General features: G+C 42.4%; 1 protein-coding gene across 3 annotated transcripts; it reads right to left on the bottom strand.

The window, feature by feature from the left end:
- Positions 1-21,846: 21,846 nt before the first annotated feature.
- On the bottom strand, positions 21,847-45,134 carry E2F6 (E2F transcription factor 6). Of its 3 annotated transcripts, none has more exons than XM_065401177.1 (7): positions 45,065-45,134; positions 43,112-43,166; positions 29,590-29,806; positions 29,022-29,180; positions 28,335-28,449; positions 25,181-25,328; positions 21,847-22,614 (listed from the first exon to the last, which is right to left on the bottom strand). In XM_065401177.1, the coding sequence occupies exons 2-7, from the start codon at positions 43,143-43,145 to the stop codon at positions 22,610-22,612; spliced, it is 678 nt and encodes a 225-aa protein (XP_065257249.1). In that variant the 5' UTR covers positions 43,146-43,166; positions 45,065-45,134; the 3' UTR covers positions 21,847-22,609. The 3 variants fall into 3 exon arrangements, with proteins under 3 accessions (XP_065257249.1, XP_065257247.1, XP_065257248.1); XM_065401175.1 differs by lacking the exon at positions 45,065-45,134 and adding an exon at positions 44,876-44,944; XM_065401176.1 differs by lacking the exon at positions 45,065-45,134 and adding an exon at positions 44,876-44,944 and having other exon boundaries at positions 29,596-29,806.
- Between the last annotated feature and the right edge of the window lie 26,955 nt (positions 45,135-72,089).

The following is a 72,089-nucleotide window of genomic DNA, read 5'->3' as shown; positions in this document are numbered from 1 at the left end:
GGGGAGATGCACCTGCTTGCCCCCCAGAGTTATCAACTCTCGTCTTCATCCCACACGCCCCTACTCCGGGATGAAGACCAGAGTTGATAACTTTGTTCATCTGGCACAGTGGAACTGTCAACAGTAAGGCTATGGCTACACTAGAGAGCTTACAGAGGCGCAGTTTAACTAATGCAGCTGCACTGCTGTAAGCTCTTTGTGCAGCCGCTCTAAACCGACATCAGCTTAATTACTCCAATCCCCGCAAGTGGCAGTAGCTATGTTGGTGGGAAAAGCTGTCCTGCTGACATAGTGCTGTCCACACCGGTGCTTAAGTCAGCGTAAGTTATGTCACTCAGTGGGGTGGCTAATTCACACCCCTGAGCGACATAATTTATCTCGACTTAAGCTGTAGTGTAGCCATAGCCTAAGAGTAAATCTCTTCTATGTGAGAGACAGAACCTTCTCCAGAGTTAATCTGAGATTGTGGAATGAACTTCCTTAGGAACTAAGAACTATCACAAACCTCACCACTTTCCATTTCCATGTGCAAGGCACATTTCTTTTACCTTGCCTTCTCTATTATAAACTCCTAGCAACAGGTATACACATAAAATGACAGCCCATGCCCTGAGAACTTACAATCTATGTATAAGGTCAGAGAAAACAAATAGAGAGGGGAGCACAAGATAACAGTAAGATGATTGTGATCAATCATATAAGCGGTGGTCACAGCAAACCAGGTGCCTAATCATGGCATAGGTGGGTTTTAAAAGTGGTTGTGGCCTTGCAGATTTTTACAGGGAGCTTCCCCCTGTGTATAAGAGTCAGTGTGGGAGAAAGCACAAAGGTGCTCATTGGGAAATTTGACAGATTGGCACTCCAGGCTGGCATCCTGGACATAGCAAAGGCAGGGGTTGTTGTTTCCATAGTGTGTTAGATAAGAGATTAAAGTAAGGGATGGAATAGTTGGTGAAGAGCCTTAAAATTGAAGACCAGTAGCTTGTGTTTGATGTACTATAAGGGGAAGCAATGGACGGTACAAAGAGGGGGGTGATGTGGCAAGTCAGAAAGATGATTTTTGCAGCAGCATTTTGTATGAATTTAAGATGGCATTAGATGAGAAAAGAAGAGGTTATAGTCAGGAAGCAAGATAATGAGGGCCTGGCAAAGAATTTTAGCTATGTGGATAGAAAGGAAATACTGGGTCTTACAGATGATGTGTAGGAAGAAGTGGTAAGATTTAGACACAGCCTGGATGCATTAGATCTAGAGGAAGGGACAAAATAAAGACTAAGCTGATATTACTGTCATGAGTGTCAGTGGTCACAGTGACTGAGAAAGGTCGAAGAACTTAGTGGGGAAAGATCAAGAGTCTAGTTTTGGTCATGCTGAGCTTGGTTGACAGCTGGGTATCTATGAAATGATGTCAGAAAGACAGGCTAATATTTTAATTTAGACAGAAGGAGACAGGTCCAGAATGGACAAGTAGATCTGTGAGTCGCTTGCATGGTTTTGAATAAGATCATCCTATACAATATTCTAAGTCAGAGCCCTGGAGCCAAACGGTCCCAGATTATGGGGAAGTTCAGATCTGAATTTCACAGCTAGATTCTATAGTAATCTGATCCAAACCCTGAATCTCACACACATAAAAACCTCTGAACTTTGTGAAAGACCAAAATCCAAATGTAATGGTTCAAGCTGTACGTAATTGTAACACCTTTATAATATTGTGAAAGAGTTCCTTGAGAAAATGCGTGAAAAAATATTGATTGAAATGTATTATTATTTTATTATTTATTATTTAATAATATATTAGAGTAATGCCCACTCCGCAGTTAGGCTCCAGACCCAGTGTTCTGGGTACTGTTCAGAAACACATGAGAAGATATAGACTCTAGCTCAAAGAGCTTTAAATCTAATTTGAGACAAGACACAACGAGTAGGTGTAACAAGTAGGACTGAAGGGGTTGGAGGGATAGTGGGTTAACAATAAGAAGTTAGGTTAGCTGTTCAATAGCTTGATAGTTCTAAATCATCTGAAAGATTTTTTTAATAAATAAATCTGCTATTCCCAACTACTACACAGCCTAGTCATAATTGGTTGGCTGATTTCCTGTAGGCATCACATCAGAAATGTATTTTAAGAAGGGATTTTAAATTAGTTGAACAAAAGACTAAAAAATGTATTGTAGGGAACAAGTCTGTAATAGTTAGTATAGAGCATCAGAAGCCTGATCCAGAGCCCATTAAACTCAATGGGAATATTTCTATTGAATTCAGTGGCCTTTGAATCATGCCCCAGACTGAGAGTCAAGAGCCTGGACACTATTCTGAGCATTCACAGGGTATGTCTACACAGCAAGCTGCAGCCCACAACAGTGAGTCTCAGAGCATGGGTCTATAGACTCAGGCTTGCAGGGTGCACATTATGGCACTAAAAATAACTGTGTAGCTGTTCAGACTCAGGTTGGTTTTTGAAGCCCAACCCCCTCACTAGGCTTCAGGACCCAAGCCCAAATGTCTACACAGATATTTTTAGCCCCGTAGTGTGAGCCCAAGTCTGTAGACCCAGGCTGTGAGACTTGCTGCCACAGTCTGCTGCTTGCTATGGAGACATACCCACCTTGACAAGTTGCATATCTGTGCCTGTTTCCTTATACTTACTAATTTTTGTAAAGAACTTTGAGATCTACAGATGAAAAGCACTTTATAAATGCTAAGTCTTCTTATTTATCACTTCCTCTAACTTTTATGATTCTGTGACATTTAAGGTAACATTTAAACTCATCATAACAAGGACATTCTTAGCAAAGCATGACAAAGCCCCTTTTGAATATAGTTTAGTTCTAGTCTGAAAAGTGACTTTGTAGAAACGGTACCTTCTTGAAGTTCTTACTCAATATATCTGTTCCATCTGCCTTCATGTCATATCTGTTTACTGACAAAATAAATTTTACTACTGTTGGAATTGCAGAGCCAATATAGCAATGGTAGAGTGATCTGAAATCTCTTCTGGCTCACGAATCATCAACAAAATCATCACCTAAGTTTCAACTGCAGAATCTTTACTCTTGGTTATAAGCGACAGAAAGGACATAAGAGTACTTGTGGCACCTTAGAGACTAACAAATTTGTTTGAGCATAAGCTTTCGTGGACACAGCCCACTTCATCGGATGCATGCAGTGTAAAATACAGTAGGAAGATATATATATATACACACAGAGAACATGAAACAATGGGTGTTACCATACACACTATAAGGAGAGTGATCAGTTAAGGTGAGCTATTATCAGCAGGAGAGAAAAAGAACTGTTTGTAGTGGTAATGAAAATGGCCCATTTCCAGCAATTGATAAGAAGATGTGAGGAACTGTAGGGGGGCAAAAATAAGCATGGGGAAATAGTTTTACTTTGTGTAATGTCCCATCCACTCCCAGTCTTTATTCAAGCCTAATTTTGTGGTGTCCAATTTGCAAATTAATTCCAATTCAGCAGTCTCTCGTTGGAGTCTGTTTTTGAAGTGTTTTGTTGTAATATTGCGACTTTTAGGTCTGTAATCGAGTGGCCAGGGAGATTGAAGTGTTCTCCAACTGGTTTTTGAATGTTAGAATTCTTGACGTTTGATTTGTGTCCATTTATTCTTTTACGTAGAGACTGTCCGGTTTGGCCAGTGTACATGGCAGAGGGGCATTGCTGGCACATGATGGCATATATCACATTGGTAGATGTGCAGGTGAACGAGCCTCTGATAGTGTGGCTGATGTGATTAGGTCCTGTGATGGTATCCCCTGAATAGATATGTGGACAGAGTTGGCAATGGGCTTTGTTGCAAGGATAGGTTCCTGGGTTTTTGTTGTGTGGTGTGTGGTTGCTGGTGAGTATTTGCATCAGGTTTGGGGGCTGTCTGAAAGCAAGGACTGACCTGTCTCCCAAGATCTGTGAGAGTGATGGATCGTCCTTCAGGATAGGTTGTAGATCCTTGATGATGCGCTGGAGAGGTTTTAGTTGGGGGCTGAAGGTGATGGCTAGTGGCGTTCTGTTACTTTCTTTGTTGGGCCTGTCCTGTAGTAGGTGACTTCTGGGTACTCTTCTGGCTCTGTCAATCTGTTTCTTCACTTCAGCAGGTGGGTATTGTAATTGTAAGAATGCTTGATAGAGATCTTGTAGGTATTTGTCTCTGTCTGAGGGGTTGGAGCAAATGCGATTGTATCATAGAGCTTGCCTATAGACAATGGATCGAGTGGTGTGGTCTGGATGAAAGCTAGAGGCATGTAGGTAAGTATAGCAGTCAGTAGGTTTCCGGTATAGGGTAGTGTTTATGTGGCCATCGTTTATTAGTACTGTAGTGTCCAGGAAGTGGATCTCTTGTGTGGACTGGTCCAGGCTGAGGTTGATGGTGGGGTGGAAATTGTTGAAATCATGATGGAAAGTTCAGCCAAAAGGTTTGCCGTGACATTATCGGGGATACTGTTCCTGATGGCTTGTAGTCCATCTTTGTGTGGAATGTTGGTGTAGAGGGCTTCTACATCCATAGTGGTGGCTGAACTTTGTAACTTTGTCCTCACCCATAACTATTTCACATTTGGGGACAATGTGTACCTTCAAATCAGCGGCACTGCTATGGGTACCCGCATGGCCCCACATTATGCCAACATTTTTATGGCTGACTTAGAACAACGCTTCATCAGCTCTCGTCCCCTAACGCCCCTACTCTACTTGCGCTACATTGATGACATCTTCATCATCTGGACCCATGGAAAAGAAGCCCTTGAGGAATTCCATCATGACTTTTAAAAGTTATTTTACTTTTACTAATCTAAGGTGTTATTAGTAAACTAGAAAAAGACATTTCTTTACAATATATTACAAGTCAGCAGTGTCCTTTTAAGTACCGCAACTTATGCAGTCTTGTCATGTCCCACAAAACCGAGTCAATATAGAAAGAAACTATATTTTTAATTAATAGTTTGCAATGCATTTTACATAGATACACAATTATACAAATAATTAAAGAAGAGGGAATGCATCTCCACAGAATGAAAGAGAGGGAGGGGAAGAAACTGACAGTGAGAAGAAGAAAGCAGAAGTGAAGGAGAAAGGTGATCCATAGTGTGTTCAGCAAATGCAGAACATGTAAAGTGGAAGTGTGATACAGACATGAATTAGTGATCATACAATAACATCTATCTAACTATCTATAATTTCAGTTTTTCTGGGCTAACAGTTCTCAACATTCCCAACCTAGAATCTCCATGGATGCGCACACTGAGCTGCCCAGGAATACAGTACATCCACTGCTAATAAAGCCAGGCCTTGTGGTCACTATGCCCTTTTCAATAAGCATGCATACACCTAGCCCTGATTTCCTTAATTTGGGGGCTCAGAAAGGATGGTGTTAAGTGCAGTAATGAATAGGTCAGATACCCCTGTGAGTGGAGATATGTAGAGGATCAGATTGTCAATCACTGTTGGTAACATTGAGAATTAAAAGTGGATTCCACTGGTGTGGCAAGTGATGCCGCAGATTTGAACACAGGTTAAGAGAAATAACATTCCCTGGTCAAAGCTGGAGTCAAAGATAAATGCTAATACCCATATCTTGAGAAATATGCCTGGTCAAAGCCTATGTTTTATCTTTCTTACAAAAATTAACACTTCCAGCAGTACAGTGCCCTAAACATCAACTGGGTTATTCTCCTTGACCTGTATCTTATGTTTTATTGAGGCTGCAAACAATAAAACAACCTTTGCATGTAATTTTCCTGAAATTTAGCAGAAATATTATTGTTGGTATGAAGTAGAGAATGAACTTTTAACTCTTTTTTCCATGCAATTTTAAATACTTTTGCAATAGTTTTATTGCAAAATTATATATACATACTATTTGTTTGTTTACATTGATAATACATTGGTAAGGGGGTAGGTAGCCAATCCTTAGCTCAGTAGGTCTTCATATGTGCATATTTGCAAGATCAGGATCTAAATATGCAGTTGGCAGAACATAAGTTTTTTTAATAGCATACTGCAATTTAATATTGTCAGATTTCAATCAGTATCATCACACCTCTGTTTTAATTTAAATTTTGCCTAATTGGCAGCTGATTTTCTCTTTTCTAAATAGATCATTAATCAAGTAGCAGTGATCTGTGAATAATTACTGGGAGGTAACTATCTAGGAAAGAACAATTCTGGCGTTAACCTGTACCTGGCAGTTTTGGAGTCTGATTCACTGCAATTATAGATTAGTTCATTCTTATCACTTTTTGTAGGGTGAAATCCAAGGATTTCAAAGATCTTTGAAAACATTACTGAATTAAGCTTCACAATACCTCTATGCAGTAGAGTAGTATTAGTATATTTATTTAATATGTGGGGAAACTGAGGCACAGAAATGTTAAGTGACTTGCCCCAGATCACAGAGGAAGTCTGAATTAAGACATCATTCCCCTCCAACCAACACTGAAAAATGAGTAGTGGCAATAAAGCAAGTAAAAACAAGAAAACAAAAAGCTAAACCAAATAAATATTCTTTGTATTGTGCCTCGAAAGCTGCCGAACACAATCCATGTTGGACTACCAAGGCTAATGAAGTCGAAAGCTGAGGGCCCCCTATGCTCGTGGAGAGTTCAGTCCTAGGAACTGATAGCTCTTAAATGCTGTGATGGAGAATAGGGTAAGAGGTGGTTTCTCAGATAACCAGGTCTCAGACCATTCAGGGGTTTAAAAATTATTACTAACACTCTTTATCCAGAAATAAGTCATTTAAATTTTCTTCATTAGCATAACAGATTATTTTTATTTTTAGATACATAAATACTAAATGCGGAAAAATCAGAAATAAAGGTTTGTTTCTTATTTTCCCTTTGTCATATGTTGGTATTTTAATTCATTTTCATGGCTAATGAGTTACCTTTCCCAAATCCATTTTACACATGCCAGGTAATAAAACCACAAACACATAAAGGAAGGAATATGCAATGGGCCTCCATATTCTGGATGGTAATAAGGAGCTCAGTATGTTAAAATGATTAAGTTAAAAAATCAGCCAAAGTCATAGTAATCGGTCATTTTCCTATTCCAATGTTAGTTGGTTGAATGTTATAGCTGGGTAGGATCTGAAGAAACAATTTCTTGATGCTGTATCATTTCATTAATTTATACAGCATCTGTTGCTTTGCAACAAGGTGCATTAAATACAACATAATTTTCAAAACCCATACATTTCCAAAGCAACCCTCAGTAAGAGTGCCACTACCATATCAATCACTAACACAGGCCAGATATAAAAATATTAAACCATCCAAATCAAATATATAATTAAATACAAACCAAAACAATCAACCACATGTTAAACAAAATAAATTAGCTTTATACTTCAAACCATATAGATAAAAGAGGACATTGACCTCCAAGATCTGGAACAGGTTCTTTTCTCAGACAAGTATGATTTATTATTATTTCTTCTTACTGTTTCTAGTAGCACCCACAATGTGCTATATGATGTATACATACATATAAGAGGGTACAGTCTAGGACTATAACAGCGTTTAAAAGAGAACCGGATAAATTAATGGAGGTAAAGTCCATTAATGGCTATTAGCCACGATGGGTAAGGAATGGTGTCCCTAGACTCTGTCAGAGGGTGGAGATGGATGGCAGGAGAGAGATCACTTGATCATTACCTGTTAGGTTCACTCCCTCTGGGGCACCTGGCATTGGCCACTGTCGGTAGACAGGATACTGGGCTAGATGGACCTTTGGTCTGACCCAGTACGGCCGTTCTTATGTTCTTATGTTCAGTCCCTGCTATGCAAAAGTTTACAATCTATAAAGACAAATGCCAAAGGATAGATGAAAGGAAGTAAAACACACAAAGTGGTCTAGGTGATGACTGGACATTTCTTGATAATGCAAGGCTTGTTCTCTCTGTGCATTTGATTTAATTAGATATATAAAATATCCCCAGCTGCCCCTCAACATTGCCACTGCTGGCTTCTTGGGGGCACTGAGAAGGTAGCAAAAATGTATAATCTGGGTTACTTGAAAAGGATCCATGGTGCTGGTGAGTGGCAGATTTAGAGTTAGTGGGGCCCTGTGCACAGCTTCATTTTTGGGGAGCCCCTCAGGACCTACCCCAAAAAAAGAACATTCTCTCTTATCTGCCCCCTGTTTTTCATTCTTTTTTTCTTCATCCTCCTCCTATATTGTAAGTAATGGGAAGTAAATGAAAATAAAGTGAGGTTCCTTGATTGGGGCAGCGGGTTGGGGTGCAGGCGGGAGTGCGGGGGGCGGGCTCTTGGCTGGGGCAGGGGTTGGGGTGTGGGAAGGGGTGAGGGGTGAAATCTCTGGGAGGAAGTTTGGGTGCGGGGTGCAGGCTTTGGGCTGGCGTTGGGGGGGAAGGGAGCTGGCGCTTACCTCGGGTGGCAAGGCTCCCAAAGCAACCAGCACACACACCCCTCCGGCAGCGGCTCCTAGGTGGGAGGGTCAGGGGATCTCCACGTGCCGCTGCCCACAGGCGCCACCCCCGCAGCTCCCGTTGGCCACAGTTCCTGGTCAATGGGAGCTGCGGTGTCGGTGCTCAGGGCAGGGTCAGCATGCAGAGACACACACACACACCCAGGGGCCGCCGGGACATGCTGGCCGCTTTCGGGAGCGAAGCGGTGCAGAGGGAGGGAGGCAGAGCAGCCAGTGAGCCACCTGACTTAAAGCTATCCCTAACCCCACTCTCCAGGCGGCGCAGCAGGGCTCAGGCAGGCAGGCTTCCTGCATGGCTTCCGGTGGCCCCACGCCGCTCCCAGAAGCGGTCGGCTGCTGGCACGTCTCTGCGCACCCCTTTGGGAGCGGGGGACAGCTGGTCACCGTGCGCTGCCCGGGGCAGGGACAGTGCGCAGAGCCGCCTCCCCACCACCACCAGGGGCGCACAGAGACGTGCCAGCAGCCGGCTGCTTCTGGGAGTGGCGTGTGGCCACCGGAAGCCATGCAGGAAGCCTGCCTGCCTGAGCCCTGCTGCGCCGCCGGCCTGGACTCGGGCAGGTTGTCAAATATTTGTCCTGCATTTTGGGCCCCCTCCCGTCGTTGGGGGCCCCGTGCCACCGAATGGTTTGTTTCATGGTAAATCCGCTTCTGGTGCTGGTGTGCCAGATTCTGTGCTGCACCTCTCAGGAGGAAGGCACATCCTGGAGAGTGGGGTTAGGGATAGCTTTAAGTCAGAGTTCCTGAAAAGTTTGAGTGTCTACATGGCTTTAGAGATAAGAATTTACTCACTGCGGGGAATTATGTCATTTATATTTAAACAGACCAGTCAGACTGCAATTCAAACAGTGGACAGAGAGAGAGAGAGATGGAATAACCAAGATCCTGTTTTTCTTTTTACGTGTGTAAGCAGAGTCAGGATGAGCTCTACCCTGACATCTGGTGGTGAATTGTGGCGAGTGTGGAAAAGAACTTCAAGGGCTGATCTTGTTTGCATAGGCACACCCACCCCACCTAGCATGAGCCCAGGGCAACCCAAAATGGTCACTTTGGCTGCTGTGTGATCCCCAGTTTCTCTGTTATTGGGGCAGGAGGAATAAAGTGTTGTTACCCTGATTATGTGAATCAAGGACAATGAAACTGTTTATGACAGAGGGTCTCACCATCACCTAAGTAGCATTCGCTAGACAAGGGACATGGGTTCCAAAACCTAGTGAATTGAGAGAGGTTGGGGACAGGTATGTGTACCTGATGGTATGGGCACCCTTTAAGGGCCTGGAACACCAATTGCACTATTCCCTCTCTCCGCTGTTGAATAGCAGAGCTAATTTTGTTTCCATTAGGAATCTAGCTAGAGATTGCTGAGCTGAATTCACTTTGGGCCAATGGTGTACCAGCACTGGGGCTCCCCTACTACAAGCTGAAATCATGAAGAGCTGAAATTGCTGAGCTGAGATCACTGAGTGCTGTGTTAACTAGGGGGGGAGCCTAAAAATATATTGCTAAGCAGCCCGGCAGAGTGGAGCAGTTTGCGGGGGCAGCTGGAGTGGTTCATGGGACGGCTGGTGGAGTGGAGCGGCTGGCAGAGCCGAGCAATTTGTGGGACGATTGGAGCGGCCCACGGAACAGCGAGTGAGTGAGCGGAGCAGAGCAGTTTGCGGTGGCGGCTGGAGGAGCGGAGCGGTGTGGCGCGGCTGGTAGAGCAGAGCCATTCGTGGTGAAGGCTGCAGCAGAACTCCACGGAGAGGCGGGGCAGTCGGCCTCGGACCACGTACGGTGCCCCTTAACACCCCGTGTGCCCCCCCCATTTCCACCCAGGCTGGAGGGGGTAAAACTCTGCAGATAAACTTTTGAACTCTGGGGCGGCACTGACTAGGGACAGAGACTTTTGGGTTGTTGGACTTTGGGGTGATTGGACCCTGAGGGGAAAAGGACACTGCCAAACTTACTTGGAGGTGGGTCTTTTGCTCATGGTTTGTGTTATGAATCCTGTTTGTGGTGTTTCCCCAACATAATGCCACATTGTTTCCCTCCTTTATTAAAAGGCTTTTGCTACACTCAGACTCCGTGCTTGCGAGAGGGGAAGTATTGCCTCCTAGAGGCGCCCGGGGGGTGGTATGTAATTGTCCCAGGTCACTGGGTGGGGGCTCAAGCCGGTTTGGATTGCGTTATTGAAACGGAACCCCTAGATACTGAACCCGGCCCTTGTTGCTGCCAACTCAGAGGGGCAGAAGGGTTACATGTGGATTTCTGAGTCTGATTTTCTTTCTCAGTTCTCACGTTCTCTAGTTTTAGTGCTTTCTTTGTTTTGCCTCTTTCTTCTTTCAGCACACTTACACTTCCCGTACACTGTTCCTATGGCCACAGCCTGAACAATCAATCTTGACAATTGTTACTAAATATGACTGTCAATAATTTTCTGGCTGAATAGTTTTTTGTCAGAAAAGGAGAATTCATCTTAAGCTAAATGTTTCACAGAAATGTATTGATTTCTATGAACTGCCACTAAACCTAGGCAAGGTTCTGATGGTTTTCTGCCTGATTTCTTGCCAGCTCGCTGGATGAGCTGTTGCGGATCCCAAGCTTCTAGGCAGCTCTATCATAGGGATGCTTTCAGGATTTATGTCCCTGGGGCAAGCCCACAATACAAACTGCTCCAGGGTTAGAGCTCTTGGTTCACCATCAGTCTGCTAGCCACATCTTAGCTATGAGCCTTGGAGCTTGGGTTCCCAGACTCAACTGCATTTTAAAATTTTGGAAATGAAATGTTTTGATTATTTTGAAATGAAATTATTCAGATTTTCCCTTCCATAGGAAATGTCAAAATTTAGACTTTTCATTCTGAAATGATACATTTTTTGTTCAGAATTTTAGAATTTCTCCTGGAACAGAAATTCCAACTTTCAACCAGGTTAAAAAGCTGAAACTAACTCAGAGTGTCTATTAAAAACAAGGTGGAACAAATTGTTTAGCATAAGTACCGTAGTTAACACATATTTCTCTCAATATATAAGTTCCCATTAATAATATCTACAGCTTTGCAAGTTAATGTGGCCAGTCAGGTCTTAGGCTTCAGGACATAAGGTATCAGCCACTGCTAGAGGCAGGTTACTCTTTTCTTTGTACCACTGATCTGTCTTGTGTGCAAGTTCTTACTTTGTGCTGTACCTATTATTTATGTTCTAATATAGTGCTAGTAAAAGACTGACAACAGGGGAGATTGAACTTACTTTTTGTCCAGACAGCAGGCATTGCATAGGCAGCCAAGTAATCTTTCTGGCACTACATATGGCATATCTGCCACTACCTGACCTGAAAGAAGTTCAGAAATTATTTCCAGGGAAAGTAGATGAGTTTTTATGTTCCTCCATTTACTGACTTTTCAAATGTGATTGCGAACAAAGATACTAATTTTAATGGTGATTTTTGTTGCACTGGACTTAGATCCCTGGTTAATTTGTTATAGGATGCCATGCACTTGCCAAATGGTAACTATCAATGGAGACAATAAGGGCTGGTATAGGGTCCATCAACGCTCTTGGGAGCATTTCAGGTGCCTTGAACAGAATTCTTTTCCTGGGGACCCTGGCACCACTCTAAGGCAGACTTGCCATTCTAAGGCAGTCTTTTCTTGGGTAGCAATGCACTAGTATGTCATCCACCATGGCATTGCCTTCAGGGAGCACATTGTTGGGACTTCTTTTACCAGCAGATTCACTTCAGGGAGTCAGGCATAGTGCTCTCTCCCCACTTAAAATCGCCTTCAGAGGACCCAACACTGGGGTTCCTCTCTAAATGGAGTTGGACTACCTAGACTTTCCTATTCTGGCAACGGAACTGTGAATCTCAGTCTACTCTCCATTATAAAATACCTCCATCCTAATAGTATTGCCATTAGCACTTCACCGGACCTCTTTACTGCCTGAGAGACAAGACTTTACTCACTAGAGAAAACAGTTATTGTGGTCTTGTTTTTATTTCCAGGCAACAGATGTCAGAAAAATATATAGAGAATATGGAGCTCATAAGGACAGCCCCTTTCTCTCCTCCTTGTAGATTCTAATAACGCTAAGACACAACAGCATAAATTTGGAGTCTAGACTTTCTCCATATACAATGGTAAAGTATTTATAACACCGGACATGAAAATTTATTTGGAAGACTCCATTAAGTGACCATTTTAATTATGTGAAATTTTATATACCCTCTCCCCCCTCCACCCAAACTTTTATAAATCGGAGAAGTGGAATGTTTCAGGAGACTGAATATGCAGTAAATCTCCAATAAAGCGTGGGAGACTTTCATAATGGGGAAAACAAAAACATGTAATCATCATTCATTTTTCTTACTTGAAATGTTCTGTACTATTTATTATTTACGCAAAGCCACTGGTGTTCCTGGCACTTTACAGACAAATCAAAAACAGGCCCATGCACTGAGGAGCTTACTACTTAAAGGCCAAACTGGGCAAAGACGGAGTGCCTTCAATACCCAATCCTGTTCCACTGAAGTCAATAGGAGTTATACAGCTGTCTTCAATGGGAATCAGGATGGTAATTGAAGTCAAAGCCTGGAGAGCACACATCTTGCAGGAGCAGACCCCAACTCAGATGAAGGGAAGGAAGAGATGACAAAAAGTCTGATCCTAAGAGGTGCTTTACACCTGTAACTCCCATTGACCTAGGCCCAAAATGGGAGTGGGGTGGGGAAGGAGGCTGCATTGGAAGGATAAGAGTCCTGAACTGTATATCCTTTGTAGTTACTGTTATTTGAATTGGAGTTTAGCACAGTATATCCCTTTGCTGGATACTCAAAGAACAGAGGGAGAACATGTGCTAGGCAGTAGAAGTTATTTGAGTTAATCACAGAGCACAAAGGTACAGAATACTGTACGGTAAAGTCATTACAGAATAGGTTCACAGTTTCATAGACTCCAAAGCCAGAAGGGACCATTGTGATCATCTACCTCCTGCATAACACAGGCCATAGAACTTCCCCAGAAAATTTCCTAGAACATATCTTTTAGAAAAACATCTGATCTTGATTTAAAATTTCCCAGTGATGGAGAATCCACCACAACCCTTATTAAATTATTCTAAAAACTAATTACCCTTACTATTAAAAAATTACACATTATTTCCAGTCTGAATTTGTCTAGCTTCAACTTCCAGCCATTGGTTCCTGTTATATGTTTCTCTGCTACATTGAAGAGCCCATTATAAAATATTGGTTCCCCCTGTAGGTACGTATAGATGGCAATCAAGTCACCCCTTAATTTTCTCTTTATTAAGCTAAATAGATTGAGTTCTTCGAATCTATCACTATAAGGCATATTTTATAATTGTTTAATCACCCTCATGGCTCTTCTGTGAACCTGCTCCAGTTTGTCAACATCCTTCTTGAGTTGTGAGCATCAGAACTGGACACAGTATTCCAGCAGCTGTTGCACCAGTGCCAAATAACCTCTCTATTCCTACTCCAGCTTCCCTGTTTATGCATCCCAGGATTGCATTAGCTCTTTTTGCCACAGTATTGCACTGGGAGCTTATGTTCAATTGATTATCCACCACTCAAATAGTCAACTCAAATATTGTTTAGAGTCCCTGCTTCTGAGGATAGATTCCGTAACTGTGGCCTACATTGTTTGTTCCTAGATGTACACATTTCCATTTAGCAAGATTAAAACACGTTGTTTGCTTGCACCCAGGTTACCGAGCGATCCAGATTGCTCTGAATCAGCTCTTCAATATTTACCACTTTCCCAATTTTTGTATCATCTGCAAACTTTATCATTGATGATTTTATGTTTTCTTCCAGGTCATTGAAATAGATGTTAAATAACATGGCCAAGAACTGATCCCTGTGGGACACCATGGAAACACACCTGCTTGATAATGATTCCTTGTTTACAATTACATTTTGAGGTCTATCAGTTAGCCAGTTTTTAATCTTTAATGTGTGCCATGTTAATTTTATATTGTTCTAGTTTTTTAGACAAAAAGTACTAAGTACCAAGTCAAATGCCTTTCAGAAGTCACGCTGTTACCTTTATCAACCAGACTTGTAATCTCATCAAAAAGATATCAAGTTGGTTTGACAGGCTCCATTTTCCATAAACCCATGTTGATATACATTAATTATATTACCCTCCTTTAATTCTTTATTAATTGAGTCCTGTATCAGCTGCTTCATTATCTTGCCCAGGATGGACATCAGGCTGATAGGCTATAATGACTCAGGTCATCCCATTTACCTTGTTTTAAAAAAATTGGCATAACACCAGCTTTCTTCCAGTCTTCTAGAACTTCCTTAGTGCTCCAAGACTTATTGGAAATCAACAGAGAGATTCTCAGCCAACTCTTTAAAAACTCTTGGATAAAAGTTATCTGGACCTGCTGATTTAAAGATTACTAACTTTAGTAGTTTCTGGTTAACATCCTCCAGAGATACTAATGGAATGGAAAGAGTGTTATCTTTGCCATATAGAGACTAAATCCTCTTTCCCCTCCTCCCCAAATACAGAACAGAAATATTTATTGAATACTTCTGCCTTTTCTGCATTACTATTGATAATTCTACATTTCCATCTAGTAATGGACCATTACCAGGATTCTTTTTGTTGATAATATATTTAATAAAGTAGATCGGAGCTTCAAACTAAATTGTTCTCGTGTTGTTTATTATAAACTTTCTAATCTAGTCACAATAAACAATTTATTAGGATTGAGCCTGCCATCCTTACTAAGGCAAACCTCCTATTGATTTTGAGAGGGATTTTCCCCACCTAAGGACTGCTGGACTAGGATCATTTTGTTTTACTTCAGAAGTGCTTGTCGTAACTTCAGCTGTGCTAAGAATGCACGTCTTCAGCTCCAGTAACTTCTCACTTTGAGCATGTTGTATACTTATTCCTATAGCAAAGCCACTATCTTTTAATGGTTTGAGACTACATCAGGCACTTGCCTCAAAAGCAATCTCCTGCCGTTGAATGGAGAAACCATGACAGGTACAGGGTTCCAGTAGAAATACACCATTATTCCGGAGATTCACAGCTTTAGGTCAAATCACTCTGTCAGACTTACAGAATCTTGCTGCAAATAGTTTATTTCTCAGCATTCTTTGTTACCACCATTAATTGCAGGGAATTTAACTTGGCATATAGCAAATGTGGTGATTGGCATCAGTATAAAACTCTAAAATAGAAAAAACCCTGAGTCTTACAGACTTCAGTTCCATGCATGCTTCTTCAGCAAAGTGGATGGAACTACAGTATGGCTGTTGCTATTTTCTTTTGCGAGTGCCTGGAGGCCCACAAAGAGGAAGCTCTGCTACCACTGATGATGACTAATGGAAATTTTGGTTCAAGCCTTAAGAGACAGACCTCAAACTGACAGCCAATTCAATGGTTTGTACAGTGCCTAACATTGTAGACAAATACTGTCATGGCTTCTGAATGATCAGGAAGGTTTGGTGGAGCATTTCCTTATTGGGAGATAAATATAAAGAAAGATAAAATATCTTAAGTCAACTCATTTGCAATATTTACTTGACACTTTTGTCAATATTAGAAAACAAAGCTAGAGTACAGCTTACAGCTTACAACTCTCAGAACCCGAATTTCAGAAAATAACTATCAGTTTATAGCACGACAGTTCATGTGTCTAATACTAAAATCCCTGGTTTTACTACATCCCTGTCTCTCTCCTAACCCAAAACAATAAATCCTTCTTCATGTACAGATGCCATTGAAAATCTCTCACTTTTCCAGGATTTGCATGTGTCTAGTAAGATGGTATGTCTTCCAAGGGCTAGAACAGCTCTCTGTATGTGTGTACTTGGGCTAAAGCTCTCCATCTAAGTGAGGAAGGTAGAAGCTAAGGCCCAGATCCTCAAAGATGTTTAGGCTCCTAACTACCATAAATTTCAATGGAAGTTAGGAGCCTAAATACCTTTGAGGATCCAGGCCTAAATGCCCACAAAGAAAAGTGTTAATACTGTTGCGAATAGCTAACGTTGCCTTTTGCTGGTGCTTTCAGATCCAGGGTTCTTCTGTTCAACTTCTAGTTGCATCTTGGCTGTGCTGGGCCTCAACCAAAACTGTAGATCTTCAGGGAAGTGTATTATGTATTGTTTTATATAATGTGTACTACATTGAAATTTAATAAATAAAAAAAACAAATTGAGTTTAAGCAATACATTTCAATGCTTCTATATCCCACTTTTCAGTACCTGTCCCTCACTCGCCAGTATTCAAGTATAACTAAGAGATCCCACCCACTTAATTATTTAAAAACCCACATTTCTTCTCATTTACATAAATGGTTCTTTAAAAAAAAAAAGTATTGAACTATGCCATTTCAATTTTATTTTCAAAAGATGTAGCTATTTTTCTCATCTAAATTAAAGTGACAAATATAATTACCTCACTTCAATGCCTTGCAAGTAAAAGGACCTCCTATTCCATATTTTGATAGTATACACAGTTGAAGGGAGGATTTCTCTTAGAAAGAAGTTTAGTGAAGTTTAGAAAAATATGTACACAACATAGAAACTATACAGAGAAATACAGTATCTATACCATATTGTGTCATTTAGGCCTCAACCTATTTAAAAATATATAATTGGCAGAGACATCAGATGTGAGACCAAAAAGAATAGCAGATCATGACTTAGGTAACAGTACATACCTTTTTAACAGTGTCAGATCTGGGCACCTTCATTTCAGATGTAAACAGTTTAAAACTGACTCAAGCTACTAAGAAACTGAGACCTTGTTCATACTCAGGATTAGCCACAATTCAACATTTGGCAACTGGCACCCAGCATAACTACACCACTGTAAACTGCAAGTGTAGACTAACTAAGCCATGATTTATACCAGTTGACCTCAACCCTTCTTGTAAGTGGGATAAACTCCTTGCAAACACAGATTATTCAAAATGTAGAGCTTGTATCCTTAAAGGGACCTTCCAAAACTCTCTCTCCCTACCATGTCCTATTGGTTTCAACACTTTTATTCACATTCAAAACTCTGCAGTAGTTATCTTCTCTCTCATTTTGCCAAATAAGGTCTGAATTGGCCAGTTATGTGGCTTGCTCTAATTATGGAGTCAGAAGCAGGACATTTTATAATAATGCATTCTGGTTATGGCTATCACTGACTATATTCAATTAGAGATGCTCAATCATTCTAATTTAGGCAAGAGTAAAAAAAACTCATACCTGTTCCTAATGTATTGGAAGCAGAGTACCTGGAGACAGTTGAGAGAGGAACATTATGCAGGCACGCATGTTGCAAAATGGTTTATTTTTATATAAAAAGACTAAAGTAATTTCAATAACCACTTTACACACACACAGAAATCAAATAGATGCACTGTATTATACATACTCACAGGAGTAAAGTCTTATCTCCTCTATTAAGGTATCCCATCACATTTACCTTTTATGAGAGTTTCTAATACTCAAGATGAGCATAGTTCAACATCTATTCCTGCACTGTCAAGTCTAAGCTTATTCAGCTAGCTAGCTACCTCCATGATCATCTGCAATAGGTTAAGGTCTTCCATTAGCACAACTAGATAATGTTACAAAAATTCAAGTAACAAAAAGGTACTGTTTAACCACCAATAGAGGGTAGAGTGCACATTATTTTTAAATATTTAATATGCATTATTAAAGTCAGTATACAGGGACAAGTCTAATCCATTGTAAAAACAAATTAAGAGTAGTTTCATATTTACATCTGGCCCCAGGCTTCCCTCACAATTTTGTCATTTTACCACATTTTCTTATGTTTAAATGTTTTTCCTCTATCTGTTGCTGTGTAAAAGACCCACACTAAAAGGTGAAAAAAGGAAACTACCTACAAAATGCTGTTAAATGCATGACAAAAAGAAAAAACTTCCTAAACTTCCCTTTAATAGTGATCTTCAATGCTACTTGTAACAGGTAAAAATATTGACAAGTGTATTTAAGATGGTGTCCCTTTAATAAATGCTACAGCTCATTATTCCATGTTACATGACTGCACAGCTCCAGTTCAAGACTCTATCCTAATGCACAAAATGTAGGTTACCTCACTTTCTGCTAATAAAATCTTAAGTGTTTATTTCACAGTAAACAGTCTATTGTTCAAACTGTTGAAATGATCCTAGAAAAGGCTAATTAAATTACTGCTTATTCCGTCCAAAAGCAAACAAGTCTGCCACCTAGAGGGAGAGATGTTTTGCCAGTCATCATCACTGAGGTCTTGCATCTCAAACAATTTAATCTAGGGTCTACTGATCAACTTCTCTAGAAAGCATGTCTTCCTCCAAACCGACATAATGATCTTTCTACTCACAGATGCTTTAGGATTTCTTGCCTCATTTAGTACTTGCTTGCTCCGGACCCTTTACAAGCTTCTTCCCAATCCATATTATAACCAAGCCAGCAAGTGTACCTTAATTTTTTTTCTAAACCTTAGATGAATCCTAAGTAATGCTTCTATTGAAGCCCATGGTATAGTTCACTGTTCTAAAGGAAGACAAAGTAGGAAAGATAATGAGATCCCAATAATGCTGAAGTCCCATTTGGAATTCACTAAGCCATCTCCCTAGATCTGGAAGTTGTTAGATCACATACAAAACATCTGAGTGCTGCTTGAAACAAGTACTGGTCTGCTTAATACTTTGTCCAGTAGGCGAACTATATATAGTTGGATTAATTTGGGGTCTTCATTTAGTTGCATTGAAGCTATTTAGTCGGCTACTCTCTGCTGTTTGTTAACAAAATGAAAGCTGACTTGTTTTAAACAATAGCTGTATAAAACATCAGTATTTAAAATGTCTGATTATCTGAAATCTTCAATTAGCATTGGCTTTAACTACAGGAAAGTATTTCAGCAGTTAGAACATAGTGGTACACCTCTACCTTGATATAACGCTGTCCTGGGGAGCCAAAAAAATCTTACTGTGTTATAGGTGAAACCGTGTTATATCGAACTTGCTTTGATCCACCAGAGTGCGCAGCTCCCCCCCCCCAGAGCACTGCTTTACCGCGTTATATCCGAATTTGTGTTATATCGGGTCGCGTTATATCGGGATAGAGGTATAGTTCTATTTTTGACCTTCCTCTGAATTGAGAAACTGATTACACTAAGTCTATCATAGTTGGAAGTTTAATTTGCCCATGCATAATTTTAAAGAAAAATCTTGATATGCAAGCACAATCTATACTATAGCAGAACAACAGGGAGTCCCACACTTATGTTGATAGCCCAGATGAACTAACTCATTTGGAAAACTAGTTCCAGAGGGACAGTAGTGTAAAACACTTTGTACCTTGTTAAACATTTTAGGGAAAAAAGGGAAACTGCAGCTACAGCTGAAAGAACAGTTCCAAATTAGGCAACTTTTTGCATGGTAAAAATTATGAAAAGGCAGCTCTACTATTTTGAAGCACTACGTTACAGTTAAGTTCAAGACATATGCAGCAACCATTAATGATGGATTTACACATCAATCACTGGGTATGTAGCACTGTCAAGGTGCCTCAATACTATAACTTCCAGTACTAGATGGTACGTCATTAGTGTGCCTGTACAATAAAATGTTTCAATTAGGGCTGTCAAGCCATTACAAAAAAATTAATCACACTATTAATCGCACTGTTAATAACAGAATACCATTTATTTAAATATTTTTGATGTTTTCTACATTTTCAAATATATTGATTTCAAGTGCAACACAGAATACAAAGTGTACAGTACTCACTTTATATTTATTTTTGATTACAAGTATTTGCACTGTAAAAAACAAAAGAAATAGTATTTTTCAGTTCACATAATGCAAGTACTGTAGTGCGATCTCTTTATCATGAAAGTTGAACTTACAAATGTAGAATTATGTACAAAGAAAACTGCATTCAAAAATAAAACAATGTAAAATTTTACAGCCTGCAAGTCTACTCAGTCCTACTTCTTGTTCAGCCAATCACTCAAAAAAACCAGTTTGTTTACATTTGCAGGAGATAATGCTGCCCGCTTCTTGTTTACAATGTCACCTGAAAGTGAGAACAGGTCTTCTCATGGCACTATTGTAGCTGGCATCGCAAGATATTTACTTGCCAGATGCGCTAAAGATTCATATGTCCCTTCATGCTTCAACCACCATTACAGAGGACATGCGTCCATGCTGATGATGGGTTCTGCTCGATAACAATCCAAAGCAGTGCGGACCGATGCATGTTCATTTTCATTATCTGAGTCAGATGTCACCAGCAGAAGGTTGATTTTCTTTTTTGCTGGTTCGGGTTCTGTAGTTTCTGCATCGGAGTGTTGCTCTTTTAAGACTTCTGAAAGCATGCTCCACACCTCGTCCCTCTCAGACTTTGGAAGGCATTTCAGATTCTTAAACCTTGGATCGAGTGCTGTATCTATCTTTAGAAATCTCAGATTTTGTCAAATCTGCAGTGAAAGTCATCTTAAAACGAACATGTGCCGAGTCATCATCCGAGACTACTATAACATGAAATATATGGCAGAAATGGGAAAAATGGAGCAGGGGACATACAATTCTCCCCCAAGGAGTTCAGTCACAAATTTAATTAATGCATTATTTTTTTAACAAGTGTCATCAGCATGGAAACATGTTCTCTGGAATGGTGGCTAAAGCATGAAGTGGCATATGAATATTTAGCATATTTGGCACGTAAATACTTTGCAATGCCGGCTACAAAAGTGCCATGCGAACACTTGTTCTCACTTTCTGATGGCATTGTAAATAAGAAGAGGGCACCACTATCTCCTGTAAATGTAAACAAACTTGTTTGTCTTAGCGATTGGCTGAACAAGTAGGGACAGAGTGTAGCCTCTAAAGTTTTACATTATTTTGTTTTTGAGTGCAGTTATGTACAAAAAAAAAATAAAAAAAAAAAATCTACATTTGTAAGTTGCACTTTCGCAACAGAGAGATTGCATTACAGTACTCGTATGAGGTGAAGTGAAAAATACTATTTCTGTTTATCATTTTTACAGTGCAAATATTTGTAATAAAAAATAATATACTTTGATTTCAATTACAATATAGAATACAATATATATGAAGATGTAGAAAAACATCCAAAATATTTAATAAATTTCAATTGGTATTCTATTGTTTAACAGTGCGATTAAAACGATTAATCGTGATTTTTTTAATCATAACTCATTTGAGAGTTTATCACGTGAGTTAACTGCGATTAATCAACAGACCCAGTTTCAATATATTATGCTTGTCAATTTAAGAGTCATTTTTACACAACAGATTCATACTGTTCATAAATGTCACCTAACGAATTTCTACTGTTTAAAGAGAAAGCCAAGATGAAGCTGAACTAAACACTGTTAGACTGACCACTTTTTATATTTACAAGTTTATTTCAGTTTTTGCTGTACAAAGGCAGAAGTGCAATTCATTTTGTCAATCTCCATCAGTGACTATCTAAACAGGATACAGATATATACACAAAAGCCATGCCTTTAACTTCATCGTTCACACTAGAATTACATGCGGAGTTGGATGCAAACAGCATCCACACAGTGCAAGGCATAGCTTCAATTTTTCATGATGTTTACTTGTCTTATATTCCTTATGGGTAAGAAAAGCCTTCCAATACTCCAGTTCTTGATTCTAATATTATATTTAACAATCCTGTTTAGTGACAGTGCAGCTTCAGAAATAAAAGTGCATTTATTTATTATCTATATTCTTGCAGGACCATGTTTTGGTGTTTTGTTCCAGATGTAGCTTTAAAGAATCTTCATTTTTTGAAGTAATTTCTTGTCCATATTTGTTATCATTCAAATTATTTAATAAAAACAGTAAAAAACAAGGCCATTTTCCCCAAACACTGCAGATTACGCACAAGTGTAGAAACAAAGCTCCTAAAAATGGCTCCTTGAATTGCCTTCTTTTAGACTGAAGCAATTGAAGATAATTGTGTGAAAGCACTCAACAACTGAATTATTCCCATTTTAAGTTTGAAAAACATTTGAGAGTATTACTAGTTTAGCATATTCATAGTTCCAAGTGGCTCTCTTAGGGAATTCTGCAGCGCAGATATTCATGATAATCTGCTCAGGACTCGGCGTTCTAATGGTTCTTCACCCTTCAAGTTGATTTAGAAGATCTCACTCTAGAAGGGAAGTGAAAAAAAGATAACCATTCATATTTATGAAAGCTAAGGTATGGTAGAATAAAAAAAAAGTACTGCATCTACATATGATCTTATTGTGCTATACACTAATCTAGAAACTTTACACATATGCCCTTTAAAAATTCAGGTGTAAGACTTCCAGGGTACCAAATGACACTATAAAATGGTTCTATTGCCTCTCACCATTAAGATCACTCCTTTGATACTGAAAAACAAAGGGTGGGGAGGCGCTAGGACAGTGGTACTTAAACCAGGGAAATAAAAAAAGATGTGGTCACATGACATGAAAGAGCATGTAAATCTTGATAGGCACAAAAAACCAAGGAAGTGGGGGGAAAAACTAGGCAGATACAAGAAGTGTTATTCTTTAAAGCTGATCCTACATTTGAACAGTTTATACAGACAAGCAGTTACACAAGAACTGCTAACATGAAGCATGACTGCTTATGTAAGTAAAATAATGAACTAATTCATGCTGTGCTTTACAACTTAAACTGCTAATAGAGGTTTCCCAAACTTTACTAAGAAATGCTTGATACAGAAAAGAATTTATTAATATGTCATATTCAAAGATTTCAAAATATTTAGTCTCATCACACCAGTTATTATACTCATTTTGCAAGATGGATAAATGAAGGTAGAGATTACATGATTTGCCCACCACCACATCGAATGAGCAGCAGAGGAGGGAATTAAACCTAGAAATCCTTACTGCTAGTCTTTTTGTTCTAATAGGACACATTGCTAAGTATTGCCATGGTTGAAATCAGAAGTGTACTTTAGAATCCTGACTATCTCACATTTAAAAAAAATTGGAATGGCTGATTATTAATAATTTAAGTTATCTTGTAACAGAAATACTCCACAATTCCTCTTTTCCTTGGCACTCTAAGAAGAAATCCAAGACTAATGTATGTAGAAAGGTACAAGACATGAGAATTTTGAGGGAAGTTAGTGATTTTATTGAGCATTGCTATGGCAAGTAAACAAGAACAGGTCATCCACAGTTTTATACCCACACTAGTTACAGAAATCCTGGGCTCCTTTATGTTTAAAAATATTTTCACTCCCTATGGAAGACAATTAACTTTCTATAACTACATACTGTAAGCTACAAATCTATGACCTCTTTACACTGACTTTTGAAAAGGGTTAACAACTCATCCCTCTAGGATTAGCTCCACAAAACACAGGAGATACTTTATAAGGAAAAACTATTGCATTAGGATTATGTCAACACAAAGACGGTCAGAAACGGACTAATCACATCACCATGTTGCTATTCCACAAGTGGCACAAAAACAAAAATCTAAGTGTACACCGGGGAAAGGCAACTACTGCTTTTCAAGTAGCATTGCTGAAAATAAGTCACCTTAACTACTCCCCATACCATATCAAACTACATATCCTGCTTTGTTTGCTTCCAGACAGCAATAACCTGCATATATGACTGGTTATCTTGCATCTCTACTGATGAAGACAGACACATCTGCTCTCACTTGAATGAGCTATTGAGTTAGTGGTCAAGTTTTCCTGTTTTGTCAACTGTGTAAGATTCTGTAGCAGGGCATGTTACATCTAATCACAGAACAGCAGGGCACCAGATTATATTATACAGTAGTGTTACATATACATATTTTGATTTGTGTAACAAGTAGAGCAGAGCAAAGCAAATAACTGATTTTTTCAGTTCACCCAGTGTTCCGTAATAAATAAATAAATAAAATTAAAAAAAAAAAATTAGTTTGAGTCAAAATGAATCCAAAGATTCTAAAAAGTTTCAGCGAATCAAGAAGTCCATTCTGGGATGAACAAAACACATTTGACCTGAAATGCTTTGTTTCCAGCAATATTAAAGGGCCAGATTCACTAAACATCAAGAAGAGGAGGAGCCTTCCTTATAACTTTTAACCCAGTAGTTAGGGGACTCACACCACCAGGCTATGTTCACTCTCTCTCCGACTCAAGTATGTTATACAAAGTGGAACAGCTTCAACAGGAGAAGAGAGACTTGCCCCAGAACACACCGTAGCTTGGTGGTTAGGGCATGATCCTGTGAGGTAGAAGACTCAATCCAAATCCTTGCCCCGTATCAAGCAATGGAGATAACTGAACCCAGGCCTTCCACATCCCTGGTGACTGCCCTAAGCATTGGGCTAAAAGTTATAAGGAGGAACCCACCGCCAGCTGTTTTCTGAATGGGACCTACATTCCCTTGCGAATCTAGCCCAAAAGTTTTTTGGACTAAACTATTCAATTAATGTGTGTCAAATTTGAAAACCGTTTCAGGTCAACAAAAACACATTTTTCAACAAATAAACTATTCATCCAAAAGATTTTGCACAGCTCTAGTAACGAGGGCTAAAGTTGGTTCTGAAATATTTTTTGTATGCTGAGAATTTAGCCCACTTTAAAAATTACACAAGTTTCAGGGGGATTAGAAGTGTTTAACCAGCTCAATTTATCAGAATGATACAATACATATTTCACAGTAGTTTGTCTTATGTTGATAAATGCCTTTCTTCCATTTAAATTTCTCACATACCTTCATCGAGAGGTACTGAGGATTTAGTTTCTGATGTCAGAGTATCCATATCTTCAAAAGTTTTGGCACCTGGGTTATCTTGCTCCACTTCACATAAATATACATCAATGGGTCCCTTTGTGCTCTTTATACGTACTTCTATACAATCCTGTAAAAAAGATGTAATATATTCAAAATCAGAAGAAATTTATAGATTAAGCCAAACTAATTTTTACTTCAAGTATTTTGCATATATTTTAACACAAATTAACATACAAGAACAGGTCCAGATACAGGAGGGACATTTTAACTTTAATAGACTTTAATTCCGGCCTGGTCCCCACTAAGCCCTCACTTCGGACTAAGGTACGCAAATTCAGCTACGTTAATAACGTAGCTGAATTCGAAGTACCTTAGTCCGAACTTACCGCGGGTCCAGACGCGGCAGGCAGGCTCCCCCGTCGATGCCGCGTACTCCTCTCGCCGAGCTGGAGTACCGGCGTCGACGGCGAGCACTTCCGGGATCGATCCGGGATCGATTTATCGCGTCTAAACCAGACGCGATAAATCGATCCCAGAATATCGATTGCCTGCCGCCGGACCCTCCGGTAAGTGTAGACGTACCCTAAGCCATGTAAAGGTTCTTTAGTTCTTGGTAAATTGATAGGGTTACCTATGAAGCTGCCATATTGAATGACATCGATTAAATAATGTAATTAAGCAACTGAACAATTCTGTGCACTAGAAGGGTTTTGTTTTGATGAGGGTCTATCCAATGTGAAGAATTACTTTTTTTTAGTTGGTCATTTTCAACAGGCCATGTTGATAAATGACTGAATTTTATTACACTGTTAAAAACAGAGGTAGCAAAAGTGATGAGTTTAGGGTCAATGTGACAACTGAATAGCTCAAAAGTGTCAGTGTTGGCACAAATTTTACTGCTAGCACAATCAGTAAGGCAGAACAAATTTCATAAACTGCTATATCAACACCCCCAGTAGATAACATCAGCAATGTAATGGGCTTTCAAGAACCAAAGGCAAAGGACACCAAATCACCCCAAGACATTAATCAAAAAAACGATTTAGGCGTAAACATTATAGGAAAACAAGTTCCAGAACTATTTTTTCCCCAAAGAGACAAGTGCATTGTAATAGAAAAAAAAATCAAATATGCATGAAAATTTTACAGTATGTTGTTCTAGCTTTCTAAACAATTACAGTCAGGGCTGGTAGCACGTCTTAGTAAGGTTGCCTGAAACTTTCCATTATAAGCCCCTGTTTTCAGTTGCTTATAAAACTGTGCCTAACCAACCATTTAGGCTGAAAATTTCCATGTTAGGCATCTACCTCAGGAGGAATCATTTTGGAAAATTTCAGCCAAGGCAGTTTACAGCTGTTTCCAAGAATGAAAGTAGGGAAAAACACACTGCCAGACATTTTTAATATAGCCAAAGCAATACGTTCTTTGAGAAGCTGTAGCTCCCCGATGCTAAGCAAGTTAGTGAAACCAAGCTTGTCAGAGATCATCACTAATTGTGTGTTCCTCTTTTTTGATTGCCTAACCTGACACCCTGGGATTTGATTTGCTTAAGTGCTGCACGCTCACAGCTGCAACCGAAGCCAACAGGAGCTGTGCTTTGAACATATAAAGATCTATATAGTGTTAAGTTAAATCAGGTCTAGGAATCTCAAATTGGGTAGTAGTGTATGCTTGTAAACTTAATCTCTGTGCCTAAGTTCTCCATCTGTAAAATGGGGGATGTTAATCATACCTCATCTCAAGGTGTGTTGTTAAAATAAATTAATTTGTGAAGCATTCAGGCAATTTAGCAATGAGCATCTTAGAAAAGCCCACACAAATTAATAATTCTGTTTCCAGAGCAAGGTTTAAGTGAATACCATCTATCCTTTGCACTGACTGAGGTAGATACACTGTGGAGAAAAATAGTATGTGATCATACAATTAAAGATCATAATGCTTATGCACAATGGGACCAAATTCAGGCTATATAAGGAACCTTAAAGGTGAGATTTCTTAACAATGCTTGATTTTGCAATCTTAATCTTTTTTTAACATAGAAAATTAAAGAAGCAGAGTATAACTTGCATAGAAAACTTTCTCCTACTCTGGCTTCAAATGCTCCTTTTTTACCCCTTTTCACCTTTAGGGTATGTCTACACTGCCGCGCTAGTTCGGCGGCTGGGGATCGAAGTTCCGAGTTCGATTTATCGCGTCTGGTCTGGACGCGATAAATCGAACCAGGAAGTGCTCGCCGTCGACTGCGGTACTCCAGCTCAACGAGAGGAGTACCGCGGAGTCGACGGGGAGCCTGCCTGCCGCGTGTGGACCGCGTCTGAACCGCGGTAAGTTCGAAGTAAGGTATGTCGAATTCAGCTACGTTATTCACGTAGCTGAATTTGCGTACCTTACTTCGACTTGGGGGGGCAAGTGTAGACCAAGCCTTAAAAACAGATGCATCTTGCACATAGTCTGTTCTATTCAGAACTTGAAATAAAGAATTTTCAGATGAAATCAGCACGTGTACCTCAGCAAACACATACATGCCCAAAGTCACAATATTTTTGCAGTTTGTAACAAAAATAAACTAAGTCATTTTTTTAGGCCAGAAGGAACCATTATGATCATCTAGTCTGACTTCCTACATAACAGGACAGTAAACGACCAGAGCGAGATGTCAGGTACTTTTCACTAGCAATTCTAATAATCTTCTCCGGACAAAATTCTAGAATGATCTCACTTGCCTACATTTTACAATCTATTTATACTTAGGAGTTTGTACTAAACCCTGTAAAGTACTGTATAAGCTTCTTTATTCAATTCCCCCTCAAACTCAAATACCGAATGAGGTAGCTTGGGCATCAGTTACAGATGCTCCCTCATCCCCAGCAAAAGTGAAGTGGTAATCTATGATATAGTATTTTCCTAGTCTAGGCAATAAGAGTCACTATCTTAAAAGCGAAAAGACTGTCCTCACACACTTTTATACCAAACATTATAGCAGGTAGCTTTGTTTTATGAAACGTATCAGATAAGAATGCCAATATTATATAATACCAATATTAATTTCTGTAAGTGAAAAATCAACTGCTCTTCTTGCAAACTCTAATTCTAAAAATGCAGTTGCTTTAGAGTGAAGAAAAGCAATACTTACTTCTTTAGGAGCTGGTATTTCTAGTTTTGTTTCTTCTGGAGCTTTGATTGCCATAACAATCTGTTCTTGAAAGGCCTTAATGCTATGAATATCTTGATATGTCACATAAGCTAGTGTACACATAAGTCAAGGATTCTATAAGGAAATCTGTTAACCGTTTTAAGAAGAAGATATGGCTGTTAACTTGTGATATAATTACTTTCTGATATCTTTCAAGGAATGGACAAGTTTCACTGGTTATTGTCTGAAAATGAATTTATTTAAGCACCAGACTTTTTTCTAGTTAGCCTTCTGCCTAGAGGCAAGCATAGAATGAGAATCTTAGGTGATATTCCCAATTTTCATGTTTAGTGTTCAACTCGTGTCTCAATTACAAAACTACTTTTCATTTGTCAAAGCTTGCCTATGAGATAGGACTACTAAATGCAAATATTCATAATTACTACAGTGACAGTGTTCCTTTAAGACTGCTCCTTCAACTTTTAGCCTCTGCAGTTTAGGCTATATAGACATATATCTGCAAATGTAAGTTTCTTTGGGACCAGTAATTCCAAGTATTACTTGCCCTGTACTAAAGCATGAGGAAGAAGGCAGTGAATTCCACCTCTTACTCGCCATTCTAAATTTCCATCACTAACTGCTTGGCGCCAGTAGCCAAAGTAACTGGTGCAGGAGTTAAAAGGATATTTTGTGTTTTCTGTGTCATCCGTTAATTCAAACAACTGGTGAGCACAGTCTTTAATTAATTCATCCAGAGCTTCTTCCATTGCTGATAAGTCAGAAAGTTCATCTCTAAGCTTTTGTTGCTCTGATGCCTTTCCAGCAATCTGATCGAGATCAGATCCTCTAAAAGAATATGAAAGTTATCAAGAACATTATTTAAAGCTTATATTTATAAATAAAGTGTAATACAAAATACTTAAACATTTTCTCACTTTTAAAAAAGCGTAGCTAAAATGTTGAAAGCTTTTTGGTCAAACTATTATTTTTAGTTTCTTGTAGTCAGTTAAAAAAAAAAAAAAACCTTCACAATTGCTTCATTTCCTGATATTAGAAAGTTAAAAGCATCCTATAATTACAGACTGTATTAATTATACAGTGCAATTTAAGAGGCTGTACCATCTCATTTATGAAAGTTACTGCAAAACACTAATGAAGCTAAAACACATGTTCACAATTAGGTCAAAGTTAGGTCAAACTACATTATACAAAGCATTTTTGCAAATGTAAGTTAGAAATTTCGAAGCCAACTCACACCCACTGGATAAGATTCTTAGATCTTTTCTGAATTAGGTGGATTCCATCCAATACATTGGTGATGTCATATACTCTTCGTTTTCGTACCCCCAGAGTTGTTGCTACTTCATTCAAATCAAGAACACCATCTGGAGCAGTTTTGACAAGATCCATGAATTTTCGGGTCAAGTAAACCAGGGATGCATCAAAACGAGGCTTTGTGACTTTCAGGGTTTCTGTAAAGGTTTGATATCGTATCATTTAGTATTAATCCTTGCAGCTCTGTTCAAAGTATTGTCATAATTTTCCAATATACAATGCTTATGAAAAGTGTTATATTAGCACAGGAGGTTGAAATTTTGTTCTGTATCAGTACAAGTCGTAAAGAAAGCTGTCCATCCAATATGCCTTAATTAATTTGCAGAAGTTTTATCTAGAAAGCTAAAAGGTATCTCCATGCCTTTTAAATTCTTGACATTAGACTTCCAACAAGGATATCAACTGTGATATGAACATCTGTATAAGTAATTTTACAAACTGGTAGGTTACTAAACAGCCATGATGATATCTTTTGTTTAAAATAGTCCTGTTGCCAATTACAAGCCTGTAATCAAGAGATAAAAGACTGTCTGAATGGCACCTACCTATGCCATCTGGTCCCTCACTTAAATATAACAAAATTAAAAGTTGCTTATTATGTCTGCACATAGGAGCCATTTAACAAGTTAACGAAGGAAAAAGTAAACTAGACCACCCAGTTTTCAAACAGCTGTAATTATATGAATATCAATTACTACAATTAACTTAAATTCAATCACTGGCCAATTTGCGCCTCCATTTCATTTAATCAAAACACCAGGTACAAAATCTTTTTTTAAGAACTCCAGCTGCCTTTTGATCTTTCAGAAAGAAGAGATTAATTCAGACATTGACCACAGAAAACTATTTAATCAACAGAAAGTTTTCTTTTTTCCCCTCCTTTGCATGACAACTAAGAAAAGGTGCTAATAACTTGTAGGGGGAAGTTACCCCGTTGGGAGAAAGGTTTTTTATGCTGTGTCTTCCAGGTGTTTTGTTGTTTTTTTTTAGGGGAAGTGGAATTAATTTGGAAATGTTTGGCTTCTGACTGTGAGAAAGGTTGTTTAAACTAAGGTTATGTCTACACTGCAGATGACTGTCAGCACAGTTATATTGGTCAGGGGTCACACTTATGCCAGCAGAAGTCTGTAGTTTAGATGCAGTCATACCAGCAAAATTGCACTTTACCAATATGTAGCACAGCTTTGCTTGTATAGCTGTGACCACAGCACTACACAGCAGCATCCCCTTGCCTTGCGGACGACAGACGGTGCAGTATGACTGGTAACTGTCATCGTCGTCCCGTGGGTGCTCCTGGCTGGCCTTGGTAAGGTCGGTCGGGGGCGCCTGGACAAAAAAGGGAATGACTCCAGGTCATTCTCTTCTTTAAGTTTTGTGTAATGGAGATTCAGTCCTGCCTGGGATATCATGCCAGCTGGAGGCTTCTGCCTCAGGCTGCTCTCCCAGTCGGCAGCACTGCGCGGTCACACCTACCCCAGCCTACCCCTTGCTCCCAGGGCTCATAATCAGATACTCAGACCTCTACATTTTGCTGCAAATAAAAAAATAAAGCTGCCGTTTAGAACTGTCCCCCAACATACATACCCTGGGACATTTTGTATTTTACCAGTGTCAACCAAAGGCCTACACACAAATGGAGATTCAGTCCTGCCTGTGCTTCTATCCTACTGCTTATCACAGATTCCCATTTTCAGCTATAGGCTGAGCAAGTGCAGAATGGTGGTTCACTTGACTTCGCTGTAAGCCAACCGCCCTCCCCCACCCCCCTTTGATCTCTGCTTGCAGAGGCAATAAAGTCAGCGTTGTTTCAAATTCATGCATTCTTTATTACTTCATCACACAAATGGGGGGATAACTGCCAAGGTAGCCCAGGAGGGGTGGAGGAGGAGGGAAGCAACGGGTGGGGTTGTTGTAGGGGCACCCCCTAGAATGGCATGCAGCTCATCATTTCTGCGGGATGTCTGGGGCTCTGACCCGGAGTGACCGTTTCCCTCTCTGGTTCTTTAGTAGGCTTGCCTGATATTCTAGGCAGGACTGACTCTCCATTAGACAAAACTTAAAGAAGAGAATGACCAGGGGAGTCATTCCCATTTTTGTCCAGGCGCCTCCGACCGACCTCACCGAGGCCGGCCAAGAACACCCATGACAGCAGCAGACGGTACAGTATGACTGGTAACCGTCTTTGCCAACTTGCAAAGCAGCAGATGGTACAGTATGGCTGGTAACCGTCTTTGCCAACTTGCAACGGCAAGGGGATGCTGCTGTGTAGCTCTGCAGTACCGTGTCTGTCAGCAGCATCCAGTAGACATACGGTGACAGTGAAAAAAGGCTGAATGGGCTCCATGGTTGCCGTGCTATGGCGTCTGCCCGGGCAATCCAGGGAAAAGGGCGCGAAATGATTGTCTGCGTTGCTTTCACAGAAGGAGGATTGACTGACAACATTTACTCATAACCACCCACGACAAATTTTTGGCCCCATGAGGCATTGGGATCTCAACCCAGAATTCCAATGGGCGGGGGAGACTGCGGGAACTATGGGATAGCTATTGGAAAGCTACCCACAGTGCAACGCTCCGGAAGTCGACGCTAGCCTCGGTACATGGACGCACACCGCCGAATTAATGTGCTTAGTGTGGCCGCATGCACTCGACTTTATACAATCGGTTGCCAAAAACTGAATTCTGTAAATTCGGAGTAATCCCATAGTGTAGACATACCCTATGGGTCCAAGAGTCCTTTGAGAGTATATGGAATCAAGACCTACCTCAGTCTATCTGTAAAACACTGAAGGTGCGCCACAGGCCTAAGAGGCTCTCTTACTGGTTCTCTCTATAGATCAGATGTTTCAAATATTGTACCACTATAGGGTGCACTCCAGTCCAGGTTTTACAGCCCAAGAGTATCTGAAATTTGATTTAAAACAAAACAAAACAAAAACAAAACAAAAAAAACCACCTATGGGCCAAATTCTCCACAGCCCACTAACTTCAATTGAGTTGCATGGCATGTAACTCATAGCAGAATTTCTCCCATATATTCCTTAATTTGTACTACTAAACTACCAATTTCTGTCCCTGATTTTGTTAAGACTATGCCTACTTCAGGTTTGACTTAATAAATCTTAAGATTTTTTAATTGAAATTTTCCAGTATTAATGAGACACATTTGTCCTTAGTTTGCATGACATCTTTATAGTATATTATTTATTCCATTCCTGTAAGGTTGTATACCTTATATATCAGAACGGCAGAGATCCAATCACCACATCAAATTAAACTAAACAGCCAAAAAAATTGTAAGTACACCAGAAGCAGGAAGCCTACCAAACAATCAGTGGGGCCACTGGACGATCAAGGTGCTAAGAGAGCACTCAAGGAAGATAAGACCATTGTGGAGAAACTAAATGAATTATTTGCATCAGTCTTCACTGCAGAGGATGTGAGGGAGATTCCCACACCTTCTTTTTAGGTGACAAATCTGAGGTACTGTCCCAGGCTGATGTGTCAACAGAGGAGGTTCTGGAACAAATTGATAAATTAAATGGTAATAAGCCTCCAGGTCCAGATGGTATTCACACAAGAGTTTTGAAGGAACTCAAATATGAAACTGCAGAACTACTAACTGCGGTATGTAACCTATCACTTTAATCAGCTTCTGCACCAGATGACTGGAGGATAGCTAATGTGACACCAATTTTTAGAAAAGGCTCCAGAGTCAATCCTTGCAATTATAGGCAACTTCGGTACCAGGCAAATTGGTTGAAACTATAGTAAAGAACAAAATTGTGAGGCACATGGATGAACATGATTTGTTGGGGGAAGAGTCAACATGGCTTTTGTAAAGGGAAATCACGTCTCACCAATCTATTAGAATTCTTTGAGGGGAGGTCAACAAACACGTGGACAAGGGTGATCCAGTGGATATAGTGTACTTGGACTTTCACAAAGCCTTTGACAAAGTCCCCCACTAAAGGTTCTTAAGCAAATTAAGCAGTCATGGGATAAAAGGGAAGGTCCTCTCATGGATCAGTAACTGGTTAAAAGATAGGAAACAAAGGGTAGGAATAAATGGTCAGTTTTCACAATGAAGACAGGTAGTGGGGTGCACCAGGGATCTGTACTGGGACCAGTGCTGTTCAACATATTCATAAATGATCTGGAAAAAGAAGTAAACAGTGAGGTGGCAAATTTGACAGATGATACAAAATTACTTAAGATAGTTAAGTCCAAAGCAGAGTGCAAAGAGTGACAAAGAGATCTCACAAAACTGGGTGACTGGGCAACAAGATGAAATTCAGTGTTGATAAATGCAAAGTAATGCACATTGGAAAACAATCTCAACTATACATACAAAATGATGGGGTCTAAATTAGCTATTACCACTCAAGAAAGATCTTGGAGTCATTGTGGATAGTTCTCTGAAAACATCCACTCAATGTGCAGCAGCAGTCAAATAAGTTAACAGAATGTTAGGAACCACTAGGAAAGGGATAGATAGTAAGACAGAAAATATCATAATGCCACTATATAAAACCATGGTATGCCCACACCTGGAATACTTCATGCAGTTCTGGTTGCCCCATCTCAAAAAGATATTAGAGTTGGAAAAGGTACAGAGAAGAGCAACAAAAATTATTAGGGATATGGAACAGCTTCCATACAAAGAGATATTAATAAGACTGGGACTTTTCAGCCTGGAAAAGAAATGACTTCGGGGGGACATGATGGAGATCTATAAAATCATCAATGTGTGGAGAAGGTGAATAAGGAAGTGTTATTTATTCCTTCACATAACACAAGAACTAGGGGTCATCCAACGAAATTAATAGGGAGCAGATTGATACCAGTCAGCTGTGTTCTTGGGGAACCAGGGCGCAGTATCCAGCCTGACTCATGAAAGACACCTTCCCCCCCCCCGCCCCAGCCTCTGCTTGAACCAAAACTGATCAGAGAAAAGACTTGCAGAGAGCAGTAAAGGGCGTTGGGAGACACACCTAGACCCCTCCTGACAAGGGTGACAAGAACAAAGGCAACTCCCCTAGACTCATCTGCATGAAAGATGGGAGAGGTATCTCCATTAGCATACAGAATGGAGAACAGAGAACTGCACTGAACTCTGGGACCAGAAAAGCAGGGAAGCACTGCATCATGGGGGATCTCTGCTCCAGATGTTAATGAACCTACGCCTGCACACACCCAGCTCAGCAATTATCAGACCAATTCTAGAAATTAATCCTTGATTGATATCCTAAATACTGAAACAGCCTAATTGCATTGTGAGCTCCCTGGAAGAAAACACCATCCATAGCCAAGAGTGATCAGCTCCTATTGTCTAGCCTAAAGAAAACCCTGGAGTCATCAGTTTACCCATAAACAAATCTACTGTTCTCCCTTGAAGCATTGTTGTTTCTCTACAAAAACCCCTACCTATGTTTAAGTAAGTGTTCTGATGCATGGATCAAAACTCTGCATCAGTTCCACTGGGATTTCATCTTCTCCTGACTGATCATGCTGGGGGCTCTGCCAGTCTCCAGCACTCAGGACCCTGAGCTACCATCACCTGGGAACCCCGACCAATTCAAGCTTCAGGGAGCAGTGAGATCCCTCTCTCTCTCTCTCTGTTTTCTTTTCTACCTCAGGTATTAACCTTTAATAATGTAACTGTTATGTTGGTTTAGGCTCTCCTTGTGTAGTTATCACTATTAATCAATAAATAACTTTTATGGTTAAGCTGGTTGCTTCTCTCTCTGAACTTTACTCTTTTGTGTTTCTAGCTTCCCCATTTACTCTGCAGCAATGCTTCTTTTATCTAAGCTAAAGATCCTTGTAGCACCCAAAAATACTGTGGGGTTTGCTCATCAAGTGGGTTACTACCAGTACAATTGTGATGTGAAAGTGGGGGTTGGGACGTGCTGAACCTGTGACATACGAGGGTGGCAGCTTGGAAGTGCTGCTTGACCCAGTCCACTGAGTACAGGGGCATATAAGGGTGGCAGCCTGGAAGTGCTGTTCGACCCAGCCTGCTCAGGCTTAGGCCTGGTCTACACTATGAGTTTAATTCGAATTTAGCAGCGTTAAATCGAATTAACCCTGCACCCATCCACACAACGAAGCCATTTCTTTCGAAATAAAGGGCTCTTAAAATCGATTTCTGTACTCCTCCCCGACGAGCAGAGTAGCACCGAAATCGATATTGTCATTTCGAATTAGGGTTAGTGTGGCCGCAATTCAATGGTATTGGCCTCCGGGAGCTATCCCACAGTGCACCATTGTGACCGCTCTGGACAGCAATCTGAACTCGGATGCACTGGCCAGGTAGACAGGAAAAGCCCCACGAACATTTGAATTTCATTTCCTGTTTGCCCAGCACAGGAGACCACAGAGAGCTCATCAGCACAGGTAACCATGCAGGCCGATAACTGAAAAAGAGCACCAGCATGGACCGTACGGGAGGTACTGGATCTGATCGCTATATGGGGAGAGGATTCAGTGCTAGCAGAACTTCGTTTGAAAAGATGAAATGCCAAAACTTTTGAAAAAATCTCCAAGGGCATGATGGAGAGAGGCCACAATAGGGACTCAGAGCAGTGCTGCGTGAAAGTCAAGGAGCTCAGACAAGCCTATCAGAAAACAAAGGAGGCAAACGGTCGCTCCAGGTCAGAGCCGCAGACATGCCGCTTCTATGCTGAGCTGCATGCAATTCTAGGGGGGGCCGCCACCACTACCCCACCTTTGACTGTGGATTCCGAGGCGGGGGTAATCTCATCAGCCACACCTGAGGATTCTGCAGACGGGGAAGATGAGGAGGAGGAGGAGGACGAGCTTGCGGAGAGCACACAGCACTCCGTTCTCCCCAACAGCCAGGATCTTTTTCTCAGCCTGACTGAAGTACCCTCCCAAGCCAGTACCCAAGACCATGACCCCATGGAAGGGACCTCAGGCGAGCTTACCTTTTAAAATATAAAACATGGTTTAAAAGTGTTTTTTAATGATTAATTTGCCCTGAGAACTTGGGATGCATTCGCGGCCAGTACAGCTACTGGAAAAGTCTGTTAACGTGTCTGCGGATGGAGCGGAAATCCTCCAGGGACATCTCCATGAAGCTCTCCTGGAGGTACTCCAAAAGCCTTTGCAGAAGGTTTCTGGGCAATGCAGCCTTATTCCGTCCTCCATGGTAGGACACTTGACCACGCCATGCTAGTAGCAAGTAATCTGGTATCATTGCATGACAAAGCCTGGCAGCGTATGGTCCCGGTGTTTGCTGGCATTCAAGCAACATCCGTTCTTTATCTCACTGTGTAATCCTCAGGAGAGTGATATCGCTCATGGTAACCTGGTTGAAATACGGGAATTTAATTAAGGGGACAGAGGTGGGTGAAAAGAAATCCTTCCCTGTAGTAAGCCAAGCGCCCGGGAGGGGGGCGAGATTGGCGTTGAGCTTTTCACGTGTGGCTAGCAGGGATCTTCCCTGATACCAGCCACGCGGTGGGGAGAGGGATAAAGCAATCATTCCAGAGAATTGGATGGGGGGGGGGGGTTAGTTTGTTTTCTGCTGCTGAAGGTTAACAGGAAAACCGCAGCACTCAACAAGCTTTGCTTGGTATGTGGGAAAGGAGGGCTCAGAAGCCGAAAGACAATGGCTTACCATGGCCGCATGCAAGCCGAATTCTGTTGCCCGGACCTGCGTCTGTTATCTCTAGCAGCAAAGCCACAGGCACTCAATATTAAGAGGCAAAATGCGACCTTGCACAGAAATCACATGTGCTATGTAATGTGAATAGTGTTGTTCACCATGAAAGAGTTTAAGCATTGTTCTGTAAAATGTATCTTTTTAAAAAATTCTCTCCTTTTTTCCCCTCCCTCCAGCAGCTGCAAATTTTTCAAGCCTCCCTCCTCCGTCCCGAAGGCTATCTCAGATAAGGCGTCGGAAAAAGAGAACGCGAGATGAGATGTTCGCGGAAATCATGGAATCTACCCGCAATGAAAGAGCTCATCTGAATGAGTGGAAGGACACGGTTTCAAAGTATAGGAAAGATGCCAGTGAACATGAGGACATGAGGGACCAACGTGAGGACATGAGGGATGCTCGAGATGAGAGGTGGCGGCAGGAAGATCAGAGGAGGCAGGATGCAACGCTGGGGCTGCTGCGTGAGCAAACAGACATGCTCCGGCGTCTGGTGGAGCTTCAGGAATGGCAGCAGGATCACAGACTGCCGCTGCAGCCCCTGTATAACCACCCTCCCCCCTCACCATGTTCCACAGCCTCCTCACCCAGGCATGTAAGAACGCGGTGGGGGAAGCTCCGTGCACCCTCCCATTCCACCCCAGTGGACAGCCCAAGCAAAAGGCTGTCATTATTTTAACCTTTTTTTAGTGGCCTTTTCCTTCCCTCCGATCCTCCTCCCAAACCCCACCCAGGCTACCTTCTCAGTTCTCTCCCTCTTTTTATAATCAATTAATAAAGAATACATGATTTTTAAACGATAGTGACTTTATTTCTTTTGAAAGCAAGCTGTGATCGAAGGGGGAGGGGGGGGTTGCCTACAGAGAATGAGTCAATCAAGGGGGTGGGTTTTCATCGAGAAACAAACAGAACTTTCACACGGTAGCCTGGCCAGTCATGAAACTGGTTTTCAAAACTTCTCTGATGCACCGCGTTTCCTGATGTGCTCTTCTAATCGCCCTGGTGTCTGGCTGCGCGTAATCAGCAGCCAGGTGATTTGCCTCAGCCTCCCACCCCGCCATAAATGTCTCCCCCTTACTCTCACAGATTGTGGAGCACACAGCAAGCAGCAATAACAATGGGGATATTGGTTTGGCTGAGGTCTGAGCGAGTCAGTAAAGTGCGCCAGCGACCTTTTAAACGGCCAAATGCACATTCCACCACCATTCTGCACTTGCTCAGCCTGTAGTGAACAGCTCCTGACTCCTGTCCAGGCTGCCTGTGTATGGCTTCATGAGCCATGGCATTAAGGGGTAGGCTGGGTCCCCAAGGATAACCATAGGCATTTCAACATCCCCAACGGTTATTTTCTGGTCCGGGAAGTAAGTCCCTTGCTGCACCCGTTTAAACAGAGTAGTGTTCCTGAAGACACAAGCATCATGAACCCTTCCCGGCCAGCCCACGTTGATGTTGGTGAAACGTCACGTGAGCCACCAGTGCTTGCAGCACCATTGAAAAGTAACCCTTGCGGTTTATGTACTGGGTACCCTGGTGCTCCGGTGCCAAGATAGGGATATGGGTTCCATCTATCGCCCCACCACAGTTAGGGAATCCCATTGCAGCAAAGCCATCCACTATGGCCTGCACATTTCCCAGAGTCACTACCTTTCGTAGCAGCAGCTCAATGATTGCTTTGGCTACTTGCATGACAGCAGCCCCCACAGTAGATTTGCCCACTCCAAATTGATTCCCGACTGACCAGTAGCTGTCTGGCGTTGCAAGCTTCCACAGGGCTATTGCCACTCGCTTCTCAACTGTGAGGGCTGCTCTCATCCTGGTATTCTGGCGCTTCAAGGCAGGGGAAAGCAAGTCACAAAGTTCCATGAAAGTGCCCTTACGCATGCGAAAGTTTCGCAGCCACTGGGAATCGTCCCACACCTGCAACACTATGCGGTCCCACCAGTCTGTGCTTGTTTCCCGGGCCCAGAATCGGCGTTCCACGGATAGAACCTGCCCCATTAACAACATGATCTCCAAAGCGCCAGGACCCGCGGTTTGAGAGAATTCTGTGTCCATGTCCATGTCCTCATCACTCTCGTCACCGCACTGCCGTCGCCGCATCCTCGCCTCGTTTTTCTGGTCCTGGTTCAGCATAAACTGCACGATAATGCACGAGGTGTTTACAATGTTCATGACTGCTGTCTTGAGCTGAGCGAGCTCCATGCTTGCCGTGGTATGGCATCTGCTGTGTTCACCCAGGAAAAAAGGCGCGAAACGGTTGTCTGCCGTTGCTTTCATGGAGAGAGGGGTGAGGCTGTACCCCGAACAACCTGCGACAATGTTTTTTCCCCCATCAGGCACTGGGATCTCAACCCAGAATTCCAATGGGCGGGGGAGACTGCAAGAAATATGGGATAGCTATGGGATAACTACCCACAGTGCAACGCTCCGGAAATCGACACTAGCACCGGTACATGGACGCACACCGCCAAATTAATGTGCTTAGTGTGGCCGCATACATTCGACTTTATACAATCTGTTTCCAAAATTCGAATTCTGTAAATTCAGATTAATCCCGTAGTGTAGACATACCCTTACTCTACTCCGGTGCGGTAATTGTGGCATATAAGGGTGACAGCCTGAAAGTGCTGCTTGGCCCAGCCTATTGAGCCCAGGGGCATATAAGGGGGGGGGGGGGAGAGAGAGAGAGAGAGAGTGAGTGTGTCTCTCTCTCTCTCTCTCTCTGGAGGAACCCAGCCTTAGGGAACACAGGTCCTGCAGGATAGCTCCAGTGGGAGGGGAATTGCAGAAGGGAGAAGTAGAGCTCCATATGAAAACACACTTGACATGAGCAGTACATTGATAGAATTACAGAAACCCCCTCCCCAGAAGAGTAACCCTAATAAATGAGCATACCCCAAAGTAAAGGGCAAATCTGATAAGATTTAAAACAAAAAAAAGGAAATATTACTGTAGAACTTATTCCCAGGGGATGATGTGAAGACCAAAACTATAATGGGGTTGAAAAAAGAATTAGATGCATTCATAGAGGATAGATCCATCAATGGCTATTAGTCAGGGGTAGGCAAACTTTTTGGCCCGAGGGCCACATCTGGGTATGGAAATTGTATGGTAGGCCATGAATGCTCACAAAATTGGGGGTAGGGGTGAGGGCTCCTTCTGGGGATGAGGGCTCTTGGGTGGGGCTGGGGATGAGAGGTTAGAAGTGCAGGAGGGTGCTCCGGGTTGGGACTGAGGGGTTCGGATGGTGGGAGGGGGATCAGGGCTGGGGCATGGGAGGGGATCGGGGCGCAGGCTCCAGTGGCACTTACCTCAAGCAGCTCCTGGAAGCAGCAGCATGTCCCCCCTCTGGCTCCTACGCAGTGGCATGGACAGGTGGCTCTGTGCCCTGCCCCGTCCGCAGGCGCCACCCTTGCAGCTCCCATTGGCCATGGTTCCCGGCCAATGGGAGCTGTGAGGGCGGCACTTGGGGCAGGGGCAGCGTGCGGAGCCCCGTCTGCCCCATGCATAGGAGCCAGAGGGGGGACATGTCGCTGCTTTCGGGAGCTGCGTGGAGCCACGGCACACGCCGAGTAGGGCAAGCCCCAGACCCCGCTCCCCACCTGGAGCGCCAGAACAGAGCAAGCTCCAGACCCCGCTCCCCGGCAGGAGCTCGAGAGCCGGATTAAAACGCCTGAAGGGCTGGATGAGGCCCCTGGGCCGTAGTTTGCCCACCCCTGCTATTAGTTGTGGGTGTCCCTAGCCTCCGACTGCCAAAAGCGGGGAGTGGATGGCAGAGGGTAGGTCACTCCAAGCTTGCCTGTTCTGTTCATTCCCTTTGAAGCACTTGGCATTTGCCACTGTCAGGAGACAGGATACTGGGCCAGCGTGGCCATTCTCGTGTTCTTAAATTTGCTAGATGATTTATTAATTGGGAGTTTGCCTCATTTCATATTAATAACTAGTGGAAAGCTGCCTCTAAACCAGGGGTTCTCAGACTTTTGTACTGGTGACCCCTTTCACACAGCAAGCCTCTGAGTGCGACCCCCCCTTATACACTAAAAACACTTTTTAATATATTTACCACCATTATAAACGCTGGAGGCAAAGCGGGGTTTGGGGTGGAGAGTGACAGCCCGCTACTCCCCATGTAATAACCTTATGACCCCCTGAGGGGTCCCAACCCCCAGTTTGAGAACCCCTGCTCTAAACAGGCTCAAAATTCACTCAATCTTATGTTTATCTGGATAAATTCTGAATACTGTTTTGAAACATGCAAGACTTAAAGCCATGTATATGTTAATGGAATATCTGCTACAAAGAGTAAGCAGTACATGTAACAAAGTTTTCAAAATAAAGCATTCATCATAGTTTCATATTGTAACTACATTAGAACCCGTTTATCCCACCCTCCTTTAACTGGCTCTCCCCATTTACTGAACCAGAACTCCAGGGCCAGAAACAGGTGATCTCCACTGTGGCTGGCTAGATGGCGCTGCAGCATAGCATTTTCCCATTCTTTGGTTTATCTGGAATTTTGATTATCTGATCTGGCAGCTCGGTCCAAATTAGACTGGATAAACGGGGTTCTACTGCATTTCATATTTGATCATCCCTTTCCTATCAGGCCTTATATGCCTGTAGCCCAATTTCCCTGCTCCATTCCAGCATGTCTTCCGTAAGGCTAATTAACCATACCTATCTATATCTATGGCCCTACGAAATTCACAGCCATGAAAAACGCATCATGGACTGTGAAATCTGAACTGATCTTTTGTGTGCTTTTACCCTATACTATATAGATTTCACGGGGGAGGCCAGCGTTTCTCAAATTGGGAGTCCTGACCCAAAAGGGAGTTGCGGGGGGGAGGTGTCACCAGGTTATTTTAAGGGGGGGGGGGGTCACAGTATTGCCACCCTTATTTTTCAACTGCCTTCAGAGCTGGGTAACCGGAGAGTGGCGGCTGTTGGCACCCAGCTGTGAAGGCAGTGCCCTGCCAGCAGCATCACAGAAGTAAGACTGGCAATACAATACCATGCCACCCTTACTTATGTGCTGCTGCCTTCAGAGCTGGGCAGCCGGAGAGTGGCGGCTGCTGACAGAGGGTCCAGCTCTGCAGGCTGCAGCGCAAAGGTAAAGGTGGCAATACCATACCATGCCATCCTTACTTCTGCACTGCTGCTGGCGGCAGCTCTGCCTTCAGAGCTGGGCTCCCAGCCAGCAGCCACCACTCTCCAGCTGCCCAGCTATGAAGGCAGTGCCACCACCAGCAGCTGCGCAGAAGTAAGGGTAGCAGTACTGCAACCCCCCCCACACACACACACAATAACCTTGTGATCCCCCCATAACTCCTTTTTGGGTCAGGACCCCTACAATTACAACACCATGTAATTTCAGATTTAAATAGCTAAAATCATGAAATTTACAATTTTAAAAATCCTATGATCGTGAAATTGACCAAAATGGACCAGGAATTTGGTAGGGCCCTATTTATACCCCATCACTATAAGGAGATGGAAACTGAAAAACAAAATGGTCAGTGATGGGCTGATTATTACTGCTTGCTCAACTGCTGATTTTGCTCCATGCCATCCCTCCCTCTGTTTTATACAGATTATAAACAAAAAAGGAGGCAAGTATGTGTACAGTGCCTGGCATTCTTTGGGTAAATACATGAAGTAAGTTTGTGAAGAGAGCAGCAGTTTATTCAAACTCCTCCTCTAACCGCATAAACCTAGAGAAAAAGAAACATCTCTAAATTTGAAGTTCAGGAACTTACTTCTCATTGTCACAAACTGTACCTCATCTTCCATATTAAGGTTGATTGCTGGTGGCTAAAAAAAACAAAACAAAGCACAAAAAAGGTTAGTATAAGACATGAAATATACATATGGCAAACAGGAAGCTTTCCTGAGTGAAGGTTAGCTTCCCTTCTGTAGAATGGAAGTTTTCGTTAAATAAGTTGTCATAAGTCTTCAGAGAGCTTCACTGTTTTTTCTACTGTTCCTAGCTTTGCGTAAGTGTAACCAAGGGAAAATTTAACCATCTGGTTAGATTTCACTCCTGGGATTGAAAACTCTGTAGGGTGAAACTGACAACTGGGCTAGTTTTCACTGTGCTCTGGCTCAAACCTTTCCCAACCAATAGCAGACACGGGCACTTGAGCCACATAGGATTAACATAAAGGCTTGTGGAAGGGGTGAATAGTGAAGACACCCCCCAAAACTCAACTCCTATGACAACTGCAGATATCAGGAGTGATAAAGGACTGGTGATCCACCCAGGTAGTTGCTATGAGGCACTCAGGTGGGGGAGAGAATGTTCCTGCTTAGCTGGGCCAGGGGTTTGCTCCTCACATAGGCATTGCATAGAAAGCATTAATGGATGCCTTGATCATCTCTCCCTTCACTTCTTGATGGCCCATTACAAAGATTATATAATTTAGAACACAGGTCGATATAATTACAATGCAAATAGTTTGACTTCAACTCTTAGGCTAGGTCCACACTACCCGCCCGATTCGGCGGGTAGAGATCGATCTTCTGGGATCGATTTATCGCGTCTCATCTGGACGCGATAAATCGATCCAAGAAGCGCTCCCCGTCAACTGCGGAACTCCTGATCGCAGAGAAGAGGAAGCGCTGTTGACGGGGGAGCTTGCCTGCACCACGTGGACCCGCAGTAAGTAAACTTAGTTCGATCTAGGAAACGTCGACTTCAGCTACGCTATTCTCATAGCTGAAGTTGCGTTTCCTAGATCGATCCCCCGCCCCAGTGTGGGCCAGCCCTTAGGCTGGCAGACTATGCTAGTAGCAGAATTTGTATTAACCCTGGATGTTTTCTGAGCAATGGAATTGCAACAGTGATCCTGCAAGGCCTCCCTCTTTTTCCTGCTACTTCTCTTGAAGTAATGCCACAAAACAAGGGCGTTTATCAAAGTTTCCCCAGTGAAACACCTAAAATTTCCAGCTACCAACCCATGAAAAATGCAGAAAAAAAGCTATCAAGTCAAATTTAGCCCAAGTTTTAGGATTTATAAAAATAAGTTTAAAAAAATCCACAGCAGTTGAAACAGATGCAGCTTTTTTATTTCCGAATGAACAGATCGTGTTTTTAAGTCATACTCCCGGTTTTTAGGTTTTTAAATCGTACTACATCATCAGCGCAGCAGAACCTGCGAACAAACCCGGGGAGAAAGAAGCGGTTTATCTGCAGCAGCGGCCAAGGCGCCCGGAGAGCCAGCGCCGCGCAGAGCAATCAGCAGCGGGCAGCCGCCCTACCCCTTAACGTCATTTAAGCCGCACACCTAAGAAAAGCATCTTTTTTGGCGACTCTGATTTTTAACGCCGCCGCATCCTTCCTTTTCCAGGGGCCCGGGTGCGTGTGTGGAGGGGGGGGTCATTTACGGCGCGTGGAGAAAGCCGGACATCGCCCCCATCTCAGGGGTCCCCCGCGCTCTCTGTGCTCGCAGAAGGTCGGGGAGCAGGAGAGCGACGGGGCCAGGGCGCCGCGCAGCCACCAGCCGCTTCCCGCCCTCACTCACCCGCAGCGTGTCCGGGTACAGCGGCCGCAGGCTCTTCCCCTTGGCGGGGGTGGCCATATTAGCTCAGCCCCTCTCCTCCCCGCCCAGCGGTCGGCGTCACGCCTCTCGCGGCCTGGGACGCTGCTTACAGGCCGCTGCCCACCTGGAGCTGCGAGTCCATGGCCGGGCAAGCGCCACCCCCCGTCACACCTCTGGGAGGAGCGGGCAGGACCCGGCTGCGTTGCGATCCGTTCCCCACGCCGGCGGCCGCTGGGCGGGAAAAGCGACTCCCGGCGGTGGCGGCGTGAGGCTCCCCGTGTCACTCAGTCCATGGCGCCGCCGCCTCTCGCAGCAAGCCGCTGCCTCCCGCCACAGCCCCCATTCTCCGCCCCTCAGCCTGGCTCCCGCGGCCGGCCGGCCTCCCTTACCCACAAGCCTCCGCGAACGGGTGACACAGGCTGCCCCGCCCCCTGGCTGCACAAACCCCGCCCCTTCCTTGCGGCGCTCGTGAGTGGCGGGCCGGTGAATTCTGAGAGGGCGCTTTTTGTGATGTCACAACCGTCTCGCCAGCCCTGCGGTGGAGGCGCTCGCCTCAGGCCGGGGGACGTCACCCGTCCCTCTCCCTTCCCCTGCACGGCCGGGTGCGGGGCACGGCGCTGGGCCGACGCCCTTGTGAATCTCCGGCTATTTTCTTTTTTGAAGGGTGAGAGGAGGCAATGGAGGAAAACACCCGTAACCCAAATCCCGCCTGGGCTAAGCCCTGCTGGCCCCAGCCCGTGGGGGGCGCCCTGCAGCCCGACTCCCGTGGGAGAAGCAATTGAAACCGGAGAGAGGCTCTCGAGGCCCCAGGAGCTGTGCTGTACCCCACCCGCTCCCATCTCACTAAACCTTTGAGTCCCTCCATGGCTCTAGGTCTGGAGAAAGCCCCTTCTCAGGCGCCGCCATTGCCCCTCTGTGTGGGAGACCAAACAAAGCCCTTTCGTGCGGGGGCACCATCACCTCCCCCCAGATACTCCCCTCCCCTCATGATTCAGCAGAGAGATACCTGTGGAGGGACAGGTGTCAAGAGTCAGCAGGTGGTTTCCAGTATGTGTGGTAAGGAGCTCAGCATGCTCAGAATTCTGGACTCCTACAAACGTAGGACTGGAAGGGATCTCGGTAGCTCAGCTAGTCCAGTCCCCTGCACTGAGGCAGGACTAAGTGTTATCTAGACCAGTGGTGCCCAACCTTATTACATAGGAGGGTCACATAAACGTAAGCCCAACCTTGTGTGAGCCAAACAGATTCTACATATTTTAATAGGATTTAAAGTCACATGGATTGATTTATATTTTAAGTTCAGCTTGTTTTGTATGTATTTAAATAGGTTGTTATATGTACAGTATTGTGTATTTACACCCTTGTGTAAACTAAACTGATGTAAATATTGTGTTGAAGCAGGCCGTGAGCCTTATGAAATGCTCTGGTTGGCTGTTCATGGCTTGCAGGCTGTAGGTTGGGCACCCTGATCTAGACCATCCCTGACAGGTATTTGTCTAACTTGTTCTTAAAAACCTCAAATGAGGGAGATTCCACAACCTCCCCAAGTAATTTTTTCCAGTGCTTAACTACCTTTACAGTTAGGAAGTTTTTCCTAATCTCTACCCTTAATCTCCCTGCTGTAATTTAAGCCCATTACTTCTTGACCTGTCCTCAGTGGATAAGGAGAGCAATTGATCACCCTTCTATTTATGACAACCTTTTATGCACTTGAAGATTATGTCCCTCCCAGTCTTCTCTTCCCCAGACTAAACAAACCCGTTTTTTTCAGTCTTGCCTTGTAGGTCATGTTTTCTAGAACTTTAATAATTTTTGTTGCTCTCCCCTGTACTTTCTCCAATTACCCAAATTTTTCTTGAAGTGTGGTGTCCTGAACTGGACAGAACACTCCAGTTGAGGCCTTATCAGTGCTGAATAGAGTGGAAGAATTACTTCTTATGTGTTGCTTACAACATTCATGCTAATACATCCCAGAATGATATTATGATGCTTTTTTATTTTTTATTTTATTTTTTTTGCAACAGTGTTACATTGTTGGCCCATATTTAGTTTGTGATCTACTATCCTTTTCTGCAATACTCCTTCCTAGGCAGTCATTTCCCATTTTGTATTTGTGCAGTTGAGTATTCCTTCCTAAGTGGAGTACTTTGTATTTGTCATTATTGAAGAGTCTCTCTCCCTGTTTCTGAGGTGTGAGTGGGAGGCCTTCCAACAACAGCAGCTTGTACAGCCTGCCTGAACCAACCCTGTACCTTTCTCCCTCCGCCCCCCCAATAGCTCCTGCCCCTCCTTCAAATCATTTCCCCTCTCTCACAGCTCCTTTCTCCCATCCCATTCCTCTGACTACCGCCATGGGCACTAGCCTGTTTGTACATCTCTTTGCCTTAGCAGGGCTCTCAAAAGGAAAAGCTCCGAGTCACTTCCTGCATTCTATATGTAAAGTCAAAATATGCTCACTACCTTTTAAATGATGTACAACTAAAATGCTCATTCATCAGTTAAAATCATTCTGTTCGTACTGGCTGTTTCCATTGATTGTCCCTGCAAGCTCTAAAATAAGGCCACTAATAGGTAATTTGTGGTTGGGTTTCTCTGTATAAAACACCCCTGAAGTTTCTTCCCTGTATGGGGTCCTGTATGCGTTGTGGATAAAATTCATGTTTCTTTCTTTGTGCTGGTACTGTACACAAGTCAATTTAATCCTATGTTGTGGTTGGTTTTTTGCACTGCAATGGGCTATAACCAGGGGTGAAAGTAACTCTTTAGACTTACCAGTACGGGGGCCAGCTCCGGCCTCCCTGGAAGGGCAGGGCCTTGGGCGGAAGGGGCGGGGCTGGGGGTCAGCAGCACCCAGCAAGCCCATCCACGCTCCCTGGGGCTCCAGCGGTGGTTTAAAGGTCCCGGAGCTCCGGCTACTGCTGCCACAGTGGAGCCCTGGGCCCTTTAAAATCGCTGGCCCAGGGGCAGCCGTTCCTTTTGCCCGCCCCCATCGGCGGTCGGGGTGGGGGCAATGATGTAAAAGCGCTGCCGCAGCAGCATTTTAAGCAGGGTCCTTTGCTGCCGCAGCGCTTTAACGTCCCTGAACCTTTTGCCTCCCCTGTCGACGGCCCTGCCGGTAGGTCTGTACTGGCAGGGCTGCCGATGGGAAAGGGGCAGCAACATTAAAACGCTGCCACGGCAGCGCTTTAACATTGCTGCCCCTTCCCCATCGGCGGCCCTGCCAGTACGGACCCTACCAGTAGGGCCGCTGACAGGGGAGGCAAAAGGGGCAGAGACGTTAAAGCGCTGCTGTGGCAGCGCTTTAATGTGGGCTGCGTAAAGGCCAGTATGGCTTCTTACTGGTACGCCATACTGGCCCATACCGGCTCATAGATTCTAGGACTGGAAGGGACCTCGAGAGGTCATCGAGTCCAGTCTCCTGCCCTCATGGCAGGACCAAATACTGTCTAGACCATCCCTGATAGACATTTATCTAACCTACTCTTAAATATCTCCAGAGATGGAGATTCCACAACCTCCCTAGGGAATTTATTCCAGTGTTTAACCACCCTGACAGGAACTTTTTCCTAATGTCCAATCTAAACCTCCCTTGCTGCAGTTTAAGCCCATTGCTTCTTGTTCTATCCTTAGAGGCTAAGATGAACAAGTTTTCTCCCACCTGAAAACTGGTATCATGTCCCCTCTCAGTCTTCTCTTTTCCAAACTATAACAGAGTATAGCATGAAGGATCAAGTGCTGTTGTTGGTCATGAAGGCCATTCCTCATATTTGATGTGCCTTGCCATTCAGGTCGAATAACATTAGATTGATATGTTTTATTCATTCTCAGTTGTGTTCTGTATCTCTGTAGGAAAGTTAGACATTCCCTCACAGGAACCTTTGGCACCACTACTTGCTATACCAGATCTCCTGGCAGATGGTGGCATTTTCTGCATAGCAACCTATTGCTTAGTGTTATACTCTTCAGAGTTTAGATTAAGATGGTGGCCCGTCTCAAGGTACATGGAACTGAGGTAGGCTGTTTTTATGCCCTAATCAATTTACAGCAGTATCATACAAAAGTTCACTATGCGGCAGCTCTTTCAAGGACTGATTTTCACGTACAGCAGAGGTGCAAATTTAAGTTGGTCATTTGAGGATGCTGATATTGTAGATACTTGTCTGTGCTCCACAGGGCTGCTTCAGACAATGGTGCAGCTGCAAGTCCTGGGGGCACTAGCCCATCAAGGACAGCTTGAAATATTAGTGTGACATTTGCTACCTATATTCATTACTGTGTGGTGCAGTGTGTCACCATGTCTAAGTGAGTCACAGCTGAGAATACCAAATTCAGGACAGACGGCTAAGAAACAGGGAAAACACACCCCAGACTGGTGGTTATTCCATCATTAGATTTTACCAAACTAGTAACAAAAGTGAACATCTGTATTACCCTACAGGTTAACAAGAAGTCATAAATGCAGTTTCTTTAGGCATTCCAGCCCCGGGCTCACCACCCAGACAACTGGACTTTATAATGAGAGGTTACTGAAATCAGATTCATCATATGTAAAGTTCTTCCAATCCCAAAGGACCAGCCACTTCACCAGGTCAATATATAATTCAGATTTTACCCAAAAATCACACTTGGAACTAATCCTTTAGTAACTAAAAATTAAAGGTTTAATAATATAAAAAGAAAAATGTTCTTGAATGGTTAAAAGATCATATACATTACAGTTGATTTCAGAGATTGCAGGTCAGGATCATAGCAGTGATGTAAATCTGCTAGCTTGTAAAAAGTCTCTCTGTGGATTGCCCAGACTGGTTTGTGGGGGCAGGTTGTTCAGTCCCTTTGTTCAAAGCTTCCTTGTTAGAAATGCAGTCCACAGATGTGAAGCAGATGATGAAGACAAAGAAGTGATGTCACAGTCTCCCCTTATACCTTCAGCACAGGTGCATGGGAAATTGCTGGCAAAAGATGGAGTCTTAGGTCATACATCCTCTTCATGTGTCCGGACATGCCATGATGAGTCACCGGGCCTCAGTGCTTTGTGAAACATCTCCAGGAAAAGCTCATTGGATGTGTTTAGTGTCTTCAATGGCCCATCAACTCATGGCTGTCTAATCCTGCTGTAAATCTGTCTGGTGGGTATCACCCAGGAACACAACACGTGTTTGAGATACAAATACAGTACATGGTCAATTTTCATAACTTCAGATACAAAGATGATAATGCATGTAAACAGGATTATCATACTTAGCAAATCTTAACTAAGGCTACAAGTTCGTCACAGAGGTCACGGCAGTCATGGATTATGTGGCTTTACCAGACCTCCGTGACTTCTTTGGCTTCAGCTGTCAGTGGCTGAAGCCAGGGCTGGAGCCAGGACTATGCTCCCCTGTCCCACAGCTGGGGCTGGAACCAAGACCATGCGCCCTTGCCCCGCAACTTGTGGTGGGTGCTGGAGCTGGGACCGTGCGCCCTTGCCCCACGGCTTGTGGAGGGGGCTGGGACTCTGCGCCCCTGCTCCGCAGCTTCCAAGGACTGACCGCCCACCCCCCCCGGCTGTGACCAGGGGTTGGAGCCAGGACTGCGTGCCCCTTGCCCTGCAGCTGCGGCCAGTTCCAGAGTGGGAGCTGTGCTCACCCCGGGGGTGTAGGGGATCAACCTGTCAGTCCCCCTCGTGGGATCCCAGCTGTCATTCCTCCCCCTACCTAGCCCTGAACCCCCAGTTATTTTTAGTGAAAGTCACAGGCTCCCGTGAATTTTTGTTTATTGCCCGGACCTATCTGTGACTTTTACTAAAAATAACCATGACAAAATCTTAACCTTAATTATAACTTTTCTATTGATACTTACATGACATACTTTGTATCAGACTTAGTGCAATTGTGCCATAATGATGATACATTAGCAATTGTAACAGTAGTGATACATTAGTGATGATACATTAGTGTACAGCTGGTTATCATTCCTTCTATACAGTATCACACAGTGCACGAGCTGCTTCATGCTGATTGAGCTCTGTGGTGATACCCTTATTCCCTAGTGTTCTTCAGTTATCTCCCTGTCTGCCATAACCTAGCTAGGGAACACCAAAATATACTTTTTTCTGTGACACCAAAACCTCCATCCTCTCCTCCTTTAAATACCTTCATAAACATACTTACACACTCCTGCCAGAATGGGTCTGACCCTCTCGAAATGGGGTAGATGGCTGGGGGCACACTAAATATTGGGCATTATAGCTGAATGCCCAATAGAAGGGCTTTGCATGTTTTTTTATAGAGCTGAGATACTGAGGGGACACCATTAGATTGACTGACAAGCAGACATTCGTAATTTCCTAGGTTATTAAGTCAGAAGGGAACATTATGATCATCTAGTCTAACCTCCTGCATGACACAGGCCATAGGACCACCCTGGGTTAATCATAGACTTGTAGGGTTAGAAGGGACCGCAGGGGTCATCTAGTCTAACCCCCTGCCAAGATTCAGGATTTGTTGTGTCTAAACCATCCAAGACAGATGGCTATCCAGACTCCTTTTGAAAACCTCCAGTGAAGAAGCTTCCACAACCTCCCGAGGCATCTGTTCCATTGTCCGACTCTTCTTACAGTTAGGAAGTTTTTCCTGAGATTTAATCTAAATCTGCTATGCTGTAGTTTGAACCCATTGCCTCTTTTCCTGCCCTTTGTGGCAAAAGAGAACAACTTTGTTGTCTGAACTAGATTGTTGTCCAAACTAGAGCATGTCTTTTAGAAAAATATCCAATCTTGATTTTAAAATTTCAAATGATGGAGAACGGACAACAACCCTTTGAAAGTTGTTCCAATGGTTAATTGTGGTTAATTACCCTCACTGTTTACAATGTATGCCTTATTTCTACTCTGAATTTGTCTAGCTTCAATTTCCAGCCATTGGATCCTGTTATATCTGTCTCCTAGACTGATGAGCTGTCTTATCAAATTTCTGTTCCCCATGTAGATACTTACATGTCACCCCTTAACCTTCTCTTTGTTAAGCTAAACAGATTGAGCTCCTTGAGTTCATTATAAGGCATGTTTTCCAATTCTTTAATCGTGCTCATGACTATTCTCTGAACCGCTGGAATTTTTCAACATCCTTCTTGATTTGTGGACACCAGAATTGGACAGAAGATTGCACCAGTAGCGGTTGCACAAGAACATAAGAACGGCCGTACCGGGTCAGACCAAAGGTCCATCTAGCCCAGTATCCTGTCTACCGACAGTGGCCAATACCAGGTGCCCCAGAGGGAGTGGACCTAACAGGCAATGATCAAGTGATGTCTCTCCTGCCATCCATCTCCATCCTCTGACAAACAGAGGCTAGGGACACCATTCCTTACCCATCCTGGCTAATAGCCATTAATGGACGTAACCACCATGAATTTATCCAGTTCTCTTTTAAATGCTGTTATAGTCCTAGCCTTGACAACCTCCTCCGGTAAGGAGTTCCACAAGTTGACTGTGCGCTGCATGAAGAAGAACTTCCTTGTATTTGTTTTAAACCTGCTGCCTATTAATTTCATTTGGTGACCCCTAGTTCTTGTATTATGGGAATAAGTAAATAACTTTTCCTTATCCACTTTCTCCACATCACTCATGATTTTATATACCTCTATCATATTCCCCCTTAGTCTCCTCTTTTCCAAGCTGAAGAGTCCAAGAACCAAAGAAGCTGAATGTTCCAAGCTGAAGAACCAAATACAGAGGTAATATAACCTCCTACTCCTATTTAAGATTCCCCAGTTTATACATCCAAGCATAGCATTAGCCCTTTGGGCCACAGAATCACACTGAGAGCTCATGTTTATCCACCAGGAACCCCCAAGTCTTTTTCAGAATCACCAGGATAGAGTCTCCTATCCTGTAAGCATGGCCTACATTCATTGTTCCTAGATGTATGACTTTACATTTGGAAGTATTAAAACACATTTTATTTGCTTGTGCCTGGTTTACTAAGCGATCCAGATTGCCCTGTATCAGTGACCTGCCCTCTCTTTATTATTTGCCACTCTCCCGGTCTTTGGGTCATCTGCAAACTTTATCAACAATGATTTTTTTGTTTTCTTCCAGGTCATTGATAAAGGCATTAAATTACGTAGGACCAAGTACTGACTCCCTTGAGGCCCCCACTAGAAACACCACTGCTCAGTGATGTTTCCCTGTTAAAAGTTACATTTTGAGACTTACCAGTTAGCAAGTTTTTAAGCCATTCAATGTGTGCCATGTTGATTTTATATCATTCCAGTTTCTTAATCAAAATGTCATGTGATACCATGTCAAATGCCTTACAGAAATCAAAATATATTTGTGATGAGGTGTACTAGGCATTTGCTGCTCCCTGCTGTCTTGGCACACCCTACCTGAAGAAGGTATCCTTTTGGGGAAAAAGCCAGTGAGTTTAGTCTTCCAAGAGCTACCCAGAAAGGTCACCCAGGATCAGCTGCTGGTAGAGCCAAGAAGAATTGATCTTCCAGCAGCTAGAAGGGCTGGAAGCAAGCAGAAGCCAATCAGGCTGAAGCAGGCAAGATAACGAGGGCTGCCTGCTTCTTCCAGGATCATGTTTGGGCAAAGCCGGGACAGGGGAGGTATGATTTCCCCATCTTAATCCAAGCATTCTGGCCTGGTCAGGGGCCTAACTCTGACACACCTTTTGGATAAACTAGCAAAGGAATGTTAGGGAATTTAAAGCCCAGGTGGCCGCCTTGAGTTAAATGTTAATTTATTGCTGAAAAATTAAGGTGAATTTACTTAATAAGATGCTCCTTTGACTCAGAGGAGCCTGTGATAATATTACATCCTACTTTTGTACCTTTATCAACCAAATTTGTAATCCCATCAGAAAAAGATATCAGGGTAGTTTGACAGGATCTATTTTCCATAAACCCATGTTTATTGGCATTAATTACATTACCTTCCTTTAATTAATCAAGTCCCATATCAGCCATTCCATTATTTTGCCTGTGATCCATGGCCGGCTGATGGACCCGTTGCCCCATTTACCCTTTTTAAATATTGGTACAACATTTGCTTTCTTCCAGTCTTTTGGAACTTCCCCAGTGTTTCAAGACTTATCAAAAACAACAGACTAGAGAGTTCCTCTGCCAACTCTTTCAAAACTCTTGAATGCAAGTTATTTGGACATGCTGATTTAAAAATGTATGTCTGTAGTATCTGTAGTTTAACATCCTCCTTGAATTACTATTGGAGTAGAAAGTATATCATGTAGTGATGATCAAACAACTACATCATCTAACCTTCTTGCAAATAAGAACAGAAATATTTATTGAACATTTCTTCCTTTTCTGAATTATTACTGACAGTTCTACCATCTCCACCTAGTAATAGACCAATGCAATTTTTAGGATTCTTTGTGTTCTGAATATACTTTAAAAAACCTTTTTCTTATTTTCCTTAACTCTACTGCCCATAGATTTCTCCTTGAGAGGCAGAGAGACAAGGTGGTAATATCTTTTATTGAACCAACTTTTGTTGTGAGAGAGACAAGCTTTTGAGCTACACAGAGCTCTTCTTCAGGTCTGGGAAAGGTACTGAGAGTGTTGCAGCTAAATACAAGATTAAACAGTTAGTTTAGCATAGGTAGTTAGCATATGTTCTATGGGACCATGCAAGATGAAGTGGCCCATTAACACCCCTGTAGTCATAGGACAAAAAGGGGGTATTAATGGGTTACAGATTTTTGTAATAAGCCATCAATCCACTGTCTTTATTAAGTCTATGGTTTTTAGTGTCTAGCAAAGTTATGAATTTAAGCTCCCAGGCTAGTCTTTTGAAAGTGTTGTGTAGGTTTCCTTTGAGGATGAGGACTGATAGATCAGATATAGAGTGATTGTTTTGTGAGAAGTGTTCACCCACAAGTGATGTGGTGTTTTTGTTTTTTATCATTTTCCTGTGTGAGTTCATTCGAGAGTGGAGTGATTGGTTTCACCCATGTAGCAGTTGTTGGAGCATTTAATGCACTGGATGAGGTACACCACGAATTGTGATAGGCATGTGTAGGACCAATGGATTTTGAAAGATGTATTATGGGGGGGTGTTCATCAGTGGAATTATGTCTGCAAGTTTTGCATCTATTGTTCTGGCAGGGTCTGGTGCCACTTGTGTTAGTGATTCCTCATCTGTGGGGAGCTTGCTTTTGATGATAGAGGTTGGTGGGTTGTTTGAAGGCCAGAAGAGAGGTTCTCCTTGAGAAATGGGCTGTTGAATATTCATTATGCGAGGATTGGCACATGCACTAGCTGTCTCAACCTATGCAGAAAATGTTGCATTAGCATTCAAATGTGTAAAATTATCTCTGTGATGTGTAATCACAAGGGTCAACTTATAGTGTCCATTGGATCCTTCTGCCTGTGGGTTCATACTGCACAGCTATCTTTAAACAGAGAGGCTTAGAGTTATTTTGCACGGGTAGCCAATCAGGTGATGACTGAAATGTCTGAATGAGCAAACAAAAGGCCTGCATTGATTCATATTCAGATAGATATCTGTGCAAACACATAAGGGCAAGAAACTTTTTTTAATGAAAGCTTAGGTTTTGAAGAAACTGACGAGACTGTCAGAGAAAGTGCTGCTATGGCATTTCACAGATCTGATTCTAGTGCTTAATCGCATTTAATTTAAAATGGTAAGTAAAGTCGCCTCTTTAGATTTTACTACTTGTTAATGGCAAATATAAATCTGCCCTATTTATAGTTATGTGGTGTTATATATGCAAATACAAGATAATGTTTTCACCTCTCTTATTTCTACAGCTTCTAAAAGTACCCCAAAACACTGGCATTACCAGCCATTTGTCCTAAGGCGGGTGGTTTGCTTATATACTTTGATTTCTTGACTCTCCACCTGGGGGCAGTCATTCCATTTCAAAAGTATGATCTGTTAGAATAAATGTATTTTAAAGCAGTAATTTCATCCAATGTTCTTTAAAGGAAACATGTCAAAATTAAAATAATATATTGTACCCAAACCCCCTCATGTGTATAACTAGTGTGCTTTTAGATTATCAAAACAAATCTTACATTTTACTATGTTCTATGTGTACTGTTGGATTAGATTCCATGCTTCTCTTAGTTTGGACAATGAAATTAACCTGTTTTGTATCATGTTGTTTTCACTATTGGTTCTAATGTAGTAGTACAATGCTGCAGTGCTTAGGTTGCATGCACTACAGGAGAATGTTTACTTTTAAAATGGCTGTATTAACATTTTAAAAGAACTATATTAAAAGCAGTTACGTTGATGTGTTCTACTGTTTTAGATTCTTACTAGCATTTATTAGCCTATATGTCTAAACCTAAATGTTGGTCTTAAATCACTTGATGGTCTTCCTTTAAATGCGATTATTTATTTATTTAACTTGCATTCCTGTAGTTCCATGAGGTCTCAATCAAGATCAAAGCCCGTTATGCTCAGAATTGTACAAATATAAAACACATTTTGTAGCTAATACTGTCTTCTATTTTATGGCCTTGATCCTGCAACTGGATCCTTGCAGATGGACACTGAATTGAGTGGGGCTTGGGTCAGTGCAAAGTTCTGCCTGCAAGGACATGAAAGCAGAATCTGAGCCAATAAAAGTATAGCAGACATTAGCAACAAAATATCTTATAGGAGTTTAAAAATATACTTTTCCAATTGTATGTGCCGAGTCCTGTGAGGTTCTGAGCCTCCCTCAACTCCCATTCAAGGTTTTCAGCACCTCAGTTTTGGCCCAACAACATTATGTATTTAGAAATGTAACACCATTGTGCAACTTTTTCACATATAACAAAGTAATGAATTTGTGTCCTGTATGGCTGTGATGCTCTGCTGAAGGCCACATAATCACTGGAGAAATTTGATACTGCACAGTCACACTGTTCAAGAAACTATGCACTTTCTATGCCCTTGATGTTATTCTTATTAAATTATCTGCTGAGTTTTAGGACCAGTCATAGTACTAAGAGGGCTCTCTAATAGGAGCAGATTCTGGTAAATTATCTGTAGATTTGAATGATACTTTTAATACAGTTGCTCACCAGTTTCTTTTTCAAGCAGTAAAAAATTGTTCTATTATTTAGTACAATATTACCAAGTCCAAGTATTACTTTTTTTGATAAAATAAATCCACCAAATCCTGCAGCCCTTATGCAGCCTTTACTCAGACAAATCTCCTGTTGATGTCACTGGGAATATTGCTTAAGTGAGGAGTGCAGGATTTGGCTCTATATATTTAATTCCAAAATTAGGCTCCAGGCGGTGGGGCACGGGCTTCGGCTTTGGCCCTGGGCCTCAGCAAGTCTAATGCCAGCCCTGACAACCCCATTAAAATGAAGTTGTGACCCACTTGGGGTCCCGACCCACAGTTTCAGAACCACTGGTCTAGTTGCATGTGGAAGTGAAGCTGCCCTTAATAAAGTTTGCTGCCACCTCCCACTGTTTTCAGTGAGATTGAAGCCAGGCCCACAGGCAAAGTGGCTGCCATTCTATGGTTCAGGGGGCTAGATGGGACGGTGAGGAGCAGCAGGGACCCTGTGAAAAGTGAATAGGGAAAGTGAGGGGGAGCAGGAGGCAGATTATGGTGTTGTAGGGGGATCGGGTGTGGGAGGGAGGCTGAGTGAGGTGCAGAGGACAGTGATGGGGCTCTTTGGGGTGGGATGGAGGGGATAGAATGGCAGCTCCCTCAGCCTGGGGATAGTGATGGGTAAGGTGAGCCCCCCCTGAGCAGCCAGGGGAAGGTAGTGTTGCTAACTCTTGCAAATTGATGGCATGTCATGGGATTTGGCATCTGCAGGAGATACTGCAATTTTCAAAGTGGGCGGAGCTCTGTGTGAGAGCCTTGGGGCTAAGGATATAGACCTGCTCTGCCTCTGAGCCCTGCCTTCAATATATGGTCCAGCAGAGAGGGTCCTGAGGCAGTGGAGGGAGGATCTGGGGTAAAGCTGCTGTTGTTTCAAGGGACCCAAACCTAGCAGCAATGCTTTTCTCCTCCAGCTGCCTTGGATCTTCTCCACTGGGGATCCAGGCAGAACACAAAATGAAGCCAGAGTGGGAGTTGTGGAGGTGGTGCTGCTGAGTCCAGGGAAGGGGAGAAGCCCTTAGGGGCATCAGAAGGGGGGGAGGAATCAGGGAGGTGGTGCTGATAGGTCCAGGCAAGGGGAGAATCTTAAGGGAAGAAAGGTGGTGGGAGGGAAGGGGAACAGTAATAGGAAATGAATGGCAGTTCCCGTGTCTTAGGGGGTGAGGAGAGGTAAATGGAGTCTCCACCTGAGCAGCCAGAGAGAGGCATGCATTTTGTGTGCATTAAAGGTTGACTTTTCAACCTGAAATTATCACACCAACATTGGCAGAGGAGTAGAGGCGAGTTAAAAAGTCGAGACTGATTAAAAACCATGTTTTGATTATTTTAAAATGTCATGATTTTTTTGTTATCTGACTCATGATTTTTGATATCGTGAGGGGGTCCAACTTATAATTTTTGATCTCTAGAAGTTGGCAAAACTGATCCTTTTACTGTGCTGAAACTTTATATGTGATCAGCATTGATCGTCTCTGACCTGACCTAGGTTCTTTCTCTCATTATATCCTGAGGTTCCTGGAAGGAGAGGAAAGTCTTTTAAATACTGAGAAATCTTGGAGCTGACATGGTACCACCAGTTGGGCACTTAGAATCTGCAACAGATTCATCCTTGATAAGGCTATTAATGTCAGCTGTTAAAGTCTCTAACAACGGGTTCCCCCAATACTGTCACCAGGAGAGCTATAGCTGTCTATACGGTCAAATGTAGTAATTTGCACCATAGCAGGGAATGTTCAAAAAGATCATGCAGTATCTAGACATAATAAACTGGACAAAGTTTTTGTGAATACTAGCATTTCATTCACAGAAACTTAATTTCTATTCAAGATACTCATTTCTTTCCTCTGATGGCTGGGACAGTCACATGTTTTAAATGGGCTATTTCTTATATGGTACATATAGTAATAATAAGTAGTGGTTAGGTTTCATAGACTGTGTATTCCTTGAGACTTCAGTGTCCAGTGACTTCTATTAATATTTAGGATACCAACGGTTACTTAACTTCTGCTCACCTAGAGCCTGATCCAGTGTCTGCTGACATCAGCAAGAGCCTGTCCACTGGCAGCCCCCCTAAAGGAACATTCAAAATAGTTGTTTACTCATTTTGGAATACAGACTTCAGATGTTTCATTTTCAGCACATATTTAAACAATCTGATCCTTGCTTTCTCATCATTATCTCTAATGATCTGGAGGATGGCGTGGACTGCACCCTCAGCAAGTTTGCAGATGACACTAAACTGGGAGGAGTGGTAGATATGCTGGAGGGTAGGGATAGGATACAGAGGGACCTAGACATATTAGAGGATTGGGCCAAAAGAAATCTGATGAGGTTCAACAAGGACAAGAGCAGAGTCCTGCACTTAGGACGGAAGAATCCCATGCACTGTTACAGACTAGGGACCGAGTGGCTAGGCAGCAGTTCTGCAGAAAAGGACCTAGGGGTTACAGTGGACAAGAAGCTGGATATGAGTCAACAGTGTGCCCTTGTTGCCAAGAAGGCTAATGGCATTTTGGGCTGTATAAATTGGGACATTGCCAGCAGATTGAGGGATGTGATCATTCCCCTCTATTCGGCATTGGTGAGGCCTCATCTGGAGTACTGTGTCCAGTTTTGGGCCCCACACTACAAGAAGGATGTGGAAAAATTGGAATTCCCCTGATTGTCCTTATTTCCCTTTTTATAGATTGACACTATAATTCCCCCTTTCTAGTCCTCTGGAATCTCTCCAGTCTTCCATGACTTTTCAGAGATAATCGCTAATGGCTCGGGTATCTCCTCAATCAGTTCTTTGAGTATTCTAGGATGCATTTCATCAGGCCCTGGTGACTTGAAGATATATAATTTGTCTAAGTAATTTTTAACTTGTTCTTTCCCTATTTTAGCCTCTGATCCTACCTCATTTTTACTGGCATTCACTGTGTTAGATGTTCAGTCACTACTAACCTTTTTGGTAAAAACTGAAAAGAAAAATACATCTAGCACTTCTGCTATTTCCACATTTTCTGTTATTGTTTTTCCCCCCTCAATGAGTAACAGGTTAACCTCTTGTTCCTAATGTATTTGTATATATTTTTTCTTGTTACCTTTTATGTCTCTAGCTCAGGGGTGGGCAAACTACGGCCTGTGGGCCGGATCTGGCCCATCAGGGCTTTGGATCCGGCCCGCGGGATTGCCACCCCCATGGTGCTGTGGGCCCCGCTCTGCTCCCGGAAGTGGCCGGCACCACGTCCCTGCGGCCCCTGGAGGGGGAGGAGGGGCAGAGGGCTCTGTGCTCTGCCCTTGCCTGCAGGCACCACCCCCGCAGCGCCCGTTGGCCGGGAATGGGGAACCGTGGCGAATGGGAGCTTCGGGGGAGGTACCCACAGGTGAGGGAAGCGTACGGAGCCCTCTGTCCCTCTTCCCCCAGGGGCCGCAGGGACATGGTGCCGGCCGCTTCCGGGAGTGGCGGGGGGGCCAGGGCAGGCAGGGAGCCTGTCTTAGCCTTGCTGTGCGCCGCTGCCATCCAAGAGCCGCTCCAGGTAAGCGGTGCCAGGCCGGAGCCCGAACCCCTTTGGCACCCTGCCCCCCCTGCCCTGAGCCCCCTGCCGCACCCCTCCTGCACCCTAACCCCCTGCCCTGAGCCCCCTGCTGCACCTTGCACCCCTCCTGCACCCCAACCCCTGCCCGAGCCCCTTCCCGCACTCCTTCCTGCACCCTTGCCCTGAGTCCCCTCCCACACTCCACACCCCCTCCTGCACCCCAACCCCCTTCCCTGAGCCCCCTCATACACTCCGCACCCCTCCTCTGCCCCAGCCCCTTGCCCTGAGCCCCTTCCTGCACACCGCATCCCCTCCCACACCCCGCACTCCCTCCTACACCCCAGCCCCCTCTGCCCCAGCCCTACATTCATGGCCCTCCATGTAATTTTCCCACCCAGATGTGGCCCTAGGGCCAAAAAGTTTGCCCACCCCGGTTCTAGCTAGTTTAATCTCATTTTGTACCTCAGCCTTTCTAATTAAAACCTACTTATTTTATTTGTTTATATTCATCCTTTGTAATTTGACCTAGTTTCCACTTTTTGTAGGACTCTTTTTGTGTTTCAGATCATTGAAGATTTCCTGGTTAAGGCAGAGTGATCTCCTGCCATATTTCCGATCTTTCCTACACACTGGGATAGTTTGCTCTTGTGCCCTTAATAATGTATCTCTGAAAAACTGCCAACTCTCTTGAATAGTTTTTCCCCTTAGACTTGCTTCCCAGGGTATCTTACCTACCAACTCCCCGAGTTTGCTGAAGTCTGCCTTCTTATTGTGCTATTTTCCCTCCTACCATTCCTTTGAATCATTAACTCTACCACTTCATGATCACTTTCACCTAAGCTGCCTTCTGCTTTCAAATTCTCAATCAGTTCCTCCCTATTTCTCAAAATCAAATGTAGAACAGGCTCTCCCCTAGTAGTTTTCTCCACCTTCTGAAATAAAAAATGGTCTCCAATACATTCCAAGAACGTGTTGGATAATCTGTGCCCTGCTGTGTTATTTTCCCAACAGATGTCTGGGTAGTTGAGTCCCCCATCACCAAGTCCTGTGGTTTGGATGATTTTTGTTAGTTGTTTAAAAAAAGCCTCACCCACTTCTTCCTGCAGTGCTGTTGATTATATAAATTTATACTACTTCAACCCATGTTTGTAATATGAATGATATACAGTTCTCTAACTGGTTTATTAAGAGGCTTAGGAAATTACAGGCAATCCCATAAAACTGCAAAACAGATGAAAGGCATTTGGGCTGATGGTTCACTATCAAAAATGGAAAATACTGATTCATACAAGAATAGATTTTTTAAAAGGCAAGATTTCCCTATTACTCAAACATTTGAAGCACATGAGAAACTATACATGAACTTTTAGAAAAAGCTGCCCTAACTCTGGGATAGGGCAGGGTAGGACTGTAAAGTAGGGAGGCTTTAGACTTGAAAAGTTATCCTATTCTAACACTGATGTCTTAGCTGCGTTGCTCAGGTTCATTGCTGGTGCTGGAGCTGTCAAGGCTAATTGTTCATACAGATGATGATTCATTTGGGTTGGCTTAGAATTTCATGGCTGCCATGACAACCAGGGGGCTGTCTTAGGTGGCTGCAAGCTCCACTCCTAAGCCTGGCACACTTTAGTTCTACTGCTTGAGTTGGGGATGGAAATTACCCCTTCATCATAGGCTGACCATTGTCATTGTCAGTTTGGGTTTGGGATGTACTTATTCTGATGGGGGTTGGAACCCGTCTTGATGATCTGACACTGGAAGTTGACAGATCCAACAGGCTTTCAGACAGCCTTGAGGTAAAGTATTATTCATCCCACTGACAAATCTGTTGATGGTTTGATAGGACTTTTTAATGATCTTTTGTCCTCTACTTTTGATTTGGTGCCCCCTAAACATCCTATCTACTTGCTATATCTTTGCAAGTCAATATGGTTTACAAATGACCTACAACCAATGAAGAAAAAGGGGAGATGGTTAGAGAGCTAGTGTCAGAAGTCTTCTGCTGAATCCGAATGATTGTGACATACAGATATTTAAAGTTTGTGTGCTATGGCTGTGCAGAAATGGAAGAAAGTGTTCTCTGTCTCTACCATTGTATCTTCAAAGTTTCATGCAGCAGAGTTGTTTAAAGTGTTTGGCAGCTTCGTGAAATCTAGCTGCCTCAACTCACTTATGGAGTTTGTCTATTTGTGAAGTATTTTCACATTACTTTACACACAACATTGTTAGGATTTGGACTAAAATGGCTGTCAAGGCTAATTGTTCATACAGATGATGATTCATTTGGGTTGGCTTAGAATTTCATGGCTGCCATGACAACCAGGGGGCTGTCTTAGGTGGCTGCAAGCTCCACTCCTAAGCCTGGCACACTTTAGTTCTACTGCTTGAGTTGGGGATGGAAATTACCCCTTCATCATAGGCTGACCATTGTCATTGTCAGTTTGGGTTTGGGATGTACTTATTCTGATGGGGGTTGGAACCCGTCTTGATGATCTGACACTGGAAGTTGACAGATCCAACAGGCTTTCAGACAGCCTTGAGGTAAAGTATTATTCATCCCACTGACAAATCTGTTGATGGTTTGATAGGACTTTTTAATCATCTTTTGTCCTCTACTTTTGATTTGGTGCCCCCTAAACATCCTATCTACTTGCTATATCTTTGCAAGTCAATATGGTTTACAAATGACCTACAACCAATGAAGAAAAAGGGGAGATGGTTAGAGAGCTAGTGTCAGAAGTCTTCTGCTGAATCCGAATGATTGTGACATACAGATATTTAAAGTTTGTGTGCTATGGCTGTGCAGAAATGGAAGAAAGTGTTCTCTGTCTCTACCATTGTATCTTCAAAGTTTCATGCAGCAGAGTTGTTTAAAGTGTTTGGCAGCTTCGTGAAATCTAGCTGCCTCAACTCACTTATGGAGTTTGTCTATTTGTGAAGTATTTTCACATTACTTTACACACAACATTGTTAGGATTTGGACTAAAATGTCTACAAGGGAGTCAGTGTGGCCTAATAGGACACTAGAGTTGGACCCAGGAGACAAGGGTTCAATTCTTATCTATACCACTGGTATGCTGGGTGAGCTTGGAAAAGTCACTTCATCTCCCTGTGCCACAGTTTCCCTATGTGTAAAATGGGGATAATGGTTCTGACCTCCTTTATAAAATGCTATGAGATTTTATAAGAGCTAGGTAGTACTATTATTATTTATTAATTATTGTCATGGAAACACAGCCTCTTGAAGAGAGAAAAGCTGAATCCTCTCTGTTTGATTTCTGTCAGAATCACTCATTGAGCTTATGGAGGTGCTGGGCAGCTTTGTGCTACAATCTGTGAGATGGACTCTTGTCCCTTCTGGCTAGTGAAGGCTAGCAGGGAAGCAACGATACATTTCTGTTTGATACTAACTAGGGCTGTTGATTAATCGCAGTTAACTCACGCGATTAACTCGAAAAAATTAATCATGATTGTAGCAGGGTGGTCACCCTGCTCCTGCCATGAAGGGCATTAAACAGCCCTGGGAGAGGGCTGCAGGGGGAGAAGCCAGGCTGATTGGGAAAGCAGCCACAGCTGTAGCCAGTGCAATCAGAGCCCAGCTGGCCCTTATAAGAGGGTGATAGGCCGGAAAGGAGACTCTCTCTCTAGCTTCATAAGAGAGAAGGACCTGGCTGCCTGGGAGCAGAGAAGGGTACCTGAAGTGGAGCAGTGCTGGGGAAGGGCAGAGGGAGCCGGGGAGCTCCAGCCAAGAAAAACCCCAGGCTGCAGGCCTTGCTAAAAAGGGCCAAAAAGGTACTGGGGCTGCAGAGGGGCAGCCCAGAGATAGGCAAAGACAGCAGGTCCTAACCCCCTGGCTGATGATGAGTGGTTTATAGACTGCAGTCCACCCCAGTGAGCAGGGGCTAGATAGTGACTGGCAGTAGCCACTGAGGCAAGGTGGGGATCGAGGGTTGGGGGATCCCCTGGGAGGGAAGACCCAGAATGTGGGTTGCTGCTAGAGCAGAACCCTGACATAGAGGGACACCGGGGTCTGGGAGGGACACGGGGCCAGTGGCAGGCGAGACACCGGTCTGAAGAGGGCGCTCAGCGCTGGATGAGCTAATTCACTGGACGACCAGCAGGAAGCGCTGTGCCGGTGAGTCGTCGCCCTGCCACAGTGATTAAAAAAATTAATCACAGTTTTAATCGCATTGTTAAACAATAGAATACCAATTGAAATTTGTTAAATATTTTTGGATGTTTTTCTACATTTTCAAATATATTGATTTCAATTACAACACAGAATACAAAGTGCACACTGCTCACTTTATATTATTATTTTTTATTACAAATATTTGCACTGTAAAAACGATTAACAAAAGAAACAGTATTTTTCAATTCACCTCATACAAGTACTGTAGTGCAATCTCTTTATCATGAATGTGCAACTTACAAATTAGGATTATTTTGTTACATAATTGCACTCAAAAACAAAACAATGCAAAATTTTAGAGCCAGAAGTCCACTCAATCCTACTTCTTGTTCAGCTAAGACAAACAAGTTTGTTCACATTTATGGGAGATAATACTGCCCACTTCTTATTTACAATGTCACCTGAAAGTGAGAACAGGTGTTCGCATGGCACTTTTGTAGCCGGCATTGCAAGATATTAACATGTCAGATATGCTAAACATTCATATGCCCCTTCATGTTTTGGCCACCATTCCAGAGGGCATGCTTCCATGCTGATGATGATCGTTAAAAAAAAATGCATTAATTAAATTTGTGACTGAACTCCTTGGGGGCGAATTGTATGTCTCCGGCTCTATTTTACCCACATTCTGCCATATATTTCATGTTATAGTAGTCTCGGATGATGACTCAGCACATGTTCGTTTTAAGAACATTTTCGCTGCAGATTTGACAAAATACAAAGAAGGTACCAATGTGAGATTTCTAAAGATAGCTACAGCACTTGACCCAAGGTTTAAGAATCTGAAGTGCCTTCTAAAATCTGAGAGGGACGAGGTGTGGAGCATGCTTTCAGAAGTCTTAAAAGAGCAACACTCCGATGTGGAAACTACTGAATCCAAGCCAGCAAAAGAGAAAATCAACCTTCTGCTGGTGGCATCTCACTCAGACAATGAAAATGAACATGTGTTGGTCCGTACTGCTTTGGATTGTTATCAAGCAGAACCCGTCATCAGCATAGATACATGTTCTCTGAAATGGTGGCTGACGCATGAAAGGACATATGAATCTTTAGTGCATCTGGCATGTAAATATCTTGCGATGCCAGCTACAACAGTGCCATGAGAACGCCTGTTCTCACTTTCAGGTGACATTGTAAACAAGAAGCGGGCAGCTTTATCTCCTGCAAATTTGTTTGTCTGAGCAATTGGATGAACAAGAAATAGGACTGAGTGGACTTTGTTTTATTTTTGAATACAGTTATTTTTTGAATTCTACATTCTACATTCAACTTTCATGGTAAAGAGATTGCACTACAGTACTTGTATTAGGTGAACTGAAAAATGCTATTTGTTTTACAAGGCAAATATTTGTAATAAAAATAAATATAAAGTGAGCACTGTACACTTTGTATTCTGTGTTATAACTGAAATCAATATATTTGAAAATGTAGAAAACATCCAAAAATATTTAAATAAATGGTATTCTATTATTGTTTAACACTGCAATTAATCATTATTTTTTTTATTTGCTTGCCAGTCCCAATAGTGATGTTTCCTTCAGGAGTACAGGATACCAGAGGCTTGTACAGAAGCTACTGCAAGGCCACGGCTCAAGTAACCAATCCTTGAGGCTATCAGATTAGTTAATAGGTATCCAATCTCCCATTTTGGGGGGAAATCATTGAGACAACTATGACAGGGCAACTCTGGCCATTTCTTCAACTCTCTGATTTCCTTGACTTCGGTCAATCAGGTTATAGGCCTCAGTATAGAGTAAAAAGTACACTGTTTGTATTAGTTGATGATCTGCCAGCACTGAATGAAGATAAAGAGTTCATGTTGATTTTTATTTTTTAAATCTGTCAGCAAATTTCTGATCTATTTGATAGACTTTACTGACTTGCTCACAGAGGTGGATGTTGCTACGGCAGGGGTGGATGGACTCTCCCTAGAGCAACTCTGGCGTAGCTTTCTGAGAGGATCCAGAAGATTGCTGTCAACAATTTTCTCTGCCCCAAGGGCTGTCTTCTGCAGTACACCATAGAGATCTCTTCTGCTCAACATGTATATGAGGGCATGAGAGGGTTATTCAGGAAACATGAGATCTTCAGTATTCTGATGAAACATAACTCTACATCTTCATCGTGTCTGACTGGGGCAGAGCAGTGAAGGAAATAACCCAATGTTTTTATCCAGGTTTTTTTTGTAAACCTCACACTGGTCACCTGAAGTAGCTGCCACACATTGAAACTGGGAAGAATGACAACAGTCTGAGAGAGCACATATTCAAAGTAGGGACAAGAAATTAAAGGACTTATTACTGTGTTTTCTGGACCTTAAAGCTACTGCTGAGTGTCAGTAAGAGGCCTGTGAATAACTTGTGATCTTTAGGGGGAAAAAAATCAATAACAGGTTTTTAACCTTAGGGTGTGGTTTGCATCATCAGTTTATATTGGTTTAGATTTTCAAGTCTATCTTTGCAAGGAAAAAGGTTAGTAACTTTTTTCAAAAATGGCAAAGGTAAACATACAGCATAAATAATATGCAAATTGGTTTTGTGTGAAACTAAACATCCAGGGCTCTCGCTCTAAATAGATACCATTTGTACAGAAGTTTGAAAATAATTTCCAAGTGACAAGTTTTGTCTCATGTGAATGGGATAGATCTCTCTCTCTCTCTCTCTCACACACACACACACACACTCACACACACACGTCAGAACAAAGGCTGCCAGTTCTTCAGACGATTTTCTCAAGTCTCTGTTCTCTCTTGCACACCTTCTCCCCCTCATAACTCTTTGCCTTCTGCAGCTGCTGAAATTGCCCAGATCCTAAATCTAAATAAGGCAGGACTAGTTGGGAAGATACCATGTGCAGTGGGAAGCAGGGGTGAGGCAAGGCACTGGGGAGGGAAGGGGGCTGGCTTGTGATCTTGAGCCCTAGGGTAGCTGATGGTGAGAGATGCCTTGTTGAATTGGAGTGCATACAGAGCTTGAGTTTGTGGATGGGAGGGAGGGGGCAGCGGCAGGAGGAGGAGGAGGCTGGGACTGGGAGGGGTGGGGGGGAGAGAGCAGCATCTCTATCTTTCTCTCCAGAGTACGTTGCTAACAGCAAGAGGAGGCTCAGACTTCCCTAATATCCATTATCCCCTGCTCCCAACGTGGTCACACAACAGGCAGAGCAACAAAGAAGGTCTCAGAGGTAAGGTCCCCTTCAACTTGCAAATCTGTACAGTCTGCTCAACAGAAGGGAAAGCAGCAGTAGCAGCATAGGGTAGAGACTAACAGCATCTAGGAATAAGGGTGCAGGGGAGAGTAGCTGGTAGCTCCCTAACAAGAGGAGTGAGGAAATGTGGGCAGCAGCAACAGAGTAAGGGTGGAGAGGGATTCAGGTCATAAATTAGCATCAGCTGGGAATATCCAGGATTGAGGCTCTTGTGTTCCAGTCCCCCAAACAGGAGGAGGAGGAGAGATGGTGGGGACAGCTGCACTATTAGAGCAAATAATATGGCACCTGAAATACAAGGGACAAATTTGTAAAGCAGGAACCTGAGCTATTGTCAGCTTCTTTGTAGACAGGGGCTTGGATGAAGGGATTGGAAAGGAGAGCACCTACATATGGGAGAGCTTGTTCCCGTTTCCCTTACGCTCTGCCTTGCTTTTTGTTTGCTTTTTTTTTTCTGGGTGTAAGACTAAGTTCCTGAGGCAGAGTTATAAGGGAGTCCAACATTGTTTTGTGTCTTATGAATAAGGTTATTTAGGGATTTTATTTCCATTTTCATAATGAAACACTGAAATCAGAATAAAAAAGTAGTGAGCCTGGAATCTTTGTACCCCCTTGATAATTCCTCTGCCCCCTCCCCACTCCAAGGTTTTAGGGAAAGGTTGAAACCAACAAGTGGTCTCATTCTGTAACCCAGGAATGGGAGTAGGGTGATCAGATGCCCCGATTTTATAGGGACAGTCCCGATTTTTGGGTCTTTTTCTTATATAGGCTCCTTTTACTCCCCATCCCCTGTCCTGATTTTTCACATTTGCTGTCTGGTCACCCTAAATGGAAGAAATTTGGCAATTAAAGTTAATGGACCAGGATTAGGTGGCATAACTGTAGTAGGTTGACTTAGATGCAAATATAGGATGATGGAGTCATCACTTTCCCTTGTCTTGCAAAACCTCGGGAGGGTGGGACTGATTCTGATTTTGCTTACAGCAATGTAAATCCATTGATAACTGTGTAAGTATAAGTTTCAGACTTGATGTTGCTTTGTTTCACTGTCAGATCTTTCCTGTAGTCTGTGAACACAGAGGCCAGGAGAAGAGACAAGACACATAATTCACAACAATGGGGCTTTTCTTTCACCAGCTTTTATGACTGTATTAATTGTTATTTCAGGACTCAAAGTTTTACTATCCCTTTAAAACAATATATATGTGGTTGACTTTGGGCTTGATCCTGCTTTATTGAAGTCAGTGGGAGTTTTGCCATTGATTTCACTTGGAGAATAAGATCAGCTTTTTTTTTTTTTTTTTATATAAACCTTTTTGTTTTTGTTTTTGTTTAAAGCCCTCTCTTGTTTTGTAAACAACATTCTGCCTCTTTTCTGGTGTCCAAGCCCTTTATTAAATCATTTTTGGAGGTTTAAAAAAGGTGAACTGCTTTTCTAACAAAATAAAAATAGTCATATACAAAGTCGCTTTTAAGTTGATTGCCAGTTAATTACAGCTTGTATTTTTTTAGAAATTGAGTGTCCTGACTTTTGAAGGGTATAACTGTGACACATGCATTAAAAATGCTAAGATAACATTAAGGACATGTCTTAAACCCACAACCAGCATGTAAATTCTATTTGAAGCTGAAACTCTGTTTTTACTTGGACTTAATGTGACATTAGTTAGACTGCAGTTAGCTGTGCAAACTGGCTTTGTGTGAACAGTGCTCCACAAAGATGATTTTATTGTTGTTGCAGCTCAGATGAACCTGATCTAAAGCTCCTGGAAGTCAGTGGAAGTCATTCCATTGACTTGGTGTGTTTTGGATCAGGTCTGTGGTGTGAAATCAACCTCTGATGGGAGAGTCCATAAATACATAAGCAGAATAGAATGCAATAAGGATGGAATATCACTCATTTCTCTGAACTTCCTTGCTTTGTGGATTTCAGACGGACACAATGTTACCATATGGGTTCATTTGTTTTGTTGTTGTTCAGTTACAAATACCTGTATTCCATGTATTGTGTAAAGAGTACATACACTTCTGAAGATTTTTTTTCTTTTAACTTAACCTTAGATCTATTGTGTATTTGTCTCATTAAGGAATTTAATTTTTTGACATTATAGTTCATAATCTTTGAGATATTACAGTGTTTCATAACAATAAATAATATTGACTCAGTATTATATGAATAGTGTTAAAATTATGGGAAAAGTCACCTCCTCTTATGAATTAGCTATTTTTAAAAACTTTTTTGGTGCTGTTGGGTTTCTTTTAAAAATCAGAACATATTCCGTAATAGGGGCTAATGGCATATAAAGTGGCATTAAAAAAAGTTTTCAATTATTAGTGCCAAAACACTTCCAAAAACTAGTAAACTACATTTAATTAATTTTTGTTGTTGTTTGCTGTGTGCGTGTTTGTGTATGCATACAATTTAAATATAACTATTTGAAATCTTGGATAGAAAAAACACTACTGGGATTTTGATATCCCATTTTAGTCCAGGGCAAACTTATCACTGAGTGATGAACTCCCAAAGATGATGCTTTCTTATAAAAGAAATACTGAAAAATCCATAAATATAGTAGCGATAGTGAGCATACTTATTTTTGGGTGGGAAACAAATTCTTTAATTTCTATTGTTTTAGTGTTCTAGTGAACACAAGTCTGAACAGTGAATGGTAAGTGATCTGTCACTCGTTTGTCACCTTAATACAAAATAAAGCATTTGCTTGTTTTTCAGTTGTGCTGTTTCCTGTGAATAATCAACACTATCAATATTCATAAAAAGCTTTTGTGTGTGTGTGTGTGTGTGTGTATAAGAATCACAAATTTTACTCAAAATAAACATTCCTTGCTTTGTCTGTCTTAGATTGTGTTAGACTGTTGCTAACTATTCAAAGCTTCTACTACAAATATTTATTGTGGAATGTGGGCTTTTAAAATCTGAAACTGGGATGGGAGATGCAATCCTTTGCAAAAGAAACTCAAATCTTTGTTAGCCAAAAGTCAAATTTTGCAATGACTGCAGTTCCTATGTAATAACATCCAGAAAAGTTCTAACAAACTTGTCTTTTTTTAATTTTTGCTTTGTGGAAACACTGTTCTTCTGCCATAAGCAAATACTGTCTTATTGTTTCCATGTTTGTGTTCATGTGCTGAATAAAGACAGTCAGCAATCTATTTAAGTAGTAACATTACCAATGGCATGTTTTTTCAAAAAATAATAAAGGGGAACTGACATTTGGACATGGAGTGTCTTACAGAATATGTAATATTTTAAAATATAAAACATGAATACTGGCAGAACTTTATATGGTGGCAATACTTTATCATCTTAAAACTGTACTAACAGTTGTAAAAGCAATCTATGGCAATATTAGATGCTTTGTGTAATTGTACAGTATGCGTAAATGAAGAAAAAATTATATTTGTAGACAATATTTGAATGTGTGTTCATAAAACAATGAGTACTAAGGGAGAATTGTCATCAAAGAAACGTTTAAAGGTACCAAAGAGTAATTTGAATGCTTTCCGTAAGGAGTTCATCCTTATATTAAAATTCACTTTTAAAAATGGCTACCTATAAAGTGGTAGGTGGTTGTTATTTTTTTTTAAGCTACCCCTGTTGATTTTTAAAGCCCCTTAATAAGAAGATCCTGGTTCTAGGCCAATGCGCTCTCTGTTTTCATAAAGAGAGGGGAGCGAAACGTGTGGATTCTGGCTTTTGCGGGAGAAAAAGGAAGTATCAGCTTCCTCCTTTCCCCATGCCTGCAGAACCTCCACGCTCCTAAAGTACATTTGTCAATAAGAATAATAGGCCAGATCCTGCCATGACATACATCATGTGCAGATTCAGTGTCTTTAAACAAGCAGTTAATTTACAGTCTAGTTTCTATTATACATGTTGCTGAACACACCATCATTTATGATTTATTGATATAGTGCCTGATTCAAGGAATATTTCCATCCACTTCAATGGGTGTAGAGAGCTGAATCTGACTCTGTCAACTGGCAGTCTAGTCTATTTAAAAATAAGTTAAAAGTATCATTTTTGTGATTTGGTGATCATTTTCCTGTGTTATTTTTGAATGTCTCTCCTCCCCCTGTTGCTGTATGATACATCTGCACAAAATAAAGGTTAAACTGAACATACACAAAGTGCTGTCATATGCACAAGTAAACAATCTGTATAAAAGTAGATT

The sequence above is a fragment of the Emys orbicularis genome, chromosome 3, assembly GCF_028017835.1.
Source record: "Emys orbicularis isolate rEmyOrb1 chromosome 3, rEmyOrb1.hap1, whole genome shotgun sequence".
NCBI lineage: Eukaryota > Metazoa > Chordata > Testudines > Emydidae > Emys > Emys orbicularis.
This window is presented reverse-complemented; position numbering and strand designations above follow the sequence as displayed.

Excerpts from the sequence above, each read along its gene's own strand:
- E2F6 (XM_065401175.1), bottom strand. The coding sequence starts at position 44,932 with ATGGCCACCCCCGCCAAGGGGAAGAGCCTGCGGCCGCTGTACCCGGAC. Across the intron at positions 29,181-29,589 it reads AAGAATCTTATCCAGTGGGT|AGGATCTGATCTCGATCAGA; the intron begins GTGAGTTGGCTT and ends ATATTCTTTTAG. Across the intron at positions 28,450-29,021 it reads GATGACACAGAAAACACAAA|ACTAGCTTATGTGACATATC; the intron begins ATATCCTTTTAA and ends ACTTATGTGTAC.